We start from the raw sequence: 72089 nt of genomic DNA, 5'->3' as shown, positions 1-72089 counted from the left end.
GATGAAGAAGGTATCATAGGGTTTGTATAGTGATGATGTTTATGGATTATAAGTTCATATATGTTATAAACTGTTTCAACTAATCTAGTCACGCATAACCCATCAGACTAATTACCCGTATTGCAAAAAACGGGTTGAAATTTTAAAGATGGTGAGAGTGAATGTGGTGTTGACACCTAAGCAAAAACATGTAGTTTTTTTTTTTTTTGAAGAATATAGATTCTTTGTATTAGTGAATAAGTAGGGTACAACTTTCAGGTAATGAGTCCAGATCACTCAATATCATACTCGTGCATAGACATGTGTTATTTTATAAATAATCGGGTACACTATTTTGTCCTCGAATACCCGTCGCAAGTATCCAATGTTAAATGTTTTGATTTGTTGATTTATTATGTTGTATATGGTTTTCTCTTCCATTATATCCTATTTAAAAGTAAAATTAAAGGCTACGGTACTTGAATATGATCGGTGGAGAGAGACGGCTGACCAATTAGTAGATGTCACATGGTATCTACAATTTTTTTCTTTACAAATTTGAAAATATTGAAACAACTAGTGGTGTGTTAGTAAGGATGTTGGGTTGCGACTTGTGTGGCTCATGCTCGACACTCCGGGTAGGCAGTGTTCGACTCTTCAAAAGGGGGTGCGGCATAGCTTGTTGCTCGTTTACTTGCCACCTTATTGTTTCATTTGGATTTTCAAACTATAATTTGTTGGAAAAACAGCTATAATCGTTTCTTAAATTTAACAAAGTTACTTTACATTCCATAAACTTTTTAAGTGTTTTTTCTGTTTTGCTAATATTATTTCTTTTGTTCCATATGTTTGATATGTTGGAGTTCTACATTGGAGTGACATCCATTATGATATGTTTTTGTATTCACGTTTTGATGTTCAAGTCTATGATGGGATTCCCTACACGGTGCGCGTGGGAATATTCCTCATTCTTATAAATTATATGTTCATTTAACCAAGCTCTAAATTATGCCACTAGTGATTTTGAAACCGGGCCAATTGTCACACCAATTAAACAGCGTGGGCCGCTCTTTGAAACTAATAATCTCTTGTTTTTAACGTTTTAGTTTCATTTATATTGATTCCATTAATCACCTTTTAAATCAATGGGTCCAGCCCGGTTTGTCACTAGTTAAAATAAAACCGGTTTTGGTATTTGTGTGAAACTCTAAGACCAGAAACTCATGCCACCGACATCATAGTTTATACTTTACAGGCACATGCTCTGATCATTTGCCTCTACTAGATCTATTCTTAGGATTACCATATATAAAATATGAAACTTATAAAAACCGTGGGTACGTAAGGTTGTAATAGGTAGACCTATGACTCCAGCCCTTGTATAGGGTAGCGGTGGCAGTGGGACGGAAATGGCATTAGTAATCGGTTGTAAAATCATGTTCCATGCGTGGCTTAATACTAGTCGAAAAAGTAGGGAAGACATTAAAAGTAATCCTTGGGTATTTCCGAGTACATTTTGTATTATTTTAGTCTTCACATAATTTTACTAAGAAAATTGGAAACTAGAAACTTCTTATTAATGAATTAGTAAATTATTCTATTATCTCATGACGAATAAAAAGAAAAAGAAAATGTTTTCGGGCATGTATCTTTCGACTAATCAGGCTGGTATTACTATATTGTTTTGTACCCGCAAAAAAGAAAAAAGTTAAAACTAATTTTACGCGCATATGCTTATCCAGCATGCTTTGGATTTTGGGTTTACCCGTTAAATTTAGATTTGTTATGTGAAAAGTGAGAATGAAGTGATTGTCCGCTAGTTGATGGACAAGGGTGACATGGATGTGAAAAGTGAGAATGAAGTAATCGTCTGCTTTGGGTTTAGCTTAGTGTTGGTGATGTATTATTCACAACAATTTTTCAAAAATTTCAAATTATATACATCAATTCGTAAATCTTGGCGAGGTGGTGGTTGTTAGATGAAATGTGATATTACGGATATTGAATTACGGAGTTTTAGTGAAAAGAATTTTAAAGAGAAATCTGCATTTTGTCTCCCTGGAAAATAACGTCGCGAGATGGGTTAACCACTGAAAAAGATTTTGCGAACTTTGGACCATTGTGATATTTGGGCGGGTCAGTCTGTGCCCTTGCCGTCAGTTGACCGTAAGTTGACTGACCAAAAAACGTTGAAATTACCGTTTTACCCCTGAGCCTATAATTAATTCTAAAACTAAATATCCAATACCGTGTAGAGGGTGGGGTTCAAACCCCCGACCCCTGGTTTAGCAACAAACAACACCAACCATTTGAACTAAACTAACTTGTGTTATATCTATACAATATATAATATATATTCAACATTTGAACTGAACCAAGAATTGAAACGTTATACAATTTGTAATTTATATTCTTTATATTCATCATTTTTTAAACGTTTTTTTAAAACCATTTTTTTGTAAAAATTTAATGACTCGTTTTTTAAAAATTTCACCCGGAAATAACGAAACGACTCGTTTTTTAGTAAACTTTTCGCCCGAAAACAACGAAACGGCTCGTTTTTTAGTAAACTTTTCGCCCGAAAACAACGAAACGGCTCGTTTTTTAGAAAAGTTTTCGCCCGAAAACAACGAAACGGCTCGTTTTTAAGTAAACTTTTCGCCCGAAAACAACGAAACGACTCGTTTTTTAGTAAACTTTTCGTCCGAAAACAACGAAACGACTAGTTTTTAGTAAACTTTTCGTCCGAAAACAACGAAACGACTCGTTTTTTAGTAAACTTTTCGCCCGAAAACAACGAAACGACTCGTTTTTTAGTAAACTTTTCGCCCGAAAACAACGAAACTGGTCGTTTTTTAAGAAACTTTTCACCTGGAAATAACGAAACGGGCCGTTTTTTAGTAAAATTTTCGCCTGAAAACAACGAAACGGGCCGTTTTTTAAGAAACTTTTCATCCGAAAACAACGAAACGGACCGTTTTTTAAGAAACTTTTCGTCCGAAAACAACGAAACGGGCCTTTTCTAAGAAACTTTTCGCCCGAAAACAACGAAACGGGCCGTTTTTAAGAAACTTTTCGTCCGAAAACAACGTGATGGCAGGAATCCATGGCGGCGGCGGTTGTCGTGGCAGCGGCATGGTGCCGGAAGTTAGGGGTTTTGATCGGAATGATTTATGGGTGCGGTGGTCGAATTATTGAAGAGATTGGTGGTGGGATTTTAGAGATTTGAGGGTTTGAGTGATGAAATCTAGGGTTTGAGGATTTGATTAATTGTTATGAAACTGATGTTGAAGATGATGAGATTAAGAGTTGGTGATGGGTTTCAGGATTTGAGGTTGATGATGATGAAGATGAGAGTTGGGTCGATGATGATGAAGATGAGAGTTGATGATGATGAAGATGAGATCTGGTGATGATGATGAAGCTTACGATGTTGCTGCTGCTATTATTATTGTTCTTATTATTATTTTATTATTATTATTATTATATATTTATTATTTATTAAAAGAAGATTACTAAAATACCCTTAATATGTTGGTATTATTACAAAAATACCAACAGTCAACTAACGGCGGGAGTCAGAATAACCCGCCGAAAAAACACAGGGAGTCAAAGTTCGTAAAATCTTTTTCAGTGGTTAACCCATCTAACGAAGTTATTTTCCAGGGAAGCAACTAGCAGATTTCTCAATTTTAAATTTAGCTGATACATAAAAGCATGGGCTGGTAGCCTAGGCTAGGACCGAGCCTATAAGAATCAGAGTAAGTGACCCCATAATGTTTTCTTATTGATCATCTAGACCCCTATGAAAACAAATTTGTAAGGTCTAAACAAAACAAAACAACAGAAGAAAAAAAAACATTATTTAAATGTTTAGATCAAGCAATCGGGTATCACCCTTTCAGTTGCAATAGATCCCTCAAGGTTTAAGTATACAATAAAGTAGCATTTGGTAGGAGATAATGAAATTACTCGTTCAAATGTAATAAAAATAGATGTGTTTAGTTGACAATTTAAAATGAATGGGTCATTATCAAAGAAATGATTTTTCTTCTAAAATTAGTTAGTTTCATACCTCTCATCCACCTTTTTTTTCATTCTTTGCCTTATTTTCATGTTAATTCCCATTTTATCTTTAAACAATGATTTCATAATTCTATAACAAAGCATAGTAACTATAAACATGTTCAAAAAATTCCATTGTGATTTATTATATCATTCTTTATTCTGATCTACTGATATTTGTTTATGTAAATTACAAAATATGTTTAATTTATTATATACATTAAATGGATAATGTTGTGAAAATTGCTAAAGATTTTAAAGAATTTGAGTATTTTTGTTATTTATTATGAATTATGTTACTTTCTTTCGTCTTTTCTTGCATACTAAAGAACACAATGTAATGATATATTTCATTCCTAAAGGGTAACCAAACATGACAATGAAATGGTAATCATCTACTCTATTGTCCATTCTATTCCCCCACTTATTCCATTATCCCGCTCATTCCATTACCTCATATCAAACATACTCTAAAGATTGTTACGAATTACATATGATCAAATGTCTTGTAGTAATATAATAGAGCAGTTGCCTACAAAATCAAGTATTATATAATTTTAAACACTTGTACGAGATGGATTGTAAAAACAATTATGACATACAACAGTTTAGTTGATATATAAATGCAGTAGATTTGTTCTGTAAGCTTAGAGAGGCATGTTACATGTTTCATTTTGATGGTTTGACCTTCGAGGATTGTCACTAGCCCACTAATGGCCGGTAATGACTGACTTGATGTTTAATGCCAACGTTTCTTTCAACAAAGGCACAAGAAAAATCAAGAATAGAATCATAAACTTGATGTATGTGTTTCATCACGAAATATCAAATTAATAAACAAATTATTTGTAGAAAGTTACATAAACAGTCATCAAACGTTAACCTAGTTACAAAAGTCACCTCGAGGGACGAGCTAGGGCCGTCCAAATCGCTCGTCGCTTGAACTCGCTCGCCGCTCGCTCGAAAGTTGCTCGGAAAATGCTCGCTCGTTTTTTCGCTCGATTGAAAACGAGCCGCCCTGCTCGGTTCGGTTTGTAAACGAGCCAAGCAACGAGCAAAGGTCTGCTCGGTTCGGTTCGGCTCGAATATTATTTATTTATTTTATATATAATTATATATGAAACATATAAGTAAGAATTTCATTCATAATAAAATCTATTCTGTTTACAGAATGTCGAACCCAAACAATCAAGGGAATGATGATGAAGCTTCAACTCATAGAAGCAACAAGGAAAAAAAAAAAAATAGAAGCAACAAGGACATGTCAAAACCTGAACATGAGATTCCTGCACAGTATCTTGTTCAAATTCAAGAAATGATTCATAACGCAATGACTCCCTTTGTCGATGCAATGAAAGAAGGGTCACACAAACATAAAATAGAAAATTCAAATAAATCATCAAGAACTCATCCGTATAAGAAACCTTCTCATCATGAAGAAAGTGTTCATAGTTCAAACGCTGAAAACAAATTAAATCATAAATTCAAGAAACAACTAGTAATTCAAGGCAGTACTTTCAAGAACTTCAAGGAATTTGGACCAAAGGAATTCTATGGCGATAAAGGTGTCATATCAGCTGTACGATGGCTTGAAGAAATCGAGTCCATTGTTATCATCAGTCGATGTACTGAGATCGAAAAGATTCAATACTCCTCTCACTACTTTAGAGGTGAAGCTTTGGAATGGTGGAATACCCTGATCATGTCAAAGGGTAGAGAAACTATGTACCAAATGAAGTGGGAAGAATTCAAAGAACTAGTGTTACGAAAGTTCTCTCCCATGCATGAACTCGATCTTATTCAGATTAAGTTTTTGAATCTAAAAGTGGAAGGCACTCATCTCAAGGAATACAATACTAAGTTTCATGAGTATTGTAGATTGGTACCACATTTGGTAATACCCGAATCCAACAAAGTAACCCGCTACATTTGGGGTTTACCTCGGGAAATTAGAGATATGGTAAGATCTAATTTGCCTCAAACCGCTGATTCAGCCATGGAATTAGCCGGTTATCTTATGAATGGTCTTATTAGAAATCAAGAAGAGGATAAGAATGACAAGGGAACAAGAGAAGAAATTGAGGAAAAGAAAACAAAGAAAGGCAAAGGAAAGGAGGAAGGGTCTTTTAAATATACAAGACCAATCTGCCAAAGTTGTGGCAAGAGACATCACGGGAAATGTTTAAGACCAACAAACTTCCCCAAAAATATTCCATTGATCACATGCAACTTTTGCAAGAAACTCGGTCACTCGGAAGACGATTGTAAAAGGAAAACAGTTGTATGTTTTAGCTGTGGAGAAAACGGACACTTCAGCCCAGAATGTCCGAATAAGACAAACAACGTAATTGGAAGTGGTGCTAAGAAAGGAAAGGCTAATATGTTAAACATACAAGATGCATCCAACTAAGAATAGAAGTAGACAAGAGTATGCCAACGAAAGTCAAGATCTAAAGGCATTAGAAATAACTAATAGTTTAGTTAGCTATTGTAAAATGTTTGTAATCTCGTTTTAAACGAGAAATTTTGTAATCATATAAGGGTTTTTAAATCCCTAATGTATATAAAGAAAGATATTAGCATATAGATCGTGTCTTACACAAGAATGCTTACACGCAAAGGAAAAGAGATAGTAAAATTTTTGAAATACAAGAAACTATCATGAAAGGAATGAATTAAACTCGGACATAAGAATATGTCTATTCAAGGAAAATCAATTATCCGAACTATAAAGGTTCAAGAGTATAACTGATAGAAATAAACGGAAACAGTCCGTTAAAATCAAGAAGTAAAGGAATATTATTACTCAAGTATGAATATCTTGAAAGGTATCAAGAAGAGTAAGTTAAAAGGATTCGATAGACTGAATCCAAGAAACAATCTTGTTAACATCAGTAAATGTTTAGAATACAAAAGGTAAGGTAAATAGTTAAACACAACTGGCCACTGTGCTTAGCAATTTACAATTACTTATGATATTCTCAACTATTGACTGAATATGTCACCCAAATATATAAGTTAACAACAAATCATAAATTGCAAACCATGCAAACGGTTCAAGTTAAGCTCAAGCAGCAGATTAGAAAGAGTCTTATTGTAAATCAACAAGCAAGAAATCACTCACCACGAATCTCGAGGACGAGATTCATTCCAAGGTGGGGAGGATGTAACATCTCCAAAATTCCAAATCCAAAAATGACATGTTAGTAATACTAAAGGGGTTTAAAAATAAAAATCCTGATTTATTGACCTATCACGGTACGCGATGGGCATAGCCAAAGAGGCCATCGCGATACGCGATGGTCCTTGATGACACATCAACACGTGTCACCCGGAGGTGACACATGTCAGACGTCGCGACACGTGGCAGGCCACGTGTCAACAAGTGGCTGATCATGTCTTAGAAAATGACATATGTCTGCCACGTGGCAACACGTGGCAGAGGGTGGTTAAGACGGTGACACATGTCCGCCACGTGGCGACACGTGGCACTCTCTGAGTAAAGCGTGTCATCGCGGTACGCGATGACCAAAAAGAAAGGTTCCATCGTGTACCACGATGGGACCGGTTTTCGGCTATAAATAGGAGCCTTCATGGCTCATTCCATTTACACCACCCCACTTACACCACCCCACTCTCTCTCTAAAAATATTTTCTCTCTCTATAAATACTTTCTCTCTCTACCTCGATTTCCGTGCCACCGACCCGACAATTGTAACCTCGTAATCCGCACCTCGTTTTGCGTGCCGACCTCGTAACGAGTGACGACCTCGTAAACCGTGCCGACCCAAGACGATCCGACGTCCCCCCTCGAAGTACGTACACGACCCGGCGACCCCCGAACGTTGCCTCGATTTGCGTGTCGAGGAATTTTTTATCAAGATTCTCATTTTACGTTCAAGCGTCGAAGTGCTGCCCGAGAATCTAGATAATAATAAGCCGAGCAAGGTAAGAGTTCTGTCCGAATAAAATATTAATAAAATAATAAAGGCTTAGACCCTAGTCGAGGGTATAGCCTAGACCTTGATCAAAGTATAACAATTAAATAAAATTTCTTTGTAAATAAGAAATACAAAATAGTATCAACAAAGATTATATTAAAAATATAGTTTCTTTATGATTAAGAAACTTAAGCTTTTACATATGAAGGATATAGCTGAAATGTTTAATGAAAAGTAAAAGTTTATGAACAAAGGTTATAGTTAAGATAGTGTTTCTTTATTTTTAAGAAACATAAGACTTAACATACAAAGGTTTTAGATAAATGACGTTTCTTCTTGAAAAAGAAACGTATCATTGACATTTATTCTTGAAGAAGAAACATGGCACATGATTAGCAAATAAAGAGAAAGGATTCACGTCCAAAGTATTTTATACAAACAAATGATCAATCAAGGTTTAAGCTATCAAAACCAGACTAAAGGTCTGTAGCTGGATTAAGAGACGATCCGGGTATTTATATAAACCTATTTTATTATAGCTCAATCATTCATTCATTCACAAAGGTTTTCAAACGAGATCACCACATCATTCAGAACAGACAGTCAGGTGAATACGTTAAACCTTTTTCAGTCAAGATAAACGGGTTGTTTATCTTAAACAAAGACAGTCAAATAAAGATTTATGGGATTACGTGATACCTAATAAAATACAAGATAGAAAATAAAAGCAACTCAGACCGAGACACATGTTTTCGGATCCAAACATAATCAATCTAGTCTATCAGTCAAGGCTAAGTGGCCGCAGACTAGAGATCATAATAAAAGTTCTCCAATGGGCATCAGTTCCCAATGGGCGTCAGTTCCCAAAGGGCGTCAGTTCCCGGAGAACTATAATTGTGTGTGTATGGCAAGTGGTACAAATCCCAGAAATAAGAGACGTTTCTGCTGAGATTGTTTCATGAAAACTATCTTGTCAGTCAAAGAAAGATTTATAAAATGTTTTTAAAGTCAACGATTCACCAGCATATCGCTGACGTATTTTTCCCCCAAATATTACAGGAAATAAAGTTAGCACAGGTAGCATGGAATTATAGCCAACTCATGGAGATAGATGCTCGCAAGGTAGAGATGGCTCAATATTTTAAATTATTAAAATATTGGAAATAGTATTCAAACAAGTTTTATAAATAAAACAAAGGTTTGAAAATCAAACTCTTGAATATTTATTATTTAAGAAGCTTTATATTAAATCAAATATTTTATTATATTTTAATGTTTCAAAACATAAATATTTTATTATAAACTAAAGACTTCCGCTAAAACTCTGATATATTTTCAAAACAGGTACTAACTATTGGTCGCACGCCTAGGCCCTAAGTGAGGGTGTGACAAGTTGCTCTATAAATATATAGACAAAACACATAAATATAAGCTTACAATTATTTTTATCCCTTTAAATTTTTCATATTCCGTCAATTTTATAGTTTTATTTGTTCGCTTCAAGTTTTTTAGAATAATAAAAGTTTATTTAAATGATCATTATATCTCACTTCAAGCTTATTTTTAATAAAAATTTACAAGGTATTACACGTTTGTCTAAAAACTACTAATTTATTTAGAAAATATATTATTTACAACCTTCAAATTTGTTTCTTATTGAAAATTTTAAAATGAAAAAGAAATAAAAAATGCTCGAAATCGCTCGATGTTCGATCGAAAAATGCTCGATTCGATTTTGGCTCGTTTCGGTTTTCGCTCGGTTCGAATTTCAGCTGTTCGGTTCGGTTCGGTTGTAAACGAGCCAAGCAACGAGCAAACCTTCGCTCGGTTCGGCTCGGCTCGTGAACAGCGTACAACTAAAAATGATAAGCCCAATTACCCGTTAATTTCAAGCCTCTTATTATACTTAAATGTAAAAATGTGAAGGTGTATTATATCTTACCAACAATCGGGTATCACCCTTTCATCATGTATCACAAAAAGTTAAATGGTTTCACTACATTGTGTGATGTGTATCATCTAAGGCACATTATCATGGTGCAATACACCTGTTCAAACAAAGTATAAACAGAAAATAGGGTGCATTTGTTTGTATGTTTGTGAAAAATTTAGTTTTAAATAGAGCAATAAACCTAGAACTAGTGTTCCCGAGTTCAAGTAAGAAGAGAAAGAAATGGAATAGAAAGTTTTCCTTTTCTTTCTTTTCTTTAATTTCACCATTCTCTTTTCCTTTTCTTTCTTTTCAAATTGAAAGGAAAACTTTTCCTTCTATTTTCTTCTTTCTTTCTCATCTTTTCTTTTCCTTTCTCCTCTTAAATGAATCTTTGAAACACAAGTTATTCTGATTTTACTTTCCTTTCTTTTCAAAAAAAAACTTAAGAACACAACTCACTTTTTATTTTTTTTCCTTTCTTCTCTAAAATGAAACTTGGGAACACTCACACTGTATTTTCGGGTTTAAAATATAAGGAAAAGAAATGATAAGATTGGATAGAGGAAGAAAGGAAAAGAAATTATATACTTAAAATGCATTCTTGAGTTAAAATTAAAGAAAATAAAAGAAAGTGTTTATTATATTCTTGAGTTAGATTGGAAGGAAAAGATAGGAAAAAAATTGTAATTTTACAATTATGTCCTCATAGTAACATGGAAAAGAGAATTAAAATAGGATAAATTAGTAATATGGTAATGAGATATAAACTTTCCTTCACAATCCGGCCATATTTGGCAGGAAAGTTTTGAAGGAAAAAAGGCTTAACTTTTTCTTCCATTCCCTTACTTTTCCTTTAATGAAAAAACTCAAGAATGAAAAAAGAAAAGTTTTCTTATCTTTTCTTTTCTAATCTCTTAAATAAAAAACTCAAGAATGCAGTGTCAGAGCACTATATGAATTATAAACAGTTTATAGCTCTTGAATGTATATCTTGTGTCCGGACACTTAAACCAATATTTACATTAGTTTATATGGTGTTAATAAAACCTAAAAAAAATGTTGATCAACTATTACTACGATGTTGATTAGATAAGAAAACGTCATTGATGAATAAGGTTGAAAATAATGTTTCCTCATCAAAAACTGTAATGCATCCTTACAAATCCACTTTTGTTCAAAAACATGAAGAACACAAGATAAAAAGTGGATGAACAATTTGTGATCATGTATGTCATGACAATAGACCAATATTCTTCTATCGTGGCTGTAAAGATATAAATGCGCCCAGAAAATGTCTACTTTAATGCGATACTAATAACCAATAAACATATCACATATCAAAAAATATTCAGTGTGTACTCCAATTTGAGTACTAATATGAGCTTTATTTGTTTTGTTCAAAACTGTAGGCATAACCCCAAATAACACTTATGTTAACTGGTTGTAAGCTCTTTTAACAAAATCAGGTTTCACCGTGTCTCGTCACCGTGCTAAAAGTCCTGAATCTATTCTATTATAAGTGTGGTTGTCTTTCCGAATGGCGTACAGTTTGATATGTTACAACTATGTTTCCATCAATGGGCAAATTTGGATGTACAAAAGGCTGCAAACAATAGAAATGGTGTCAAATAGGTGGGTCGGACAGATAATTGCTTGGTACAGGTCAGGTTATCTGAACCAAAACTAATTTGATCCAAAAAATATATAATAGTAACCTTTTGCATAATATAATACCATTTCAATAATAATCAAAATCTTGTGGGTAACATTATTTGGTATAACTTAGTATGTGAAGATTGTTACATCATTTGAATTGTTTTCATGAGAACACTGTTGAAGCTTCTGCAAGCTATATGCTCATGGAAAACTGACAATACCAAAATATAGAAAAAAAAATATTAAATGAAGCATAAATCACTAGTGACATAATTTAGAGGGTGGTTTCAGAGAAAATGAAAAAAACCAGATGTTTCAATTAATCATTTGAAACACGTGGAACAATTTTTGTTTATAGTAAATGAAAAAACCAGATGTTGCAATTAATCATTTGACCAGTTTCTATTTTTAACTAAACTTTTGAAACAGGCCATTTTAATATAAAGCATATGCCAAGTCGACCACTAATAAAGAATGCACGCACCTTCACCTCTATTTGTTTCCTACTTGCAACATAAGATGACGATAGCTACGTCCTCTAAAAACTCGGTGCCAGCAAAAAAGAAGTGACTTTTAATGCCCGTTTGCATTCTCTCCTGCACGAGCCTGCATGATAGTTATAACGAAGATAAATGAATTTTGAACTTAAACCATTCATTTGTTGCATTTAAAGTGACTCCATACTTAAGACATGTTTCATTTTACCATCTCACAAAACATCTCTGAATAGCCCGGGATATTGGTCGAAAGAAGGATGGATCACGTTGCACATAGAGCAACCCCACTTGCCAAATTCAGCTAGTTATTAGATTATATTTTATGATTGCTTTATAAAAAAATGTCAAAAGTAATTTAAGAGCCAAGAATGGTCTTTGACATGAATTAAACAAAGTTAACACTAATACACACCTCAATCATAGCATTAACAGAAGGGTCATCAAAGATCTCAAGACTACAATCAGCAAAATAATTAATCTGCACATGTTTAATGAAACAAATTATATATGTATAGTTTTTTAATTGACAAATTCACAAGTAAACGGGTCAAAATTGCTGCCTCACGTAAATATGAACCATAACCATTCAAATTATAAGTTTGTAACAGAAAGATATTAAATAGAAGTGTACCCCAAACTCTGCATCGACTAAACATTGAATGAAATCCATTAATTGAAGTTTAGCCCATTCTGAACGCAAGCGCGGCTCATCTTTCTTTGGTGGGTGTCTCCAAGGAGCACCAAATCTTAGTTTATCTTTTGGAATTTTCCCTTTTTGAGCATCGAGTGCAAACTTTTCTAGGAGTGACAGTGCTCTATCCATTGCAGGGTTCACAACGGTTACCTGTCAAGTGGGACCATCAACATCTTTTCCTTTTTTATATTAGCATTACTAATATGGAATCAGTTATATATTCATTCTAATAAATTAAATAAACAAGAAATTGGTCTCAGTTATTACCTGCAAATATGCCAGATATGCGTCTATGATGTCCTCAAATGTACTTTCTTTGTCACTCATAAGCCTGTTTAATAACAAAAATGTGTATAAAACATCAAAAAGCTCATACTTTTAAACAAGACTCTGTAACATGCACATTATGCATAAAATGATATTGATGTTATTTCCGAAACTGCATCTAAAAACTTACGCCCGATAATAATTGCTCTGTTTCAAAGCATATATCTCAAAAAGATGTCGCGCATTGGGCCCAAGCACCTCAACGATTAAATCCCACTAGAAAATAAACAAACAATATGGATTAGTTTTACAAGTCCAAATGAAGAATACAACGGAAACTTTATATAATAGCTGTAAAGCACAAAATTTACAAAAATATGCGAATAATTCAATATGAATTCACCTCTGACTGGCTAAAATAATCTGGGACCATATGTACTTTAGCCTGTTGTGGAGTCCATCCAAATGTCTGCAAAATGCAATTAATCATACATAATATAGTTTCATAGACTTCCAATTCCATAGGTAGGAGAACTATCATCATATCAAAATAGGAAAGCAGAGTTTATAAAAGTTAAGTTACCTCACGAGAAATAAAAATGTCGGGAAATCCAAAATCCATATAAGCTGTGTATGAATAATAGCTGCAAAATATTAGTGAGTTTAAAATTATGAGAAAAAAGATGTGTGTCCATAAAGAATGTACACTGTCTATAATTTATATTACTTTAGCTAAAAAAAAGTTGGAGGTAGCAGAGACGAGATAGAGGGGATGAGGGGTAGAGGTAGACCCAAACTGACTTGGGATGAGAGGATTAGACATGATTTGATAGATATGCACCTCTCCGAGGACATGAAATGCTTGGAGACGTAGGATTAAGGTTAAAGACCTCTAGGGTAATGCATAGTTTCTTGTTAGAAAACGTAATTTAGGGGTTTTTCTTTCTCGTTTTGTTTTGTGTTGTTTTGTTTATTTTTTTGGTCATATTTTCTTCTTGCTTTTTTATTCAACCTAATGTAATATGTTTAAGTATTCATCTATGTATTTGCAAGGTCTAAATAATATGCTATTATAATATTTTATCTTTACATTATTTTTTAGTATTTTAGTATTTATCACTATTATCAATGTTTTCATGTATCTATTTAATACTAGACTACTATAATTAGTAAGGGTGGCAAACCAAACCCAAATGGGTTGTTTTGGGTCAAGATGGATAAACTTTAAAAGTTAAATGGGTCAGGATGGATTAAAAAAATTCTTCAAGGAGGTAAGGAAGGATTGGAAATATATAAGAGAGTTTCATTTATAGGTTAAAATGGGTCAAAACAAAATACCCAAGTTATCAAATTTATCTAATTCAAAATACCCAAACTATCACGTGCGAAACAAAACTCAACCGGAACCCAAAATACCACCAACACGAACAAAAACACCGAACCAAACAAAACGAAACAAAAAAACCAAAACGAAACTGAACCGAAATAAAAAGAGACCAAAACGAAACAAAAAAAAACGAAATGAAACCGAAAAACTGACCAAAACGAAACAAAAAAAAAAGCAAATTGCGACCGAAAAGTTGACCAAAATGAAACAAAAAAGCTGAATCGACCAAAACGAAACAAAAAAAACGAAACGAAACATTAAAAACATTATGAAACAGAAAAGCTGACCAAAACGAAACAAAAACACCGAACCAACTAAAACGAAACAAAAAAAAATGAATCGAAATGGAAAAACAACCAAACCGAAAAACTGACCAAAAGGAAAAAAATCGAGATGCAACCGAAACGCTGACCAAAACGAATTAAAAACACTGAACTGACCAAAACGAAACGAAACTGAACCGTAATAGAAAAACGACCAAAACGAAACAAAAAAATCGAAAAACCGACTAAAAGGAAAAAAAAAAGCGAAATGTAACCGAAAAGCTGGCCAAAACGAATCAAAAAAACCGAACCGACCAAAACGAAACAAAAAAACCGAAATGAAACTGAACCGATATAGAAAAACGACCAAACCGATATGAAACCGAAAAACTGACCAAAACGAAACAAAAAAAAAAGCAAAATGCAAACGAAAAGCTTACCAAAACGAAACAAAAATTCCGAAACATAGCCGACCAAAACGAAGCAAAATGAATTAAAACGAAATGAAACTGAAAAAACTGACCAAAACGAAACAAAAACACTTAAATCGAAAAAACTGACCAAAAAGAAAAATATTAACCGAACTTGAACCAAAATGAAAAAGGAAAAACCAACCAAAACAAAACAAAGTAACTGAAAAGACTGAAACCTAAGAGCTAAACTAAACTTTAAAGCTAAACCGAAATTTCTCGGTTTTTTTTTTGTTAATGAACCAGGATGACGAGGGAAACATTTTAGTTGCTATCTCTAATAATTAGCATTATTATAACATATTAATTTGTTGATTTTTTTTCTTTGCTATCTAAGGGTCTAGCGTTGCACTTTTGTTTTTCTTGGCTTCATACATATACTTTTAGAGCTGAGGGTCTCTATGGAAGCAACCTCTCTATTCTTTGGATAGAGGTACAGTTTACCTACATCCCACCCTCCCCATACCCTGTTAATAGCTTTGCTATTGGTGGGATTTTTATTGGGTACGATTGTTGCTGTTGTAGCTAAAACAAATAAATAGACCTGCATGATGATGCATTAAGCACAAAACTAAATGATTCTTATCATCAGCACTAACACTCTGTAATACACAGTGATGTTTCATAAGAATGAATATTACCCGTTAGAAGTTACAAGGATAACTGGCAAACACGTCTCATTTGCACACAAAGCTATTATTCTCCAGATCAAACTGTCATGATACATAGATGCAGAAACTGATGAATCATCCATCAAAGCAGCAATTTTCAACACATCAATATTATTCAATACCAGCTTCGGCTGCACCACACGCCACAACCAAACAACTTAAAATCATATAAACATTCATAAAGTAATTATCCTTTTTTTATACAATCCTTTAAACACTTTTGTTAACTTAACATCAAATTCAATATACCTGAAAGTAACCAGCTTGAGCAGCTTCAGATAACAACTCCAGCAACAGATACGGCCAATCAGTAGCCGAATTAGCCAAACTTCTCGAAAACCCACCGGTCTCATTCAACCGCTTAACCGCATTCGCCCTAAACCCTTGCTGCACCCTAATCACCTCTTTCGCCAGTCTCAACGCAACAATCCCCTCCCTAAAATACTCAACCTCCTCACGACTCAACCCACTCAAACCCAACCCCGCATCAATCTCTTCGGCATTTAATCGAGCACCTAGCGTGAGTACCGCCTTATCCCACAACCCCATTTTCAAAAACCTCTTACCCACCACCGCCTTTTTCGAGCTTACACCCTCCTTATCAGTTTCAATTATCTTTTTAAGTGACGTATCCAAATTATGCCATTTAGTTAGGGTTTTGTATATCTGGTGAGAGCTAATGGTGCCCAATTGAACCCTTTTTTCCGCCATGGACTCGAGACACTGCTCGAGCTGGGCTCGTGAGAGCGGGGAGCGGGGGCGGGGTGCAGTTGGACCAAGCCGCCCACGGGTACGAGTGGCCGTGGTGCGGTTGGTTATCTTTAACTGATTGTGCAAAGTCAATGTAAGCAGTGACATGAGGTCCTTTGTTCCAGCTGTCCAAAAGCCCAAAATTATAAATTAAAAATGAAACAGAATTCAGTTAGAGCGGTTATTATTATAACAGAATGAAACTGAATTCAGTTACTGCTGTAACGGAATAATAAGGAAAATAATATACTTTCAAGAATGAGAGTGGTTTTGCCGACGCCACGTGGGCCGTGGAGAATGAGAGGTTGGTGGACACGGTGGTTGTGAGCGTGGTTGTTGAGGATGGTTTCCATGATGGGTCGTGGGATGATCCGCCATGGCTTCTTCACCATTTCAGCTTACCAGCTGCTGGATGATGATTCTTTAATGGTGAAGAAGGCGGCGGTTAAGATCTTGCATAGAGGAGAGGAGTATCGCTGGTTCTGTTAATATAATTGGGCAAAACTGCACCCTCAACTTAATACTAAAGTTAAGAATAGTCCTTTCTAAGTAAAATTAAGTAACTAGAAATATCAAAATGAAAAAGTGAATGGTTTATGATATGGTTTAGCTCATTGGGTATATGTGTTCACGGTAATCAAGTTGAGTGTCATCTTATCTTACTAATCTATTAAATTAATATAATTTGTCATATGTCATTCTATTAGGCTATCCACCTAGGCTTCCACCACATCAAATTTCCATTATAAGAGTCTCTATTATGCTGTCGTTTGTCATCTCACACACTATTTAAACCTTAGAATTTTCCACCATCATTTTAATTTCTCTCTCTCTCTCTCTTGGCTTAATTACTAACTCCACCATCTTCTATATTCCGGTAATGTATATCGAGATTAATCGTTTTCCGGTAAGGTTATATATTATACTTCGCCAACAATGTTATATGATTTTCCGGCAAGGTTACATCTTTTTCTGGCAAGATCATATTTTCTTCCGGTTATTGTAGATCTCACCTTTTTATCTTTATTTTCATTGTTAAGGTTCTAAAACAAAAATGGCGATGAAGCTAATATTTGTAAGTATTTACGTTATTCCGGTAAGTTTTCCGTTTATGTGTTATATCTATAACAATGGGTGTTTTATATTTACTTGAAGTTTAATATTTTTCCTGTTTTTTTGTTATAGATGTTTTTCTTCTAGGTTCTATATAAATCAGCTTCATCCATATTCAGTATCATTATTTTGTTTTTCCGGTAAGACACATTTAAATTATTCGGTTATAAATTATAATTCTAATATTTCATTATATCAATGTTATAACAAAACTTTATTATTTCATATAATTTACCCGATTGAATTACGGAAAATTTGATTATAGTTTCTTAATAAAAACGGAGATACCATGGTTATTATCATTATTTGTTATTTTCCGGTAAGACATTTAAATTTTTCGGTTATAAATTAAATATCAAATGTTCCATAACATAAACATTAATATTCTACTTTATAATTTCAGGTAAATGTCACGAGTCATACAACCTCAATTTAAATTCTACGAAAAAATCCGAGATACCATAGTCATTCTCACAATTTCGTTTTTCCGGTAACACCATTAAAATTTTTCGGTTATTAATTATAATTAAAATACTCCATAATATCAATATTAATATTTGATTTTATTATTTCAGGTTATTAATATATTTGATTTAGTTTGACTTTTCTTATTTGTCTAAATAACCGAATTAACATGAATATGGTAATTTAAATACTTTAATTATCTCAATCACACTTTAATTAGCATCAACATTGAATATTGACTTTCCTTATAAATAATGGTCCATAATAATAATGATTTGACTACAATATATTATTTTATATAGATTTAAATTTTGACTAAAATTTAAAACATAACTTATATTACCGTATTTTTATAATTTACAAAACTGTTTGATTTTTATTTATATTCTAATTTAAAAATTTACTATCGTTATAAATTTGATCACCATATATAAGTATATATAATGGATATATGATTATGCTCTAATAAACATTAATATTCTACTTTATAATTTCAGGTAAATGTCACGAGTCATACAACCTAATTTCAATTTAAATTCTACGAAAAAATCCGAGATACCATTGTCATTCTCACAATTTCGTTTTTCCGGTAACACCTTTAAAATTTTCCGGTTATTAATTATAATTAAAATATTCCATAATATCGATATTAATATTTGATTTTATTATTTCAGGTTATTAATACAATTGATTTAGTTTGTCTTTCCTTATTTGTCTAAATAACCGAATTAACATGAATATGGTAATTTAAATACTTTAATTATCTCAATCACACTTTAATTAACATCAATATTGAATATTGACTTTCATTATAAATAATGGTCCATAATAATAATGATTTGACTACAATATATTATTTTATATATATTTAAATTTTGACTAAAATTTAAACATAACTTATATTACCGTATTTTTATAATTTACAAAACTATTTGATTTCTATCTATATTCTAATTTAAAAAATTTATTGTTGTTATAAATTTGATCACCATATATAAGTATATATAATGGATATATGATTATGCTCTAATAAACATTAATATTCTACTTTATAATTTCAGGTAAATGTCACGAGCCGTACAACCTAATTTCAATTTAAATTCTACGAAAAAATCTGAGATACCATAGCCATTCTCATAATTTCGTTTTTCAGGTAACACCTTTAAATTTTTCCGGTTATTAATTATAATTAAAATACTCCATAATATCAATATTAATATTTGATTTTATTATTTCAGGTTATTAATACAATTAATTTAGTTTGACTTTCCTTATTTGTCTAAATAACCGAATTAACATGAATATGGTAATTTAAATACTTTAATTATCTTAATTACACTTTAATTAACATGAATATTGAATATTGACCTTTCTTATAAATAATGGTCCATAATAATAATGATTTGACTACAATATATTATTTTATATAGATTTAAATTTTGACTGAAATTTAGAAAAAATTACAAATTTTGTCCTTTTGAATATCCAATATTATGGAATGGGTCCTTTACGAAAATGAGTTTCACTCTCTATCCTTTATTTGGATATTCGCCTCGGGTTTAGTCCTTTACACTAACAGACGTTAACTTTTTCTGTTAAATCACCTCATGTGCAATGCACATGAGGGTATTTTAGTCTTTTACCCTTAAATCACACCTTAATACTATATTTTATTATTAATTTTAATAAATATTAAACACTAATATATGCCCATCTCTCTCCTCCCCCACCCATCATCTTCCTCTCACCTCTCCCTCTCACTCCTCTCTCCCAGCCACCACCACCTGCCACCGCCGCCACTAGCACCACCACCCACACCAACACACCACAACATCCAACCCCCACCACCAATTTTTCTATGTGGAATTTAATAAGGGGTTTTTCCATAAAAACAAAATGTTTAGCCCCCAAGTACTTATAAGCCACAAGATTGTTCCTGGTGGCTTCATAATCAATTTTCCCGTGAATCTTTTAACACCCCCGGATTGGTAGCAAGGCAAGAAGCCACAACATCAATAAGGAGGAGCCCCATTTTTTTAAAAACTTTCTTGTAAAATATCCAACTGATTTGCCTCTGTTCCCACTTTGATCACAAAATTGTCGATGTATCCGGCCGATCCAAGGACTAAAACGGTGATATATTTTGTGGGTTTGTCTCAGAATGAGGATTTGGGGGTGGGGGTGATTTGAGGGCTGCGGAGGTTAAATCGGTTGCAAGATTGAATCATTTTTTGATGGGGAATAGGGGTTTTGGATAGATATGTAAGGAGAAAAAAGAAAATGGAGATGGGGTTAGTTGGAGAAAGAAGATTCTTTAAGGTTGATGTTGAAGCGGGTGTGATGGAGTAGGTTCCGGTGATGGTTCTGATGAACACATAACCGTGATGCTGGTGCTTCCAGCCCATGCTGTTGCGAAAGGCGGCGACTTAAATAGGTGGCGGTGGGGGGTCCGGTGAGCGCTCCGGTGACAGGGGTTTGTTGCATCTCGTGGTTGACTGTGATGAAGGGAGGATGACTTAACGAGGGATGGTGTGTTTGTGAGAGAAAGAAAAGGGGTGGTTAATTTAGGGTGTGTGAGAGAGAGAGAGAGAGGGGGGGGGGGGGGGGGGGTTCAGGGGTAGTTAGGTTTGGGTTAAAGATGAAGATATTCGTGTATTTTGAATTACAATTTTTGTCCTTTAAGAGTAAAAGACTAAAATACCCTCATGTGCATTGCACATGAGGTGATTTAACAGAAAAAGTTAACGTCTGTTAGTGTAAATGACTAAAACCGAGGCGAATATCCAAATAAAGGATAGAGAGTGAAACTCATTTTCGTAAATGACCCATTCCATAATATTGGATATTCAAAAGGACAAAATTTGTAATTTTTTCTTTAAAACATAACTTATATTACCGTATTTTTATAATTACAAAACTATTTGATTTCTATCTATATTCTAATTAAAAATATTTATTATCATTATAAATTTGATCACTATATATAAGTATATATAATGGATAGTCATAAAATTTATCACGCAATCAAATTTGACCTTACATATTTAAGGTCAATGTAGGTCAATGTAGGTCAATGCTTTGAATATGGTAATTCTAAACAATTTTGGCATATGATTAACCATTAATTTATAATTAATGATCCATAATAATAATGATTTGACTAAAATATATTTTTTATATATACATTAACATTTTGACTATATTGTTACATTTAAATAACTTAATTTTAGAATTAATGATCAATGATTTAAATAATAAGTTGACTAAAATTTTCAAAGATAAGTTATATTACCTTATTTTGATAATTTACAAACTATTTGATTACTATTTATATTCTAATTTCAAAATTTTATTATCGTTTTCATTTATATTATATCTCACATAATATAAGATATGCAAAACTCGGCATATCGTTTCAAAATTTTATTATCGTTTTTATTGTTGTTTCTAATTTCAAAATTTTATTATCGTTTCTATTTATATTATATTTATATTATATCGTCAACCAACTTTCCATTTGTTTATATTTGATCATTTTTAATTACGCCTAAATGTTAAAACTAATGTCTAAAAATAAACCTCCAAATTAATAATTTTAATCTTCTATTCGAAATTCAAATTAGAATCATCATTATAAGTTACTTTTAAGTTACTAAAATATAATAAGTTGTTGCTTAATACGAAATTTAAATAAATCATTTCGAATTTATATTTAAATTTCAAATTTTAAATAGTCACTATAATTACTTAATTTATGGTTAATACATAACATAATTAAACCCGATTAATACGTAATTTTACAAATTAAACACACACTTTTAAAGCTTTCCATAATTTTTTCAATCTCAACAAACTTTCCATTTTTTTATATTTGACCATTATTATTATGTCTAAATTATAAAATAAACCTCCCGATATCGATGTTTCAAAAATAAAAAACATTTCCATAATTTTTTGGAGTTGACTAATTAACCATTTTTTTAATATTTTGTAATTATTTCGAAACGTGTTGTGTTAATTTTAAAAGAGTATCAAATTTGTTCGGTATGAATTCGTGTCGTCACAAGTTATTTTTAGGTTATATTATTTTTTAACTAAAAAGGCATATACATTTTTCATCTATAAATCATTTCGTAACCAAATTTGACCAAATATCAAATTTGTTCGGTATGAATTCGTGTTGTCACATGTTTCATCTACATAATACGTTTAACAAAATTATCTAATCCTATTATGTTTTAATTTGTTGTCAAAATTTTAAATTTCAAATAAGAACAAATTAAATTCTTGATTGTTTTTACAAACTATTTTTGTTAAGCAGTCAATAAATTAATTTAAAACGGATTTAACATTTCCATAATAACAAATTATATTTTAAAACTTTTTAGAGTTAAATACACATTTTTTAATGGGTCAGCTCGGGTTTGATTTTCCTTTTAACACACACACACACACACTTATTTAGAAACCGATTTTATGATAAAGTTAATATTTCCAAAGTTATTTGAAAATTCATTTATTGTAAAACGTTTTTAAGTTTTGAAAGTTTAACAAAATATTAATGTTAATGATTTAAAAGTTTGTTGCAAGATTGATCAAAAATGAAAAATAAGTGTTCAAGATGAGTTTCTTTTGGTAGAATGTTTGAAGAAGTTTACAATTTATTCTAATAATAGTATTATTTATTATAATATATTTAATTTGGATGCTATTGTTTTATTAAATTTTCAGGTGGTGAAGCAAAATGAGTTTCTTTTGGTAGAATGTTTGAAGAAGTTGACGGTGGTTTAATATGAAAGAACATGTTTATGTCTTTTGTTGATGTTTTTTATTTGTTCGGTGTATATTAACTTATTGTAACTTTTAACTTTTAATATCTAGACAAAGTAAATGGTTAACGTTTTGGTCTGAAAGTTTGAAGAAGTTTTGTGTTGCTTGAATTTGTAATTTAAATTTATTATGTTTGTTAACATGTTTTTCCACCTGCGTGTTACGCGGGTATATACCCTAGTTTAATATCATATTCGTTATACTAGTTTGAGTCTCGTGTATTACACGGATAATTGATGAAAACTATAAACTTCAAGCATTAACCAAAACACAATTAACAACACAATTATTATATATTATTAATACAATTACAAGTTGTGTTAAAATTATAGAAATTTACAAAACAAACATACACAAAAATTTTACAAATATCAAACATCAACCATCTTGGTTACTTGTAAAAGCACCATAATTTCAAGATCTTTATAATATTCTATATGGATGTAAAATGATGAAAATGTGTGTAAAAAATACAGACTTTCATTTAGATTAGTTTTCAAGAAACAAACTAATAAATTAATTAGCCATACTTTTAAATCAAGTTGGTATTTTTATTGAAAAAAACCATTTTTTAACTAAAGTCTGAAACCAATAAATCAATTCACCAAACTTTTAAATCAACGGGGTTGTGATAAAAAAAATTTTGATTTGACTTTTGGTGAATTGAAGTATCAGTTAACAGGATTTGTGATGAACATAGATTATTCAATAAGGCCATATGTAACGGGCGTAGGTTTGGGCGATAAGTGAGCGAGTAGGGGCGCGCACACCGTCCCCTCCCCCCCCCCACCCGGCGATTTTTGGGTGATAAGGGGCGGGGGCGGGGTTCTTTTATCGTCCGGAGTGTTTGAAAAACATTATTATTATATTCTAATGACCGTCAAATATAAAAAAAATTAATAAAAACAATATATATATATATATATATATAAACATACACATTCTTCTCCATTTCATTCACAATTCATACCCAAATTCTTCAAAAAATCTAGCAAAATGAATCCTACAAACAACCAGAACCAACCGAAACCCGTGGAACTCACCGCTATCATGACATAAATGATCGAAAAACACGAAAAGTTTGTCGAGGAACTCAATGATACAATGAGAGAAACCAACAAACAACACGAAAAGATTGCCGCTATGATGGAATTGCGGGAAATGAGTAAAGAATACGAATCCCTCAAAGCGGCCGAGTCACACGAAGAGGCCGCATTGTTGCAACGACGACGAGTCGAAAAAATGCGCGAATATTATGGATACTAGTATTTTTTTTAGTTATGTAGTTTTTTGTATTTCTTTTTAATTTTAATGCATTTTTATTTAATTATTTAAATAAATTGGTTTTTATTTGATTAGTTTTATTATAAAAAGAAAATAATAAAAAAGATACCGTGAGCCCAACTTGTAGCCCATACATCATTACACCCAAAAAACAATTCCCACTTCTTGCTAACTGGGCGCCACGTATCACAATTCGCATCCATATGTAGCCCCTCCACTACGAATCGCCTAAAAGACTATTCAACCTTACCAAATCAAATAACCTAAATTAAACAGGTTTTGTTACAAACGATGCAGTTATTATGTAATAGCAAATAATGAACGTCTAAATAATCAAATTGAATTAACCACTAACCACGTGTGCTACAATTGGAGAACAAAAGAACAATCTAAATCAGCAGCGGTGGTGGGTATGAACGGTATCGCACGTGTAATCGAAGAACGAATGAGGCAAATAGCAAACATGTTATGCGACAATGGCGACGACCTAGGGCTTGTAATCAGCCAGGGGTTGATCAAAATCGGCATCGGCGGTAGGGATGAAGATGAACCAACTTCATACTTGGAAGGATCTAAGCAAAACAAATCGAATATGGAGGATGATGATGCCTGAGTTCTTGGCTTCTAAAATAGGGTTACCATTGTGTAGAAACTTGAAAGAACAATATTTGGGCTATCGGTTTTATTTGGATCTGGTAATGAACCGGTAGGGATCCGATAAGAGAAAACGGGTAAAAAAGTGAGGAAGGCTTAGAGAGTGACAAGTGGCAGAAGAATGTATTCTTTTATTATATAGTAGATAGATGTTAACCAATGCAGTTTTCGATCATGTAATCGATTGATAAATGAATACATTGATAAAACAATCTGCTGTTGTGGTGTTTCTTCTTATTATCCACTCTTGAACACCATAGCCAAATTAATAAATAGGAATTCAAAAATCATGAATAATCAGCCAAACAGTGCAAAATAGAAAAGTCACATCTTACTTCTCTGATCACATGAATCTGAATAAGTCATCATATATTCTGGTAATTAGTGGAGGTTATAGTTGTCAAATATGCTGAACAAAATATTGAAGTATAAATAAGTTATCATATATTCCGGTAATTAATGAAAATACTATTAACAAATCAAGGTTACAATTCCCTGCTTTAGTCTCTAAACTGCATTGGTTAATGAAAATATCGTTAACAAATGAAGGTTACAATTCTCTGCTCTAGTCTCTAAAAATCTTCACATCTTACTACTCTAATCACAGAAAAGCTCTTGTGGTACTGTAACCATGATTTAAAGAATCATTTAATAATAAAAATTAAATGAGATGGCTATATAAAATTATTGAACCAAGTCACTAACTTTTTCTTACACTATTAGCTTGTATTAAAAATTTTAAAATCCTAATTATACTCAAACATATAATAAAAAGAAAAAGAAAATCTAAATTCATAGGTCAAACGGCCAGTTCGTTTTACACATTCGGTTCCAAATTTTAAACTGAGTTGGGCTGTTATAGCGCCAAATTGTAAAAAACTGGACCGTTTGGATATCAACAGACAGCCGACTTGCTTCGTTTTGGGCGGTTCTTGTTGGTTTCAACGATTTTTGATTACCTTCAGGCAAAATGGACGGGTTGAAACTTAGGTTTGTTCGAAGTCCAAAACATTTTTTTCACTTAAAATTTCCGGTTACTTTTTCAACAATTCGTGAATCAAATATGATTATAGAAGTAAGAAGTTATATAATCCATATACTAATCTTATTAGTTGAATAAAGTGCATTTGGAGGTTTTATGCACTAAATATACACTTTAGGCAACTTTGAAACCATTTGACCAGTTCCGTAGTAGAATTTTAAATTTTTAATTACACACGAAAATATTTGACCCGCTCATAAATAATTTCAACCAAAGTATATATTATGAATGAATTAAGGGTATGGTCAATGGTGTTGAAATGTTTAACATCAACAACCCGATGTTATTTGGTGTGATTTTCATTAGTTGTCGACAATGGAAAACAATTTCAACCATTAAAAGCAGGGGATTGTAAACTAATCAACAATCAAAAAAATTTATATATCTGACATAAAACTATTCAACCATCAAAACAATTTCAAACTAATAAAACCTGCAAGTTGATGGATCTAAAGAAGAGAATTGTAAAATTACCTAACAGTACGCGTCAATGGGACGGTCTGAATCAATAGCAATGGTGGAGATAAACGATAGCATTGGTGAAGATGAAAGGTCTCATAGGTTTAATTAGATAAGATGAAGGCACCAAAGCAATGGCAGATTGGCAGCGAAGGGGTCACGGCGCCTGATAGGGGGTCCGCAACCTAGGGTTTTTTATTTGGAAGGGGTGTGTGTTTGAATGAAAACAAATGGACTGAATAATATGTGGATCCAGATAACATTAATTAGGCGGGTTGATCCGAAATAATACAATTTAGTGAAAATGAGTTAAAAATGTGAGTAATGATGAGAGGTTGACAAGTGGCAAAATAGAATAATACCATTTAATGAAAATGAGTTAAAAAAGATGAGTAGTGAGGAGAGGTTGAAAGTGGCAAAATATAATAATACCATTTAGTGAAAATGAGTTAAAAAATGTGAGTAGTGATGAGAGGTTGACAAGTGGCGAAATAGAATAATATTTTATTAGAGTAGTAAGATACTTGTGAAATTGTTTAAATTTTGTATCTGAACACATGTTTTGAATGTTTTGGATTTTTCACCTGATACGTGTTCTTTATCATCGCAACATGAATCTTGTTGATACCCCTCCATTATATGCAAAATTTGAGTGAACAATATATTTTTTGGACATAATTAAGGCTCCGTAGTAAAAAGTATTATGTTATGATCCTTGTATATATTTTTATACTTACACGTCTCGTCATGTTGTATGTCTCAAGAATATTTTCTTAATTCCTCACCAACTTTTGTCTCTGAGCCTTTTAACACTCCCTCAGACCATGTGTAGTAAGCTACTAACACTCCCTTAGACCATGTATAGTAGGCTATAAATTGGGATGATATTGGGCAATATGGGACAAGAACACGGGTCGATAAGTTGGGGGGGGGCGTGAATTTGTCGTCGGGTTGTGTAATGATGTTGATGACGTGACGATCAATGATTGGAGGGTGGGGCAATTTGTGGGCTACATATTGTCCCATTTTGCCACGTTTCAAAAATCGCCTTATTTTGTAATCCATCCACTACACATATTCTTATCCTCACTCCTAGTAATTCCACCCTCTTCAACGCACCTTCCTCTATTTCACTATCATTAGCTTCTATTAATGTACGTTTGGGTGATTGTTGTTATGTTTAAGACAACTCATTTACCCTATGTTTGAATGTATTATGGATGTTCACCGGTGTGTATGCTTGATGTCTACATGGACTATTGAGATTTAACTTGAAAATGTAGTAAGTACCTTGCACAATTGTTCTTGTTCTTTACTTTTATGTGATAAATCATTCAACTTTTAATCAATTTGAGCTAACCAATGTTAGTGTGAGTTGATTATACTTGTTGGATCGAACTGACACGATTTTGTTAGTTGATTAATGGTTCCGTTCCGTGTGTCAACCGCCCCGACAAGTTACTTGCTTAGAGATGATCATATTTGTCTAAGTTAACGACTTGTCTTGACTGGTCGTACTTTCCTCATATCAACCGTGATTTATTTAAGCTGACCATATTTTTAGGGCTAATCATACTTGTTTTTGGTGACCTAATCTCGGGTTAACCTTGATCTAAAAGTTGGCCATACCTGTTTGATACGCCTTTATTGACTTTACCGTACCTCATCACAAATCCACGGCTTAGCGATGCACCCACTATGCATATAGTTTTTTTCTTTCTTCATGCTTTTATTCTTTGATATTATCTAGGCAAACATTATATTTGTCCACTTTCTGTATTGCTCTAAATGGTGTTAGCAATCCTCAAAAGTTTTGATGTTTTATCACAGCTAAGGTGCATATTCCTATACTCCTATTTACGTGATATGAGCATGACCTACAATTTTCTACTCATTTATCGTGTTACATTATGTATGATAAGCCTTTTTGTAAATATAAATTTAGGGATGCAAGCAAAAGCCGAGCTCAGCCTGAACTCGGCTTGTTTTAAGTTGCAAGAGCTTCCCGTTCCAAGCTTGTTTTCTAAAGCTCGAGCTCGATTCATTTATTATTTATTAATTAATTTATACACATTTTGAATTTTTTGTTTATATATTTTGAGAAAAAAAATTAAACGCGCCTAAGTTTGGCTTGAACTCATGTAGTACCTTATACATGCCACAACTTAGTATGTAGTGCTAATTGAATACATAGAAGTCCAAAAGAGGTAAAACTTAAAAATACACAACGTTCATTAAGGCTTCATGAGCTTTTCACACAAGGCTCGAGTTGGAGCTCGGTTTGTTTCGAGCTTTTTATTGGTTCAATCTTGAATAGCTCACGAGCTACTTGACTCGTTTGCACTCTAAATACACTCCAAATTCCAAACTCTTTTCTAAATAATTGGCTGGCATACATTCACAATCACAAGTTTTGACGTGTTTGTAAAGTTGTAAAAAGCCCACTGGAGTATAGCATAATAAGCCCATAAATCGTTAAAGGGGGCTTGGTTTGAAAAATACCCTAATTCATCATCATCATCATCATCATCATCATCATCTCATCTTTAATAACAGCTTGCCGTAATATACAGACACCCTCTTCGTCGCCTACCAGCTGCTGCTTTCAGTCGGTAACCTTCTCACATTCATCTTCATTAGCTTCCAAGTTTGTTCATTTATGTATAATTATTGCTGTTTTACATACTTTAATCTCAATAATTGTTTTCATAATAAGAATATAACGTCTTGGAATAAATTAGCTCGTCATATAGTTTGATCTAAGGTTATATTTTATCATGATGAAATTGTAGCTAGGATCTAATTATGCAATTGAAATGTATTTTTGTTGATAATTGATACTTTAATCAATAGGTTGAATGATTTGAATTAGACTCTGATTTGAAGCTTTTAGGTTGTGAATTTGTATCATTTTTGGATTAAATGTAATGATGAATATTTAATTAGGATTTAATTATGTAATTATATGTTTTTTTTGTCGCTAATTGACATTTTCATCATTAGGTTAAATGATTTGTATTGGACTCTGATTTGAAGCTTTTATGTTGTTATCTAGTTTGATTTTAGGTTTTATTTTTATTTTTTAATAATAAACGTGTAAGATAGGATCTAATATGCAACTGTTGATGTAGTCTGAAGAAATGGCTGAGGTTGCAAAGGTAGGACCCGCAGTTCCCGAGTCTGTACTGAAGAAGCAGAAGAGGAACGAGGAGTGGGCTTTGGCTAAAAAGCAAGAGGCGGAAGCGTTGAAGAAAAAGAATGCTGCCAACAGGAAGTTGATATTCAACAGGGCTAAGAAATGCAGTGAGGAGTATGAAGCTCAGGTATGATTAATTAATTGATTATCATTTTAATTTTTATGCCTGTTTATGATACTAGAATTTGACTGATATAAATCGCTATTTGCAGCAAAAAGAGTTGATTCAGTTGAAAAGAGAGGCGAGGTTGAAAGGTGGATTTTATGTCAATCCTGAAGCTAAGATGCTCTTTATCATTAGGATCCGTGGGTATGCATTGCTGCTTTCATTGCTTCAATCTTTGTTAATCGTTACTGTTGATAGTTGTAAAGTTTCAATTTTTCATTTTGTAACTGTGAATGTTTTCAGATTCTAATTTTCATATATTCTGAATATTCAGTATCAACGCAATGGACCCTAAGTCAAAGAAGATCTTGCAGCTCTTGCGTTTGAGACAGGTGAGACTACCTTTTTCAAAATTTAATTATATTTGTTTTAACATCAATGAATGTTCTTCGTACTTTTTAGCATTTATCTTATATTTCTATGTGCTATGTTGCGTTGTTTATATCAACCAGATCTTCAATGGTGTGTTCTTGAAAGTCAACAAGGCAACATTGAACATGTTGCACAGGGTTGAGCCATACGTCACCTACGGGTACTCATCTTTCCAAACGTATCCTTTCTTTTGTAGTCAAATATTTCGTCATTGTTAAATACATCTTTCTTTTTAGATACCCGAACTTGAAGAGTGTGAAAGAGCTGATATACAAGAGAGGTTATGGCAAGCTCAACAAGCAGAGGATTCCTTTGACAGATAACTCAATTGTCGAGCAGGTTAGTTTTATTCGTTTTCAATGTTTATAAACACATCTGTACCAATATAGTTTTAAGTTGCAATTGTTTTGAATTAATAGGGTCTTGGGAAACACGGGATTATCTGTGTTGAAGATCTTATTCATGAGATCCTAACTGCGGGCCCCCATTTTAAGGAAGCCAATAACTTTCTTTGGCCATTTAAGTTGAAGGCTCCGTTGGGTGGGTTGAAGAAAAAGAGGAACCACTATGTTGAAGGAGGTGATGCAGGTAATCGTGAAGATTACATTAACGAGCTCATTAGGCGAATGAATTAGAGTTTGGTATTTTTAATGTTGTCTTTTGATATTACTAGATTGTGTACTTGGTGTTTCTTTGGGAGTTGGGACAGTTTTTGTTTTTTTGAACAAAGAAGGATGTATTATGACTGATTTGCAATTTTGTGCATGGTGCTTTCTCATGCTTATAAGTATCATCTCTTACGCTGTGTTCCCGATATTCATTTAACAAGAGAAAGGAAAGGAAAGGAAATTTAAAAGGAAAAGAAAGGAAAGGTAAAATGTGATTTCCTTTTGTGTTCTTGAGTTTAAAAGAAAGGAACGGAAATTAAACGTTTTATGTGTTCCTGAGATGGAAAGAAAAGAAAAGAAAACTGTATTTTTACAATGATACCCCAACTCACCTCTAACTTTTCCACCTTTTCCCCCAAATTCCATCAACACCATTTTCAGTTTGTGACCTGCAACAATGGGTTGTTTCACCAAGAACCATCACCAAAACCCCAATTCCAATGGCTACAAACCTCAACAACAAATCAATCACCAGCAGCAGTAGCAACACCACCAGCAGCCGCCGCCAACTGCCAACCCAACCCAATCCCATCAGCACCAAACCCTAGACGGCTAGACCTGTTCAACCATCAAACCCTAACACCATTTGGGTAAGCCATTTGAGGATATAAGAAAGCACTACACACCTGGTAAAGAATTGGGTTGAAGATGTGGTCGATCGAGGGTAAAACTGGAAGTAAAATATGAACATAATGTTTATGTTTGTTTTCTCTTCAAATCAAATAGATTTACACTAAAAACCCATTCCTTTCCTTTCTTGCCAAACCCTTTCTTTCTATTAAAAATCTCTGAAACACCCATTTTCCTCATTTTCCTTTCAAACCCTTTCTTTTCGCTCCATTATATAACTCAGGAACACAGCGTTAATTTTTATGTTTTAATTGTTCCTAAATTGTTTTTCACTAACTAGCCTTTTCTATTGAGAAATTTGCTCGATGGGTCTTTAATTGTACGTGTTAAGCTTGTTTATAGGTATCGGTCCAGTGTTTGATCTTGCTTTTGGCCACAAAAATTTGAGACTGATTTTGATAATAAAAACCGTTGTGATAAGTACATGTCTAAATGAAGTCTAAAATATATTTTTTTTTGTCTTCCTGTAAGTGCAAGAAAAAGACCAGTATATGCAAAAATGCCTGAAAGCTTTTTTTTTTCGTTCATGTGACTAGAAAAAAATAAACATGACAAAATTACCAACGAGGTGTCTACATTTCTTAAACAATCCGGTAAGACAACACCAAAAAGAAGATCAATTACTAAAACAGTAAAACACTATCTGTATTTAAACTGTAATGTTAGACACACCGTAGCTATTAATAGTTTCAGTACTCAATTTGAAAAGAAAATATACTTTTCTAATTCTGTTGCATTAAAAATGGTTTGGCTATAGTCTATAACAAAAACAAAATCTTGATTTGGCCAGTACGTGAAAGTTTAATTCGTAGACTTGATAAATAGCAAATATACTTTTGTTTAGATTTTTTAATCTTATTAAAAACCCATAATAAGGTGCTTAGGTTTGCAATAGAGATTCACAAAATATCATTGATTCACAAAACTAATTTTACAAAACAATGAATCTGATTGCACTGGGCTGGCCTAGATTAGTAAATAAAAAGCCCTCAAACCTGAAACGAAAAACGCCTAAAAGGACTCGAACCCAAGACAAATTAGTAATGCTAAACGGACTTTACTAGTAGAAGACAACATCGGTTTTTTCTTTCTGTATATGAGTTCAGTCCAGAAAAATTAATGGGTCGGGTCAAAATTTATGTACTATACACTATATAAATTTCAAAAATCACAGGGTTCGCTTGAACTTGTTGCGCATAGAGTATCTCTGCCCTTGAGCACAGAGGTACAAATCATAATTATGTTCGTCTGCTTACGCTTGTGAGCCGTTCATTTATACTTTATACTATAAACAAACACGCATAAATGAAAAGGAACACTTCTTAATGAACTAACAAGAAAACCTCGTTCGTCTTTATCGTTTGTTCTGTTAAAGTTAATTGAACGAAGACGAAAATGCTATGTTCGCGTTCGTTTACAGAAATAGAGGCCTAGTTGTCACACCCTCAAAATCCACTAACGGAGTTTTACCGTCAGAGGGTGTGAACTAACAGGATCGGAATCATTAGTTATAATCGAACCATAAAACAAAGTTTCAAAACCATGAAAACGTTTACGAGTAATTAAATGCGGAAGCGTAAAACCATAGCAAACAATGTTACGTCACGCAGGACGACTTAAAACCCAATAATAACAGTTAAAAATAAGTTTGCATAGTTAAAAGTGTTTCAAGCAATGCATGTTCCTAAACCGCGCGCCCGCCTCGGCTACCTGAGAATAACATACTAAAAGTGTCAACACAAGGTTGGTGAGTTCACAAGTTTATATAAAATAAAGCGTTCAGCGTTTTGCGTTACAGCGTTTTGCGTTACCAGATAGTGTTATGTCAATTATATATCTATAGGTAGCTAACCTATAAAACAAGTATCACTAAGTGTTCGACACCGAAACTGACTGTTTATCATTTGCCTTGCCACCAGGTCATCCAGACCATGGTATGTGTTTAGCCAAGATTACACCCACTCGACCTCCAGTCGAGTTTAGCGTTGGGTGGGGTTTGTCGAACCCAGTAGTACTACTCAACAATGACTCGCTATTATCCAATATTAAACGGTTCGATGTGAATGAAGGACTTTAGTTAACGCGTTTGCCACTTAGTCTTTACAAGTGATATATAATCTATATTAACAAAATCTTAAATGCGTTTTCGGAGTATGTTATCTCCCCAAGTGAAAAGCGTTTGAAAACAGTTTAAAGGGGTAAGTGAAACTCACTGTTTGCGAAGTATTCCCAAAATAATTCACCAAGATGCGCGTCACAGAAAAACTCTCTCTAGCGTTCTAAAACAACAAAGAGATTTTTCTAAGTGTCGGAATATTATCGAGTCTCTAGACCCGGCACATAATACCTATGCACATAACATGTTTCGTGTTTCGTTTGTGAATTGTGTGTGACTTTAACAAATGTATTTGTGATACGTTACATGTGTAAACAATTATTTACGTGTCATGTATTCATAAAGTACATCACTAGCAATTACTCCCCGTAAGGGCAATTTGGTCAACACATAACAATTAACTAGCCATTATTCCCCATGAGGGCAATTTGGTCAAATCATGACAATCAATTAGCAATTATTCCCCGCAAGGGCAATTTGGTCAAAACATAACAACTATATAGCAAGTATCATGTTTCATACATTTTCACAAAACTCAGCAGCTAGTTCCACCGAGACAGAAATCCTACTTGAAAGATTGTACTATTCCACCGATCATAGCATCTCAATTAATTTACCAAAAATCATCACAAAAGCATATATGTCTTAGGTTTCCAGAACATATTTTATTATATTTTTATTCCACATAGGTTTCTCACAATCATCAAATCATTACAGCAAACTCATAACAGTCAAATTCATGCGCAACAGAATGTTATTTGAAATTCCCGTTAAACGAAAAATCCAATAAATGCAAGACCACTTGGGTTAGGTTCCTAACTCAATGAGTCAACTTCCAGAAGTGGAACCAACCCAATTGGTCTCGTAGTTCATGAGATATAACATTTACAAAACAACCTAACAGCAGGTCTAACAGCTCAGCTTTGCACAACGTTTTTGTAAAATCATAAAAGTTAACTTTTCCACGTCCAAAAATTGCAAATTTATATTCTTTAGAAACTAGACTCAACCTAGTTTACTGTAGTATCAATAATCTCAACCAATTTTCACATTTACACTTTGTTACAGTCACTTAAACATCAATAACACAATCTGCCCAGAAACTGTTTGCATCCAAACTCAACATATTAACTATCTATGGACCATCATGCATTCATATAACACTCTAGACTCCATAAACACTATCCATGCACATCAATTACACATTACATACATGATTAGGGTTTTTGTTTGAACTCAAATCAAAGACACAACAATTAACATGTAACAATATCAATTCTAGTTATCAAATCATCATCAATACATCATCAAATCAAACAAAATCATATGAACACACTAACATATAAAAATCGGCATCTAGGGTTTGTAATTAACCCAATAAAAGTCAAGATCAAGTATAAAGGATGCATAGGATAGTTGATTATACCTTCCTAGCACCTTAATCTTGAATCAAAAGCTTGAAATTTGTTGTATGTATGTGTGTGTATGTCGACGGCAGCCAAGGAGCCAGGGGGGGGGGGGGCTGATCGGTTTGTGTAGGGAGAGAAATAACAAGTTAGGGTTTATTATTTTATTATTATTATTTATAATAATACTATGTTACACTTTGGCCCCTCCACTTCTAAGTATTACTTATCTAGCTTAAACTAACTTGTTTACATCTTGAGTTAGTGTTTATAACGATGTTATCACATAACACATAAGTCTAACACATAATTATCACATAATTACTGTTTTGACGTTTTTCGTTTATTCACCAATCGTTTGTGTCAACTCGTTTGCGTTTCGGTGCAAATCCCGAAAGACTACACATGTAGTAAGTGTCAAGCGTCATTTAAACCCTAGTTTAAATGTAATGAGGTGTGCGTTATAGATTCAGTGATCTTTAAGTTTGAATTGACGGAGTTGAGTTAACGGAGTTAATGGAATTAACCTGAAATTGACGATTGTCACACTAGTGCAACCCATTTGGCTTGTCCCCTTTTACAGAAATGAGTAAGAAAAAACAAAAAGCTTCTCAAACAAAGAATCCCGCCTGCGGTTCCTGGTATCATGGTAAGTTCTCGTTTCCGTAGTGTGCATTTGTGTGGGATGGTGAAAAATCTGAACGTGACTGGAAACTTGAAACATTGGGGATGGGTGTTTGAGTGTGTGACTGGGTATGAGATTTGTTTTTGAATTGTTTTTATTGTTTGAGATTGGTATGGGATTCGTTAATCTAGATATATGATATGAGGGAGAGATTTGATATAACAACATTAAGTTTATTTTATCAACGGTTGATATTTTTTAAAACAGTTCTATTATACAAATGTCTACAACATTGTGTTATGTACTATAAAAACCATTAAATTCATTTCTTCATATGTAGGTGTTACTCTACACATGATTTGTACATGTTTGCTTTATTGTTTCAAGTCAAGTGCTCTCTTGCTTAAAGCAATTTCGCTCCGCCGTTAAATCAAACATTATGGACAAGTTGCTTCCCAACATACAGTGAGGCAACGTAAGCATGATCCCCTAGTAAACAAAACTACTTACACTTCAACTAAAAAGCTACTTAGACAAAACTAGTTGCACTATTAAGCTACTTGGCCTGCTACAATTTCAATTATTAAGCTAATAAAAATAATAACTAAAATATTCTCAAACATTACTGTCCGTGGTTTTATGCAGCCAACTTTTTTTGTGTAAACCGTAAACCAAGTCATTTGTTACGATTTGAAATTTTTTATTAAATCAAACCGATGACCGATTTGACCAGCTTCACGGTTTTAAATTAAGCCACGAACCCCTAAATCTTCTAAGTAACTAAAGAATCATGTTATGACTCCTAAAAATATAATTAGCCATCTGGCATACTAGTTTAAAAGAGCTTGACTTAATGGGTTACTCCTAATTGTGATTAATTCTGATTTAGTCATCAGACCATTAAATGACTAATTTTGTTAATTCACTAAATGCATGTATGGTATACTACCAAACAGAATTGTTAGATGTAATAATAACCAAAGAAACAACATATATACCCATTTCTACTTCCATATTGTATGTGTATAGAACCATTCAATGATATTATTTTTATTGTTACTATTATTGCACATGACATAACTATCAATTTATATAATCCTATTACATTGAACTCCTACCAGCACTGTGACACTGAGACAGCCACAAGTCTATATGTTCTATCACCTGTTGTCGCACTTTGTTAACTGCATCAGGGGCGCTACAATTTTTAGAACTTCCTGCAATTCAAACAAACATACTCTCACTACATTAAGCATTCTTCTCAAAACTATCCAATAATATATAGCAATTGTTAATTGGCCAAACTAACCTTCGGGAACCAAAGGCGACTGAGGGCACCCTCTAAGATCACTTCCATGCCCACAATTATTACAAGTCACTATATATGCCGGCACTACAAAATCATTAATAAAACAAACAAACATTAGTTTTAACATCAATCAAACTGCCAGTATGGATCATTACTTGAATAGCTGTTAATTATTATAAGAACTTACTATCTGAAGACGAGACCTGTTTTGATGCGTGTCGCCATGGATCTTGTGAGCCGTTTGTAAAAACTATTTTCGAACCTGCATACAATTTTTTATTAAAAAAAAAAAACTTTGTACGTGTGTATATAAAATCAACTATCATCATAATCATCATCGTATATCCCATCAATATCCCATCACTTTTGCCCACCCGAGGGCTCACACATATATACATTATATGCGCGCACAAGCAGGGCGAATATAAAATCAACTATGAACGACATAACGTTTATACCAGCAATATCTGTGCCCCCATAGTACAAGTTTGTAAAATTAACAACCGGATAAACGCCTTCACCAAAAACATCTTTGCATAAATCCAAATGGTAACTGTTGCAAACCACATCATAATATTAAATAAACATAATTCAGTATCTAAAAAATAAAAATCAAGTTATATTAACGTTATAACATGTTGGAACTTAATCTCCTGATCAAGGATGCATATTGGGCTGCTCAAGTTAATATTATGCTTTATTTTATGTTTGTTGGGTCAAGACTATTTAAGTTTACTTGTAAATGGGTTGAACTTGTTTAAAGCCTGTATTTGTGTTTTAATATGTAACGGGCCTCAAGTCCAGTCATTATATAATTAGGTTTTATTGTTGAACGATGTCAGTTGTCAGATGAACAGTTACACAAAACAGTTACAACTGTAATCTATTTAAGTGTCGATGTATTGTCTTTCAAAAACAAGAAGATCGATTATGATCATTCATTAATATTACATCAGTCTATATGTCAATTCTTGTTCATGCACATTCAATTGTATAATAGTGTGTTATTTCTTTGTTGATTTATGCTCATCATGAAATCAGAGCCGACGGGCTCGAATCGATCCGTACCTTAAGTCGATCTTTGAAGAACGGATACTATCATTAGTGGGTGCCACCTGGAAATAGGCGACTTCGGTGCAAACTTGGAACCACCATAACCGATCGGTAGATTTGGTGTTCTTTAAATATTCTTGAGTATATGATTCGAGGTCAACTTTAAAAGTACCAACATAATATTCTTTTACATATTTTGCATAGGCATCCTGCAATAAAGTTGCTTAGACTATCATCATGCACTCAAAATTTAGAAACTAAAACATCTATATGCAATTTGATATGTAAATAATCCCCATTTAACAACCTAAACAGAAAGAAGCACAAAAAAATACCACAAGATCTTTTCCAGCCTTCTTAGCTTCAATCATTGGGACACAAAGTTTATCTGGATTTCCGTATTGAATCTGCTAAATGTATCACAATGAATATACAAGAACTTATACATAATGCACATCAAATATAGTAGGGAAGAGAAAGTGGTTTGTTAAGCAGTTACATAACTAACTCATGTATCACAACTAAAGCAACATGTAAAAGTATACATTGACTACGTTTCTCTACTAAATATTTATTCTATAATGAACATTACTCATTTTACATAACTAAATTATAGACATGTAAAGGAACCGAACGTTTAGTGAACCATTCAACGGGAAGTTTGTTTATGTTCGTTCATTTAATCAACGAACGAACATGAACACAATTTTTTGTTCATTTAATTAAATGAACAAGCATGAACACGTGTCGTTCATGAACGTTCGTTTTTGTCTTTTCATTTATGTTCGTTTATTTACATACATTTATATCTGCTTATTTACGTTTTTTTACATTTATTTATATATTCATGCAAATTTATTATTACTATATTAATTTAATATCAATTTGAATTTCATATTTAAAGAGCTTTATTATATCTTTGTTTACTTTTTAAATTATGGATTTAATTCTTGGAGACGTAGAATTAAGGCTAAGGATTTTTAGAGGACACATAGTTTTTGGTTGCAATATGTTTCAGGATCTTGGCTGTACGGTCCATTATTTATTACTAACACCACTTTTCTTATTTATCTACTTAGTATTATGGATGCTATTGCTATTTATATTAATACTACTGCTTGCTTATTTATTTAATTTATTTGGTTTTTTCTCTGCTCTCTAGAGGTCTAGTGTTTAAAGTTTGTGTCACTTTTATTCAGTCGCGTGCATATGGTTTTCGAGCTGGGGTCTCTCTTGAAGCAACCTCTCCATTCTTTGGGATAAAGGTACAATTTGCCTACATCTCACCCTCCCTGCTAATAGCTCTGTTGTTGGTGGGATTTTTACTGAGTATGGTTGTTGTTTAAATTACGGATTTCATGATCATGGTATTTTAGACTTCAACTTGGAAACACATTTAGTTTTAGTAGGTATCATTTATGTTCGTCTGTGTTTGATTATTTCCATTTGTGTTTGATTATGTTCATGAACCGTTCTTTTTTTATATTAACGAACGGACTTAAACGAACACGAAGACATTCATTTTGTTAATGATCGGACATGAACAAGAAAATCCATTCATTTAAGTGTTCATATTCATTTGTTTGTTCGATTAAAGTTAAAAGAACAAAAATGAACAAGCTTCGTTCGTGTTCGTTTGGTACATTTACAGGCCTACTAAATTATACAAATAAACTTACTGCCACAGCTGCAGCATCAGCCAGAAAATACATGAAATCACCATCAATTTTTAGCTGAAACAATATTTTTCCAAATCAAATAATTAGTTCATGAATCAAAACAAACTAAAACTTGAAAAAAAAGCTAATCTTTTTATATTTTTGTACCACTTTTGCACCAAATTCAGTTCTCAAAGCTTCACCATCCGATGCAAGCCGATTTTCAACAAGTTGAGTAACTTCTTGTAATATAGCTTTACATTCGGGCCCTGTAGACTCACCGATCTGTCAAAATTGAAGTAATTAGGAAACTGTGAAATTTATATAAAACAAAAAAAAAATAACATTTTTATTCACCTGTTGATCGTATTGATAGAAGTCAAGAATAGCGTTGACCACACCAGAACTTGCAAGACTTCCACATGTTAAATGTGGAAACTTAAGACGGAACCATGCACTAAGTGCTCCCGCGTATGATATACCGAACACAAACCATGGGCTCTCAACATTTGTTCTATTAAGCTTTAAGTTTAGAGATGCCTACAAAATAGTTGAATCAGGTTGAATTGATAAACTAAAAAGTAACCTATGTATTTATTCATGTCATTTATAACAATCTTACTACACAATGTTTAACATTGACTTGACACAAACATGACCTTTGTAACCCATTTATCTAAACAGTAGGACCCGTGAATTTATTTATGTCAAATTCAACAACCCTACCAGACATACTTAAAATCATGTAATCTAATCATAACATGTGCATCCTAGTTATTTGAACGAGCGAAATGAATTGTAAATGGGTTGTCTCAAGTTGTAAACAGGTAAAATGAGGCAAAAGTCTTGTAGCAAATGGGGTAAACATGCTAGCAGACTGACCTTATAAAAATACATTTTAATATTGTTTTTATACTACATTTTAGAAGACTGACGGTTAGAGCTAGAGGTGGCAATTTTCGACACGACACAACAATAATCAAGTTTTGGGTTGGCATAGGTTGTGTTCGAGTTGACCTATTATTTAATTAAACTCCTTCGTCGTGATCAGGTTGACATGTTTATCTAAAGTTCGAATTGTGACCTGTTAAACCCATTTTATACAACCCACCAACTCGATTAACACGTTTACAACATGGGTATCACTCGCCAGCCCGTTTAACACGTTTAGATAAACGGACCATGTTCGTGACACACGATTTTAAGTGTGTGTGGGTTAGAGTCAATCTTTTTGACAGAAATAAAAACATGGGTTGTGTTTTGCTTAAACAATTAAACGTGTTAGAAATAACAAGAATTTACCTGATAAAACTGCCGAAAAGCAGCTAAATCAAACAATGCCTGCTTAGACGAAAGAAACTTAAGATTTTGGGTCGTAAAATCTTTAAACGGTGAGCTTTCACCGTAATATCTATGCTCTAAAGTCACCACAGCAGCTCCAAATTTCTTGGCCAAAACCTACACAGCATTCAAACACATTAACACGTTTATTTTTTTTATTCAAAAATAAAAAAATAAAAAGAAAGAAAGAAAAATACAGCTATATAATCATTGGATATCCCACCACACGCAGATTCACCACAAATCACCAAAAAAATTGGCCCATCAGGGATCCTGAAATCGTCCAAATATTCATAATATCTCTGCTTAAAACTTCGAGTATCCTGTAACCACAAAACCCTTTAAAAATAAATTCTTTCTTGCGAATAATAATAATAATAATAATAATAATAATAAACTTACGTAAGGGGAAAAGTGATCGAGTGTTTGATTGAACCAAAACGCGCCTTTGCTGATGTAATTGCTGCTACTACTCACATGATTGATTCGGGTAGTTAATAATCCATTGCAGATATTAATTACTATCAAAGACGTAACAAAACCCACTAAAAATCTCATTTTTTTTGCCTCAAATATATGAAACGTTGGATGGGGTTATCCTGTTACTGGCTTGGCTTGGTGTATTTTTTATACCCGATTATGGTATTCGACCCGACAGGTTTCCTTGATTTGTGTGTGAAAGCTTTTCAAGATAACTTTATTAATTTATCTATTATTATTTTTTAGTTTTTCTTTTTCAATGTTCTTTGTATTATTTATGTTTTAAGTTTCATAATTTTTCTTTCTTATAAGCGGTTATGGATTCGGATCTTCAAGTATTTTGTTTTAAGTTAGAGCCAACAAGTTTTCTTAGTTGTTAGTTTCCTTCTAGATGAACGGGTTAGGTCATCACATTTTATTCTTCAAATGGGTTTCAATATTCTTTTGTTTCTTGATACATAGGTGTTATAGTTTATTTAAATTAAGTATCTTATTGGCACATTCATCATTAGGTTAAATGATTTGGTTTATTTGAAACTCTTAGGAAGTGATTTATTTTGACTCTAGGTTAGTTGTAATAAAAATGTAATTTTGATCTAATTATGAACTGTTGGTGCAGTGTGAAGAAATGACTTCGGGTTTGGAAGAAGAGGTGACTAGTTTGAATCAAAAAGTAGAAAGTTTAACGGATGAAAAACAAGGGTGGGCCTATCCTTGTAGTATGGAAGTCGGTCGTCTCATGTGAAAAATTAGTATGTGTTATTATAGTGTAAAAATCCCAACTGAGTGTGAATATATATATCAATAGTCAATTGAGAAAATTTTCAACCCATGTTAAAAAAATTTCCTAGGTCTACCACTGATGAAAAAATGAGTTAGTGAAGCAGATTAATGAGATTAAACTGGAATTGGAAAGAAAGGAAAACAAGTTAAATAAACCTGAAGAAGTTGTTAACTGGATTGATAAAGAGGTATTTGAAACTTTACAAAAGATATTTGCTAGACAATTAGAGCAGGAGTCTGTCATCAAGGAAATGAAAATGGAAAAGTATGTTTTGACATTAGCTTAAAAGAGACTTACAAGTTTATTTAAAGGAAATAGGTTATTTACTTGAAGAAGTAAATAAAAACATTTAGAGAAGCTTGATGAGAATAAAGCAAAATCAGAGGAGACCAAACTAGTAGAACAAGAGGTTTTAATTCGAAGTTTTAATGAAGCTGAAAAACTGGCTGATCGGGTTCATTAACTGCAAGACGGACTTGATTTACTTAAACTGGATTATGTGGACAACATTTAAAAAGATATTAGACACCTATGCTCGTTCACATCATGGTTATTGGTGTAAAACATTGTAGGTTCTTTGTTTTCATTTGTAGTCAATCAACATGCTTTAAAGATCATGTTTTTAATTAAATGTTAGTTTTTTAAAGGATAAATGAACTTCTTTAACCTTTTCATGAACACTTGATTTGCATACCAATGGCAGAAGGGATTTTTTTTCTCGTAAATCATCTATCTCCTAATTACATATTATGATTATATTCCATTATTCAACATCATATAAAAAACACATATTTCCACTCAAAAATTTAATCAAGAATACTAATACCATGGGCGGATCCAGCATACAAACGGGTGGTTCCCCGGAACCACCCGAGTTTCGAAATAATAGTGTACGGATATATAGAAGACGCGTAGGAACCACCTTATAAATTAAGAGGGAACCACCTAAAAAAAATTCCTGGATCCGTCACTGACTAATACAGCTAAAAATGCCTTTAGCATGACACACATTGAACGGGTTTTAACTATGAAGACGTCCCCTCACTCAATGATCTTCCACCATTCATAGCATCTGCATCAGTATCATTTTCAAACACTCCTTCTAGGTCCTCGTCTACTTGCATATCCAGACTCCTAAGCTCCAAATCTTGATGGTTCCATTCACTTCCCGCATGTGTAAGAATAAATATATTTTATATATTTATTTATATGGCCATCATTATCATTTATATAATAATGGATCAAAATAATTAATTATACTTTATTATATATTAGCTTGGTAATTGTTGATGGGCTATATTCATCTTAATAGCTAATAAAGGGTTTCCCCTTGGGTGTATATATAGAGAGAATAAATTAACATCATAACCTAATCTCACACATATAAGAAAATCATGTGTCTCCTCTCTTTTCTAAACCGGGTTCCTCTCAAGAACCCTAACCATCCTTAACTATATATACATCCTAAAGGGGAACTCTATCAAGATGACAAGCATGTCGACTATATCATACCCTGCTGCGGTTACTACTCTTCCTGCTGTAACAGGTTCATAGGTTTAATATTTATTATGTTTTATATTACTTACATGAAAGAACTGATCAACATGTGGCATCAGAGTGATGTTGTTTAATTAGTTCTTCATGTTTTCCCTAAATCCGGAATTGAAGTTGGAAAATTGTTTTGATTAAAAGTTAGATTCAAAATTCGCATAAAAAAATGATTATAAACTTTAGTGTTTTTGGTTCATGGGGTGTTTTTATTAATATAAAACAAGTTTTCATCTTTATGATCCTATCTTGTATTTAAAGATTTCGATAAAAAGTTAATAATAAATAAATAAATGAGTAAAGTTTGTCCATCAAAATTACGGTTCAAGGCCATTAATTTTTGATGAAAAGTAACGAAATCTATTTATTATTCTTGGATATGATCTATTTTCTAATTTTATGTAATCTTATCAAAATTTGTTTATTTATTTATTCTTTAAATTTTGAAAATTAGATAACATATTTAGAAATTAGATTTAAATCTCTTTGCACTAGGATTTGATTATATTTCTTAATAGTGTGTATCCTTATATGTAAGTTTCGATTATTATTATTATTATTATTATTAATTGTAATCGAATTATAAACTTAGATAGATACACAATATTTTATGAAATTATAATCAAAATCTTTTATAACTAGTTGCATCAATCTTATCATATTAGGTTCATGGTTTCACGGTTTTGTTTACGCGTTATTTATTGTTTATAAGTTAATTAAATTTACGGGTTTTCCAATTAGTTTATGGGATTTTAACTATTTACAAGCTAAAGCGTAAACCTTACTAAACCGTAAATTGTTTACCAAATGTTTTGTAGATACTTAAATATTAAAAAATTTTACAAAACATAAAAGCTTAACTTGAATGAACTTTTGATGTATCACTTCTGCTCAAAGTTGATGAGTTACATTTACCATATCATTCAAGTCTAACTGAAAGCTTTTGTTAGTTTTTGCCTAACATAATATAAATGCATCACTTCTGCCCAAATGTGATTTGTTACATTTTTTATTTAGCAAAACTAGCCCGTACATAATTAAAATAATTGTCTTATTTCTGCCCAAAGGTGATGTGTTACAATTGTTTTGCACACATACTTAAATAAAATTTAATTCTGCCCAAACACCCTGCTAGGCCCTAAATATATATATATTTTACAAATTATATTTACTTTTATGAAAAAAATATGTATATTCAATGTTTCAACACAATTACATGACCACTAGCTTGGTCTAGTGGTAATGGGTATGACATCTAACCAAAAGGTTGTGAGTTCTAATCTTACTTGAGATATTTTTAAGCTTATTCTTATGCAAAAAATTTTTACACAACTAAAATCATAATAAAGTAAGCCTATTTGGAATTAAATTGTTAAACTCAAAAAAAATATTCCTTTTACTAAAGGCCCAAAAAAAAATTTCGCCTTCGACCCAAATTTTTTTTCGCATTCTTGGAGCCGGGCCTGCTGCTCACCAATATTTTGTATGTGTGTGAGGGTGGGTGGGTGGAGGGAGGGGGGGACTCATGGGTACCACCCCAGTGAACACCATCACCCAGCGTACATCATCACCACCCACCATCATTGCCCACCACCGTCACCACCATCACTCAGCGCACACCAACCGCCATTAATACCCGCTGCCCACCACCACCATCCAGTGCCACCATAACCCAGCGCACACCACCACCGCCCACCATAATTACCCGCCGCTCACCACCGTCACCAACAACAACCACCACCACCCATGCACACCATCACCACCCAACGCCACCATCACCGCCCATCATTATTACCCGCCGCTCACCACCGTCTACACCAACAACAACCACCACACCCAGCGCACACCATCTTCACCCACCATTAATACCCACCTCCCATCAGCCAACACCACCAACACCCAACGCACACCATTACCACCCACCATTAATACCCACCGCCCACCACCGTCACCACCACCACCCAAAGCCACCAACCACCACTATCGTCGACGTCGCCCACCGCCGTCGCAACGGCCACTCACCACCACCACCACTTATCCACACACTTCCACCAACCATCGCTTCTGGTATCGCCATCGTTGTCCATCACCGCCACCCACCACCATCAACCACCATTACTTCCTGTCGCCCACCACTCGCCATTGCAACCACCATCATCGTCGTTGTCTCTCACCACAATCACCGTTGCCTCTCACCACAATCACTGTTGAAAAATTAGCAAAAAAATTTTGTTTTTATTACTTATTAATATTATATTTAATAAACAATACCGAGTTGTCATAAACTTGCAGCAAACTTAGCACAAAAATTGCTACAATGTTGCCACAAAAGTGTGGTTTCATTATTATTAGTTTTTATATTCAATAAATAACACGAGTTGCGGGAAACTTGTAGCAAAACTTTGCAAATTTAGCCACATTTTTGCCACAAATTTGTATTTATTACAAAATTGTAGCAAATTTGTAGCAAAATTTGCTGGCATTCCGATTATTTTACCACAAAGTATGGTTTCATTATTATAAGTTTTTATATTTAATAATTAGTACAAAGTTGCCGAAAAATTATAGCAAACTTTGCAAGTTTTGCCACCATTTTGCCACAAAATTTTGATTTTTATAATATATTATAGTTTTGTAACAAATTTGTAGCAAAACTTGCAAGCATTCTGTCCGTGTTGCCACAAAAGTGTGTTTTCATTATTATTAGTGTTTTATTTTCAATAATTAATACACGGTTGCTGGAAACCTGTAGCAAACTTTGCAAGTTTTGCCACAATTTTGCCACAAAAGTGTGATTTATTCAAAATTGTAGCAAAAATGTAGCAAAATTACCAGTTTTCCGACTGTTTTACTACAAAAGGGTGTTATTTTATTTGTATGTTGATTTTTATATTCTGAAGGTTAATATTTAATAAATGATTAAACTAATTGTCGGTAATTTGTCGAAAATGGATATATGTTTTCGACGAAATTGTGACAACACTACTTGATGTCGCTACGTTGTAGGAAACTTGTGTAAAATTTTAAAACTTTTTTTACATTGATTATTGGCAAAAAGTTGTGGAAAATTTGTTGGAAAATTTGAGTTGTGAGAAAATTGTAGAAAAGTTTTGTAGCAAAATTACCCTTTTTCTAGTAGTGAAAGGCGATTTATTTTTTGTTTAAGTAGAACTTTTAATTATAGTCTATTAGTTTGATGTTAATAATAGACATATCACATCTTCAATAAAATATAATGATTATCACATTAATGATCCTCCATTAATCTAATGATCATAAATTTTACTATGTATTATCTTAATATCCCATAACATTACTCACTACAATTTTCTTCTATAAATAGCTATCTCATCCAAATCATCCACTCTAATCTCAAAACACAATTGAATTTTGTCTCATAAAGAGTTTTAATAACATTTAGCTCTTCTCAATTTTAATTATCCATTAAGACATGATATGACTATCATACTGCTCTTTCTAATAACAATTATTCCATTGAAAACTAGAGCCTAACAAATGGAATGAGTCAATCATAATGTCTATTACGATAATGACAATCAAGAACTTATATAAATAAATGCTATCACTAGAGTTATTATAGATTTAGTTTTTCCTAAGACTAATCAAAATAACTCCCAAGATTCATGCACTCCTTAAAAGTTCTAACTATAAGGTTAGATGCTATTATTGAATATATCATAATGTACAATCATGACCCATAAAATTAAGGGCTCACACATGATATTAAGTACAATATTCTAGTACATGGCATACTCAAATTTTCAACAGTACAATTTGGTGTCTTAAAAATCAACTATAATACTCAGAAGTACCAAAGGAAAATGAGTTGTTGATCAGCAACATATGTACAAGAAAAGAAGCATCCGTTACTGGAAAATAAAATGTTATTCAACTCACTACCACTAAAACCTAAAAGAGGATTATTCTAAGGTTCATAGACAAAATACAAGTATTACTTCCAGCTTCATGTTCTCTAAGGAGAAGTCTCACTGCAAAAATATGTCATTAGATTAGGCATAGGCATTACAAGATTATCCATAATTCAAAAGAACAACTGGCTAAAATTGATAGTTATATATTAATGATATTTAAGTCTGCTAACCTAATAATCTCATTAACACATGATTGGTTGAGCCTAGATCTATATGTTTACCCAAAATCAACAAATAACTAACATGAGGGTTAGTGACAAATTTAAATGTTAAGGTTATTAGAATCATGATAAACTGTCTTCAAATTACGTTTTATGATACCTTAAATATTCTGGAGATTAATCAGAATTTAGTATCAATACTTAAGTTACATTATGACAGTTATAAGAGTTTGCATAGCCAACATAAAGTCACTCTTACCTTAAACTCTTATATTATTTGTTATCAATATCTGGATTGAAACATTTATAAAATAGAACTAGATGATAATGTATACTTTCACAACTTTTGTTATAATGCAAATAAAAATTTAACGAAAGACAAATGAGATCTATAATATTTATCTATTAAAACCAAATTTCATGAGAAATCATGACATGGTTGATGAGGGTGATTTTTTATATAATCTCATTCTTAGTGATTTTAAATCATGTGTTAAATGCCCTAAACATTACTTGGCTTAAGGAATAAGTATGGGTCCACCATAAGTTATATTTCACTGACATTCGTGAAACTTATTCAAATGGAATATTCAGACATAATTCTTTTATCATTTAAAATGCTATTTACTTGTATCTAATCAGTATTCTATGTTCCGCGGTCTTAAAGAGATCAGTTCATATATACTTAATACGATTTCTTCTAAATATGTCCTTTAAGTTTATTATGACATCTGGACGTTAATGGAATTAAATCAAGTCTAACATATATATGACAGATTCTCACGTCATGTACATCATTGAAACTTCTCTTGTATTTTTCCTAGAGATATTAAAGATCAGTGGGAGCCTTAATTGACTCAATCATAACTTACAAGATTTGCAAGAGGTGGGGGAGTGAAAACTTTATATTATCTTAATTACACTTCTTGTACAAGACATTGCTTCATCACAACACTATTCTATCAAAACTTATCTCTTTAGAATTTATAATCTCTTACAAAAGTTTCATTGTTGCCTAAACTGGGCAAATTCAGATTTCTTACTAAACTAATCCTCAACAAGAGAAACTCCAACAACTTATATTATTAACCTGTTTCTCTGTTAGAATTGATTGGTCTATAAATATTGACCCTAAACATGCTAATTTCCTAAAGGCTTCTAAGGTCAGTGGGAGCAGTAAAAGTCTTTATAATGATTTGTAAGAAGTACAAGAGGAGGCGGAAGAGAGTCTTTAAATTTTACTCCATATTTAAACTCCAATTACACCTCTTGTACACCATACTGCACCAACTCTTATATACTTAGAATCCTAAAACTGATAGCAACCTAACCAAGAGCTAATCCATAAAACCGAGACTTTTAAAATTACCCAATAATCAACTTAGGAGGCCATCTAGGTTTTAAAATCTACTAACACTGATGATTATGTAACCTCCCTAACTAAACTTGAAATGGATGTTGGAAAGTTTAATGATCCTACCCCTTATAATTAAACCATTAACATCAATCATAATTGACTCCATAAGTTAGGATAACGTTTTGAGATTTGGCTGAATCACCTTACAGTGTTCATAACTAAACTAAATCCCAATACGAAACGTTAAGACAATAAGAAGCACGATTGATTGTTAAAGGTTATATTCAAGGATAAACCAATTATCAAAGAATCTTCTTACCTATATTACAAAAGTTTTCTTTAAGGATCATTATTATTCTAGAAGCTTACAATAGTTAAGAGCTACATTAGATGAACATTAAAACAACTTTCCCTAACAATCGGCTTACATATAGATATGTTCATAAAACAACTTAAAAGTTATAATTGAAGGTCAAAGAACATTTAATTTATAAGTCAATAAAATTCATATATGGGTTAATGCAAACATCAAAATATGATGAAATGTTTATACAATTATTTTCATCAAAAACAAGTTGATTAATGTACCTACCTCAATATGAGTGGGAGCAACTAAAAACAAACTTGTCCTTATATAGATGACATTCTTCTGACAAGTATATGTTACATGAGTCAAAGCATTTTCACACATACTTTGATATTATAGATCTCAGAGATATTTCTTACACATGTAACAAACAGTATTGTTCTACTTTAGAGGATAATTGGAATACATAGATTATTTCCTTATGCTTCATTAAGTAGAAGCCTTATATAAGTTCAAGTCTATACTCGTTTAGATATTACTCAAAATTGCAACACACTAGATATGTCTAGATTAATGTGAAGCATCTAAAAGAGTACTAAGATATCTTTAAAAGAAACGAAAGACTTAATTTAAAAGAAGAAGTGAGAATTCAAACCGGTAGATTACTCTAAACTTTGTCATATTCAAAGATAAGAAAATTTAATTTTTGGGATATATTCTTATGTCAGTAGACAAATCTATCTCATGTAGGAGTCATAATGAACTGATAACAACAACCTAAGTCATAACGACATAATATGTTAATTAATTACAACGTTGTTGTCAATAAATGTTGTTGAACATTTATTAGTGGATTCATAAGCTTTTATTAAACTCCATATAAATTATATATTAAAGACTTATTGTGATAATGTCAGCTACCATGTTTTCTCAAACAGTAACAGTTTGAAATGTGCTGCATTAAGTTTTGATATGAAATTAATTATTCGTTTATGAACGAATTAAGGAATCTAAATTTTCATATCAAATACATTCTTGATATGCTTAAGGATCCGATAAATAAAAGTCTCACCCATAAATATTATGAAAGCGCTTATAATAATGACGGGTTATTGATGACTATGCGCAACTGCATATCATACTATGAATGATTAACTATTAAATTTCCTCATCAGTTTTGATTAGTATGTCTCTTAATATGTTCTGCATGCATAATGACATATAGACGAATTAAATATACAAATCAAACGTTCTGAAGGGCTTACTTGAAAATTTTGATCATAACTACTTAGGTTTTAAATAAGGATTGCAGTATGATTAATGGGGGTCTTGAGCTGATGTTCAATTCAATAACTTTATTTCTCAGCTCCCGTTTGAGTTTAAAACTAAAATGAGTGTTAACTACTGATCAGGCTTATCTAATACTCATAATAATGATTACTCGGCCAAGTGGGAGAATGTAAGAATAAATATATTTTATATATTTATTTATATGGTCATAATTATCATTTATATAATAATGGATCAAAATAATTAATTATACCTTATTATATATTAGTTTGGTAATTGTTGATGGGCCATATTACTCTTAATAGCTAATAAAGGGTTTCTCTTTGGGTGTATATATAAAGAGAATAAATTAACATCATAACCTAATCTCACACATATAAGAAAATCATGTGTCTCCTCTCTCTTTTAAACCGGGTTCCTCTCAAGAACCCTAACCATCCTTAACTATACATCCTAAAGGGAAACTCGATCAAGATGACAAGCATGTCGACTACATCATACCATGCTGCGGTTACTACTCTTCCTGTTGTAACAGGTTCATAGGTTTAATATTTATTATGTTTTATATTACTCACATGAAAGAACTGATCAACAACATGTTCTGGTGATGTCCTTTGAGAATGATATCTTGTTGTCGGTGAATTCATAGGGTCCACCCTCAACTTTCAAAAGATTCCCTCATCGTTCCAAAGTATCCCGTACATGGCATCAACGCTACATGGATTAGAAAACCCAAAAATTATATAATTCATATTTTCAAAGAAAATCTTTACCGAATAAAGTACACGTCTTTGTGTGTCAAGATAACTAACTTGATATTCTACTTCAAGAGGAATGAATACTAACGGAAACGGTTGTTGAAGACGGGTTATTATGCGATTCTGCAAGTAAAAAAAAAAGAACTATACTATTAAAATAAAATTTGTAAAATCTTTTCATATAGTGATGTAGGAAAATTTTATAAACTTCAATGAATCTAGATGACTTTCAATCTGTTCCACCTAGGCTTGTAAACAAGTAGAACGTTTAGTGGCAGGATATTTATTTATGTTTGTTTAATTACTAAACGAACGAACATGATTTTTTTTCAATATAGTTAAACGGACAAACATCAACACATGTCTTCTTTGTTCATTTATGCTCGTGAGTGTTCTTTTAAGTTTATTTTTGTTTGCTAGTTTACATTTATTTAAGTTCGGTTGCTTACATATCCAATGAAACTTCATAGGCATATGGCAGTCTAGTTTAGTTTTAGTAAACCTTTAGGTCAACGTATTTATGCTCATGTTTACTTTTAACTAGTGTTCACTTAATTATGTTCGTCTGCTTACGCTTATGAGCCGTTCGTTTATACTATAAACAAACACGCATAAATGCAAAGGAACACTTCTTAATGAACTAACAAGAAAACCTCGTTCGTGTTTATTGTTTGTTCGGTTAAAGTTAAATGAACGAAGACGAAAATGCTCTGTTCGCGTTCGTTTACAGAAATACAGGCCTAGTGCAACCCATTTGGCTTGTCCCCTTTTACAGAAATGAGTAAGAAAAAACAAAAAACATTTGAAGAGATACCACCACAAAAAAAATCTTTGTTTGGGCTTAAATCATTGGCACTTGTCACCAATTGTCACTCATATTCACATTAAAACGTAGAACTCCACTAAGATATAACCAATGCAAGTCATAACAAGCCTTATGTGTGCTACAACAGTGTAACCAATGGCAGATGGATTTTTCCTGATTTGATTCCATTATTCAATACCATATCAAAAACACATGTTTCCACTTAAAAGTACTAATAGAGCCAAAACTGCCTTTAGCGTAACACACACTCGTTGAATAAATTTGAACTATGAAGTCGTCCCCTCACTCAATGATCTTCCACCATTCATATCATCTACATCAGTATCATTTTCAAAGTCCCCTTCTCGGTCCTCATCTGCCTGCATATCCAGGCTCCTAAGCTCCAAATCGTCATGGCTCCATTCACTTCCCGCATGTTCTGAACCCGCTGGTGATGTCCTCTGAGAATGATATCTTGATGTCGGTGAATTCATAGGGCCTACCCTTAACTTTTGAAGAGTTTCAAAAGATTCCCTCATGGCTGACATTGCTCCAAAGTATCGCGTACATGACATCAACGCCACATGGATAGGACGAAGCATCTCCTGCTTCCAATATCGAGCCATCATCTTAAATACAATTTAAACTTCATCCAAGTAATTTAATTTATGTCTGTTTATAAAAAAAATACAAGTAGCTAATTCGACCCATTCATCTATAACTGGGTTCTGGGTCAGAGGTTGGTTTTGGGCTCAAACAGAACCGAAAACCGAAATTTTCTTTTTCTAGTTTTTTGAAAACTGCTGTTTCGATTTCACCATTTGGGCTCAAAATTTTGGATAAAAAAATTGGCCCAAAATAATGAATTTGGGCCTTAATCTTTTTGTTCATGAATAATTAATTAATTATTATACGCTTGAGCTAGAATATTTGGGCAAATTACTAAAATTTCAAGATGAAAACCGAAATCCAAGTCTTGGGTATGTTTCATCTCTAAAAGGTCAAACGGGTCGAACCTGACACGGGCCTAAAATATTTTATTAATTTTATTGATAGAAATAGCACATTGTTGTGATCATATTTAAAATACCGACTATTTTCAAAACAATGTTTTATTCTGAACAAAAAGTGTTTCGGCCCGGCCCGTTTAGCCAAAACCCGTTACCAACCTGTTCATTTTTTCACCTCTCTCATTCAGACGGTTTTGTAAACATACCTTCCATACAGATGGAGGTTCCCTAAAGTTTGTGGTCCAATGGAGATCAGAAACCGAAGCTGTAAGACTGCCATAATCGTTAGCAGCACTCCTTAATAGTTCAGAGAATTCTTTCTGTTTACTCCATGAAAATAAAACCCAAATAATTAAAATTTTGAAAGAAAATCTTTAGTGAAAAAAGTACGCATCTTTCATGTATCAAGATAACTAACCTGATATTCTGCTTCAACAGGAATGAATTCTAACGGAAACGGTTGTTGAAGACGGGTTATTATACGATCCTGCAAGTCAAAATTAAAAGAAAAAAGAACTATTTTATTAAAAAGATATTCGTACAATCTTTTCATATAGTGATGTAGGAGAACTTTATAAATTTTAATGAATCTAGATGACTTTCAATCCGTTCCACATAGGCCTGTAAACGAATCAAATGTTTAGTAGCAGCATGCTAGTTTTATGTTCGTTTAACTAATACACGAACTAACATAATTTTTTTTCAATATAGGTAAATGAACAAACATCAACACATGTCTACTTTGTTCATTTATGCTCGTGAGTGTTCGTTTATCTTATTTCGTTGAAGTTCAGTTATGTTTGTTAGTAGCATTGGTTTGAGTTTGGTTGCTTACATATCCAAAGTAATTTCTTAGGCATATTGCAGTTTGGTTTAGTTTTAATAGATCTTTAGGTCAACATATTTATGCTCATGTTTACTTTTAAATGGTGTTCACTCAGTTATGCTCGTCTGCTTACGTTTATGAAACGTTTTTATATACTATTAACAAACGAAAAAAAACACAATCACTTTCTTAATGAACTAACAAGAAAACCTCGTTGCTGTTTATCTTTGTTCGGTTAAAGTTAAATGAATGAACACAAATATGCTCTATTCGTGTCTGTTTACAGTATTTTAGGCCTAGTTCCACCCATTTGACTTGCTCCCTTTTTAGTTAATTTTCACATTTGACCCGTTGGGAGAAAGCTTGAACCATAGTCAGCCCATTTATCATAAACAGAAAAAATTTAACACGAATATATCACCTTATTCCGAATAACACCTTTCAGTATGGTAGTGATCCTTGCTAATGTTTTTATCTTTTTCTCCATTTCACTCACATGTGTTAAGTGAGCTATTTTCATATCTACCTGAAAAATTCAGAACAAAGAAAAACTCATATTCTTTGCTTAAAAGTAACAAACTTTGAACATAAAATGTATAATTAGAATCCATAACATTAAGACTTCAATTTACATGAACAAACTTACCTTGCGACCTTGAAGTTCGACATGCAGACGTGACACTTGTCTTTGCACCACGTTAAGTTCACGCAACAATCTTATTAAGTCATCACCATTTCGCAAGTCTTCCTAATTAAGAACCAAATCTCTTAAACGACAAAATACAAATCATTCTAGCTACTCTTTCAAGTTTTATATATCAGTCAATGATAACAAAATCAGGATTAACATACTATATACTGCATTTGTAAAATAAATTAAATTATTGATCAATAGACTATTTTTAACGGTTAAAATGCAACCCTAAAGCTGTTAAATTATTTGATTCTCATTATTATAAAAAAAAGAAAATAAAATGTACCTGAGAGGGAGGAGGGCGATACCTAGAGTAACCGAGATCGGCGGCCACGGCAAGGACATCGGACATTCCACCAAGTTGTCTCGGAGGTTTTCTTCCCGCCAAATTATCAATATCGCTTTCTTGAATCGACGCCATTCACAATTATAGATCAAACGAATCCGACTGGGTGTTAATTTGTTGGTTTCATGGCCTGGAAAATTGAAAGTGTGGAACGAACAAATGTTGAGAGAGATGATCGGAAAAGAAGCTTCACCACGTACACCATTCTATTTGAAATGTTTTAAGAGGTAATAATTGCGCAAATGGCTACGTGATTTCACCAAATTGCACAAATGATCTATGTGGTTTGATATATTCTATGTTTGACATCTGGGAATGAAAAATTGCAAACTGAGTCTAAATATTTGTGAACGGGTTGCATCTTTAGCTTCTCAGCATTAATGCTCGTATGATTTTCGAGTTAAGTAACCACACATGCATTCAATCACTACTACAAACGCGCCTATTAACAACGGTCTAAAAAATGATTTACAAGTCCAGCTATTGAATATAATGCAAATCACCGTTTCATTTGAACAATTATTATAGACAAAACCTTTAACAACGGTTTTAGCTATTATTTTAAAACGGTTAACATTTTTACAAATATTCATTACTTGTAACAGTTCTACAAAGACTGGTTCCAAAAACTTAAAACGTTTTGCATATTAGACCGGTTATAATACTAAACTGTTTTATAACTTTAAAATAGTAATGGTTTATTATAAGTTAAATTGTTTTTAATAAGGTATGTGTAACCATAACGAAATCATATCAATAAAGAGAAGAGAACCGCTAAATAGTTTTTAATAAGGTAGGTGGTTCATCTGCCAACTAATAATAATTAATATCGATTAAATGAGTTAGATGCAACCATAACAAAATCATATCAATAAATATAAGATCGATCACATTGAAAATTTCAACTTGCACACCTCCTCCAATCTACCAGATCACTTTCAATATTCTCCAATAATTTCATCATGCAAAATCCTCCCTTCACCAAATTATGTATGACATTATGTTATGTTTTTTTCCAAAGCCACATCACTATATGTTCTTGAACTTCTGTTGGAATTGGTGTGCTCGGAAATATAATACCTTTGAACAGCCTATTGTCTTATTTGATTTTAAGATCGATTAAGGCATTGAGACTTTGGAGACAATGTGTTGGCTAACTGGTCCCGTTGTCCTGGATCTCTAGTAGATCTGGATTTATGTATGCTTTCAATGGTGTCCAAATGTTTGACTTTAGGGGCTATTTGGCTAAGCTTTTGAAATTACTTAAGCTTATCCAAACACCCTCTAAAACTGATGACCGTGTGGCATTTGAAATGCGAAACGTGACATGTCGGTGTAATCGTGTTGATAAACATGTAACCAACATCCTTAAATGTTATTTGATGTTGGAGAATCCTATCCAACTAAGGTATGCATCGGTGAAAGCGTATTGATATATGCTTCCCGAGATACCAATATATAATCTTTGACTGTTCATCACATGTGTCACGGAGGAATGCTAATATACATTGGTGAAATCATGTAGACACAAACACAATCATATAGACATATACTAGCTGCGCAAAATTCAAAGGATTATTTTTGTTTAGAGATTCTTTTTCACACCCTAACCTAAAGCGAAAATGCTGGGGCGTGAGTTGATTGCTCACAACTCTCAATGTACTATCATGCAATATTAAAATGATAATCTAACAATACTATTAAAGCATTACAATTGTCTACATGGCAATCAACTAGGCTATCCACCTATGCATCCAACTCACCATGTTTCCATTTATGTTAATTCCACATATACACTATTAATTTTATTCTAAATATTAAATCCAAAAGAGGAGCGACCCGTTTCTGTTTTAACCCGATATCCACTAATATTACACCCGTTGTTTTGTTATCAGCTCTATCAACCCAGTTTTGTTTAACTGGCCACTATTGTTTTTACATTCATAACCGCCTTCTCTCCAATAACTCTTGTCCGTAAATTGTTTATCCATGAAATGGGTGCGTCAACGATGACTGTCGTCTTTAATACATTTGTTGTATTGATTTGTCCTCCCAGTGGATGCCACAACGATTTCCGTCTTCCTCAATACATAAGCAAGCTTAATTTGTTATTCCGACCAATTGATGCAGATACGACCACAGTCTTCTCCATTTTCAAAATTTGTCCATCTTCTCCATCAAATATGTGTTCGAGGGTATGTTAATTCTTGATTTTTCTATTTTTCTGCATTTTATTCATTTTTATTTACCTAATATTTGCTTGAAATTTGTGTTAATTATTTATTTAATATAAAATAATTTAATTTAATTGGAATTTTAGAATCTTTGTACATAAAACCTATTTGTTTTACTGCAATTTTAATTTAGTAAATTATGTTAGTCAATTATATTAAAAGGTTTGTAAATTAAAACCTCAATTATATTAAAAGATCGTAAATTAAAACCTATTATATGTTTTTTTTAGAATTTAAGTATTTTTAGAAATTTTAAATTTTAAAATAACTGTATTTATGATGTTGTTTCCTCTTATAACTTGACCACCATTTAATTTATCGATTTGGTTTTTAAAATGTAATAATTAGTCAATTTTATTTAATAACAGTTTCCTGTCTTAATTAACATTTGACTGCAATTCAAATTCAAATTTTAAAGCGTTTGTAATTTTTGGTAGTTCCAAAAATTGTTGTCCGGATTTTGATTCTAGTTTTAGATTTTATAATTATACGCGGATTTTATATATATACAGTGTAACTATTTTGTATACATGAATAGGTTATACATGTTATATTATGTGGTATATATATTTGTATTATAGGTTATTTATAGTCTTTTTATATACTATATATAATATTTTATTGTATAGGCTTTATTCAATTTGATTATTTTGTAAAACTATTTCTAAATTTACGGGGTTTAACAAAAAGAATATTCTTCATATCTTACAATACTATTAAAGCAATACAATGCTTCATATGACATTCAGCTAGATGAGTGTGACAGTTGATTATGACTTTATTTTTAACATTAACATTATTGGTTATTTCAAATTAGTAAGATATTTCATATAGTTGATTAAGAAAATTCTTTATTTTCTCGTAAAATATATTGTTTAATTAACTATGATTCTTATATGTTTACTATGATGATTGATTTTTGACTTTATTATTCTTAATTATTAATAATAGTCAACATCTGTTGGTTAAGAAATGTATATAAAATAATAATTGTACTCAAATCTTTAATTTGACTTGAATTATAATATTCAGGAATTGTCTATAATTATGGTGGTCATTCAGCGAGTGTAATTTTTTGTAGTTCCAAAATTTATGCTTCTTATTATTAAGTCATTAAAATTTAAATTATATTATATTAATTATTAATTATAATTGTTTTTATACATAACAGGTTTAACAAAAATAGCATCGTCCGTTTTTACTATTTAAGAACCAGAGTTTATAATCATTCTCAACATTCATAATAATTTTATTCCTTTTAAACATCTACAATGTAAGTTATTATTCATCCCTTATTTACATATTTTTATATGAAATGTAGTATTTTCACTAAAATATTTTCTCATTTTATTTTAAATAGCTTACAAAGAAGGTTCAAACATTTACAATGTAAGTTGTTCATACAATTTTATCTTACAAACACAATTCAATGTATACAGTTGATGTTTTTTTAAATTCATTTATTACTTTCAGAGCTCAATAGAGGTTCAAACTTTCACCATGCTTAATGAATTTGATTCTTTCAAAACCTAGCCACGCACCGTTAAGGTTAGGGTGTTAAAAGTTTGAGTCATATACTGATTTTAGCTGTTTCAAATTTGGTAAAATATGTTTCAAGTTAATATTTTACATTCAGATACGGGATATTTTGGAAATTTTATGCGGGTTAAATTTCTAAAAATGTATTTTGGGCATCTTGGTTTGTTTTAAACTACTAACTGGTCGGTTATGGGTCTCTTTGATTTGTTGAATTATTTTGCATCAGGGGCAATTTTGAAATTTTCTGAAAACTTTAAATTTGTCAAAAGGGGTTATATTGTCATTCATTACTCAGGTAAGCTTAATTTTGGTCTTCTATGCTTATGTTTGTGTAACTTATAGATTTTAGTTTTCAATTTAATAAAACAGCAGACGAATTTGCTAATTGTTCAACATTTTTGAAAAATGTGGGTCATATGTAATGATCTTGTGATGGCCATGGTGCTGCTTCTGTTTTTTTCTAAGTTGCTATTTGTTTTAATAAATCTTGATTAACTGAAAGTTTATGTCACAAATATTTAAATATATCTTCTATATTGTGTGTAACACGGGCCATCATTATTAAACATGTTTTATTATTCACATGGTATATTTAATTTGGATGATATTGTTTTTTTAAATTTTCAGGTGGTGAAGCAGAATGAATTTCTTTTTTTAGAATATTTGAATAACTTGATGGTGGTTTAATATGAAAGAACATGTTTAGGGCTTTTGTTGATATTTTTTGGTGGTTTGGTGTACACTAACTTATTGTAACTTTAAACTTTTAATATCTAGACATTGTAAATAGTTAACGATTTTGGTCCAAAAGTTGAAGAAGTTTTATGTTGTTTGAATTTGTTGTTTAAATTTATTATGTTTGTTGACATGTTTTTTCACCCGCGTGTAACACAGGCCTATACCCTAGTATCTATATTTCAATTCAAATATTCCAACAATATTCAAATAAGAAAATACACCAAAGCCATAAATAAAACAAATAAAACAAAATCCAAATTTAATTCTTGTATCTTCTTCTTTAGCATACAACCCTAAGTTTCTTCAAGCAAATCCAGATAATTATGTCATACAGTGACCTGCATATGCGTTAAAAATACAATAATTTTGTCAACACTAGGTTGAGTGAGTAAAACACCAGATGAGTGTTTATATAATAATTATATAAATATGTGCAACTGGTATCAAGTGAGATAAGCAATTTAACCGAATAAGCAAGTAAATAAGTTGCCGGTAAGCTTGATGCTAGATGAACTGGGCGATGGCTACTACGACGGTATAACCAAATAAGCAAGTAAATAAGTTGTCAGTAAGCTCGATGCCAGATGAAATGGGCGATGGCTACTACGACGGTATAAACCAAATAAACAAGTAAATAGGTTGTCGGTAAGCTCGATGTCAGATGAACTAGGCGATGGCTACTTGACGGGTGGTCCATGGGATAACCCTTAAGTGAGTTAATACCGTAATAATCATGTATTGAATTGGTTTATCTTGTGGAATTAGATAACTGCGGTGTGTTCGGTAAATTGTAGGTACAAAGGAGGTCTCAGAGCTATTATGGTGTATAACGAAGAAACCGAATGACCCGGAAATTCGAGAAAAGTCAAAATATGTGAAAAACGAAGAATGTGGCTGAAGTCCACCGTGACCCACGGTTAAGACCGTGGGCCACGGTCCAATGTGAGAAAAATGCACAGAGGCCAACGTACTGTGGTCTCTGTCCTACCGTGAAGCCCATCGTGGCCCACAGTGCAGACCGTGGGCCACAGTGAAGTAGTTCCAGGAAGACACCGTGACCCACGGTGTAAACCGTGGGCCACGGTTCAGGTCGTAATTGTCCGAAATTCTTATTATTTTTAGACAGTTTTGGCTGCCTTTTCATCTATCTTTCATTCCATACACCTTAGAGACGAATTTTGGAGAGCAAGTATTTTATTTTGGTGACTATAATCGTTGAATTGGATTTTGGATTTATCTACATACTTTAATTGATGCTATGACGAACCGAATGATGAGTGGCTAATACCCTTTGTGTTCTCTCCCGAATTGTAAGGTTTTCAATTAGATATTTGTTAATCGTTTATGTTATTTGTGGGATAGTATTTTGATCTTATGATTATATTGCTATGATGATTGTGAGTTTGTTTGTATGGTATAAATTCGTGTTCTTGACTATCCGTTCTTGGTGCCATAGGCAATTGAGATTTAGTAAAAGAGAATAAGGGTTAACAATACTAAATTGATTATTGAGAGACAACCTTGCGTTTTTATAATCCAAGTACTTAGTCCTCTTTTATCACATCCAAACACATTTTCATGAACGATATTTGTGTAGTTCATCCCACAAGTAAACATTAACTTTATCAACATTGGGAATAACCAACTCTTTGAATTTACTTTTGCACTTAGTTTAATATAGATAAATTTCATAGCTACTCAGTAACGCATTTTCCGCAAACTCCCTGTGTTCGATGCCCGCTTATCGCTATCTAATAGTTGTAATCGGTTTATTTTTGAGTGAGTCTTCGACTTCACGTCAAATTTTGGCGCCATTGCCAGGAAGTAGTGCGCAATGTGTGCTAGCTTAAGTAGTTTTTGTTTGTTATTTTTGGGTTTGCGCTGGTTGTGTTAGTGTGCAGGTACCTACAGGTGTATGCATACTAGAAGCTCTAACAGATCATCACCGCTAGTTATTGATCCCGAGATTGACATAACACTTCGACGAAATCGAGTTTTACTTAGAGAGACCAAGCTTCTTGGTTCTCCAACTGCATCAAACAACAACATGGATTCACCAGTTCCCACTTCGGGTCAAACAATCCCGACTACACCTCCACCAAATCCACCTCCACTGATCACTACTAATATACCTACAACATCAAGTGAACTCCAACCACCACCCACAACTGAACCCATTCCTGCTCAGTACACCTACGCAACATCATCCACATTGCCGCCCTTTCAACAATCACAATCAAGTTACCAATATCAACCCCAACCTCTTATGCAACATTCAAGAACACAAGGTGACAGATACGGATATGGATTTGACAGTGAATTTAGGGGGTATGAAGTAGAAGGTTACTACATGGGAGGTGATGGAAGCAAAAGGGTAAATCCGGGAAATTTTGGTTATGGTCAATGGCATCAAACGGAACCGTTGCAAGAGCTTAAGCAACAACAACCACCGATGGTTGTCCAACAACAAGCTCAACCACCAGTCCAACAACAAGCTCAACAACAACCACCGGTTGTTGTCAATCAAGTTCAACCGCCACCGATTATTCAACAACCGCAAGGGCAACCTCAAGATCAACAATTCCAAGCATAAATGCCCCAACCACAATTTCAACAACAATTTGCACAGCCAAGGCCCGTTTATCGGCAAATGGGTCAACCAAGAGTACCAATGAGGGTACCAAGAAGGCATGCAAGAGATATGGTAAGGGGGATTGAAGCCCATTTCCGACCCATAATTACTAATAATCCGTCTCCGGTGGTTATCCCTCACAATCAACAAGGGAGGATATTTGAAGTGAGAGCCAATGCACTTCAAAGTCTACCAAAGTATAAGGGGTTAGCAACGAAGGAACCATATTTTCATTTGGAGGCATATGACTCTATGTGCAACACAATTGGGGGTCAAGGTTTTTCGGCGGATGAGGTGAAATTGGTTCTTTTTCAATTTTCGTTAGAAGATAAAGCAAAGAGATGGTTTTACACATTGCCTTCCGTATCCATTTATACTTGGGCCGAGATGCAACAAAGATTTCGGAAGAATTCTACACAGCCCAAAAGACCAATGATGTAAGAAGGAATTTGAGAGCTTTCCAACAACAATCGGGTGAGATGTTTCACGATGCGTTTGAGAGGTTTAATATGATGATCAAGAATTGTTCTCATCATGGTATTGCTCTTTGGGAGTTATTGAATGCGTTTCATGAGGGGTTGAGTACAGAAGATGAACAAAATCTGATGTCGATTACAAATGGGTCGTTTGGTACAAACTATGAACAAGATGATTCGGCATATTTGGAACAAATTGCAGTCACATCAAAGAGAAAGGCTCAAACCGGTAGAAGAGCAAGACCGGTAATTCGAAGATCTCAAGTACAAGCCGTGGAAGATGGAGGGGTACAAACAACTAATCAAGTAATCAATGTTTGTACAAATTGTAACGAGTTGGGTCATACTTTGAAGGTGTGTGTGGTAGGTCAAGCACCGGTGGAAGAGGTGAATGCACTTCATGGGGGGAGGTGGTAGGAATTACAACATGAACTCCAACACCTACCACCCCGGGTTAAGAAATCATCTGAATTTTCGATATGGAAATCCGGCCACTCAATCTAACCCGAATTTTCAAGGCAATTATGTTCCTCGCCAACAATACAATAACCAAGGTAATTTTCGTTGCGGGAATAGTCAAGGGTTTCAAGGTCAAGGAGGTGGCGGTCACAGTGGGTCAACGGGTCAAAGTGCATCAAGTGGAAATGAGGTTATGGACATGTTGAAGTTGATGCAACAAGACATGCAACGAAGAAATCAACTTGATGAAGTAAGAATGCAAAAGGATGAAGTTAGAGATAAGGCCATCCAATCGTTGACACACAAATGGGTCAACTCGCAACTGAGGTGTCAGAGTTGAAGAAAAATAAAGGTCAATTGCCAAGCGACACTAAAGTAAACCCTTCTCATAACTCTTCTCGTAATGTTCCTATTAGCCACGTTAGTGTTTTAAGAAGTGGTAAAGAATACAAAAAGGATTTATCACCGGGTGTAGTTGATGGGGAAGTTGAGGATATTACGGGTAATGAAAGTGATGATGAAATTGTAACAAATAAACCTACTAAACATGTCACTTTGAAAAACCGTTACAAAATCCGGGTCAAACTTCAAATTTAAAATATAAAAATATGGAAGTGGAACCAAATGCGGTTCCATTTCCCTCGGCTTTACTTGACCCGGGTAAGAAAAACATCATTTCAAGAAGGGGTCCTCAAAAAGAAGAGATGTGAGAAGTTTTTAAGCAAGTAAAGGTAAATCTACCTTTACTTGAGGCAATTAAACAAGTGCCCACATATGCTAAGTTTTTAAAAGAACTATGCACTCAAAAGAGGCAACAAAAGGTGCCTAAACGAGTGGATTTAACTGAGCGGGTGAGTGCTGTTTTAAAAGGTGATCTTCCTCCTAACATTCAAGTAGGCGATTTTCAAATGTCTAAGGCGTTACTAGATCTTGGGGCCGGGGTAAGTATTCTCCCGGGGGGTTTATACGACCAATATGATTTTGGTCCTTTAAAACGAGTTGTGACAACGGCTGTGTTAGCCGATTTGTCTCATAAACTCCCCCGAGGAATTGTGCGGGATGTGATAGTGAAAGTTGAAGAATTTTACTATCCGGTTGACTTTTAGGTTTTAGACTACTCATCGGTTGATTCGACCCAACAACAAAATGTTATATTGGGTCGACCGTTTTTAAACACCGCTCATGCTATTATTGACTGTCGATCGGGCACGGTTGATATGACTTTTGGAAATAGGAAAATGAGATTAAATGTGTTCACTAACGGATATAATTCTTTATGTGGTGATGAGTGTTTCATAGCAGATATTGTTGACATGTGTGAACCGAATGATTATGAGGATGATGCTTTGGAAGCATGTGTTTTTGATTTTTCTGAACAGGTACATCTTTGTGCATTGAGGATGGAAGAGAAAAATCAAGACGTGTTGGCGGTAGAAGAAGGAAGACCACCATGGACTCATCAAATTGAAAGTTTACCGGTCGAGATCGATTCAGGTACAAAACCGTCATTGGAATGTCCAACGAAATTGCATTTGAAGGAATTGCCTAGCCACTTGAAGTATGCATTTTTGGGGGATACTGACACACTACCGGTCATTATTGCATCTAATTTAGATGAGTTTCAAGAGGAAGAATTATTGAAGGTGTTGAAGATGAACAAGGCGGAGATAGGTTGGACAATTCCCGACTTAAAAGGCATTAGTCCATCTATAGTCATGCACAAAATCATCACCAACAAGGATGCGAAACCAACCCGAGAAACTCAAAGAAAGTTTTTAAATCCAAATTTGAGAGAAGTTGTGAAGAAAGAGGTAATCAAGTGGTTAGATGCGGGGATTATCTATCCCATCTCGGATAGCGCATGGGTAAGTCCTACACAGGTGATACCGAAAAAAGCAGGTATACAGGTAATTAAAGATGAAAGCGGTGAACAAATCGCCACCCAACCGGTCACCGGGTGGCGAGTTTGCATTGATTATCGTAAATTAAATGCCGCTACATCTAAAGACCATTTTCCATTACCTTTTATTGACCAAATTATTGAAAAATTATCGGGTCAAAAGCATTACTGTTTTTGGATGGGTACTCGGGTTATAACCATATTGCTATCCACCCGGATGACAAACACAAGACCACCTTCACCTGTCCATATGGCACTTTTGCTTTTCGGAAAATTCCATTCGGATTGTGTAATGCCCCGACCACATTCCAACATTGTATGATGAGTATTTTTCCGGATATGGTCGGGGAGTCACTTGAGGTTTTTATGGACGACTTTTCCATTTTTGGTCCAACTTATGAAACTTGTCTCAATGAATTAGAAAAAGTTTTAAAAAGGTGTGTTGAGACAAATTTAGTTCTAAGTTGGGAGAAAAGTCGCTTCATGGTGCAAGAGGGTATCGTGTTGGGTCACGTGATTTCAAAAAAGGGAATGGAAGTGGATAAGGCAAAGGTTCGGGTAATATCATCTTTACCTCCACCTAAAACATTAAAGGGGTAAGGTCATTTTTGGGGCATGCGGGTTTTTATAGAAGATTTATTAAAGGCTTTAGTGTGATCACAAAATCTTTATGTAATTTGTTGTTAAAAGATGCTCCTTTTGATTTTACTAATGAGTGTTTGTAAGCATTTAATGTTTTGAAGGAACAGTTGGTGAAAGCTCCCATTCTACAACCACCGAATTGGTCAAAGCCGTTTGAGATCATGTGTGATGCTAGTGATACTACTATCGGAGCGGTTTTGGGTCAACGAGTTGATAAAAAGCCGGTGGTAATTTATTATGCGAGTAAAACATTATCCGAAGCGCAACTTAATTATACAACCACCGAAAAAGAATTGCTTGCGGTGGTGTATGCCTTGGATAAGTTTCGCTCGTATATTTGGGGGAGTAAGGTGATTGTTTATTCGGACCATAGCGTGGTTCAATATTTGATGGAGAAAAAAGATGCAAAAGCGCGTTTAATTCGGTGGGTATTGCTTTTGCAAGAGTTTGATTTAGAGGTTCGGGATAAAAAGGGGTGTGAAAATGTAGTGGCAGATCACTTATCCCGAATCCCATTGGAGGGTATTGATGACCCGATGGAGATAAACGGACGGTTTCCCGATGAACAATTGTTAGCCGTGTCGACTACACCATGGTAAGCTCATTTTGTGAATTATTTAGCCGGGGGTTTTCCAAGTCATTGTGTGAAGAAAAGAAGGCAACGGTTCATGGCCCAAGTGAAACATTATATTTGGGATGAACCGGACTTGTTCAAGATTGGTTCGGATCAAGTAATAAGGAGGTGCATTCCCGATTCCGAAGTGTGGGAGATTTTGATTCATGCGCATTCATCGGCGTGCGGATGTCATATTAGCGGTCAGAAGACGGGCTACCGGGTACTTCAATGTGGTTTTTTTGGCCCACAATTTTTAAAGATGCAAGTGAGTATGCCCGACATTGCTTGAATTGCCAAAAGTTAGGTAGTATCTCGAAACTAGATGAAATGCCATTGCAGCCGATTTTGGTGGTAGAGATTTTTGATGTATGTGGAATTGACTTTATGGGCCCGTTTCCAAACTCAAATGGATTTTTATATATCTTGGTTGTGGTTGATTATTTGTCAAGTGGGTAGAAGCGGTAGTAACAAGAACCAATGACCATTCGGTAGTGTGCAAATTCGTTTAATCAAACATCTTTGCTCGGTATGGTATCCCGTGGGTTATTATTAGTGACGGTGGATCGCATTTCAAGAATTTCAACTTTGGGAAAATTTTAAAAAGGTACAATGTAAATCACCGAATTGCTACTCATCATCCACAAACAAGTGGACAAGTTGAAGTGTCCAATCGCCAAATTAAAGAAATCTTGATGAAGACGGTGCGGGTCGATAGGAAGGATTGATCTTCTAAGTTAAATGATGCATTGTGGGCGTATCAAACCGCCTACAAAACTCCTATTGGCACAACTCCTTATCGGTTAGTTTATGGGAAATGGTGTCATTTACCAATGGAGTTGGCACATAGGGCGTTTTGGGCGATCAAGAATGTGAATGTGGATTATAAGGAAGCGGATGAATTGATAAAGTTGAAGTTGAATGAGATTGAGGAAATCTGGGATGAAGCGTATGAATGTGCTTCCACATATAAATACAAACTAAAAAAGGTCCATGATGCAAAGTTGAGAAAAAGGATTTTTGAAGTGAGTCAAAAGGTGTGGTTGTACAATTCAAGGTTGAAGTTGTTCCCGGGTAAGTTAAAGTGCAAGTGGATGGGCCCATATATCATCACAAAAGTGGGACAGTTTGGTGATGTGGAGATAGAAGATGTTCAAGAGAAAACAAAATAAGTGGTGAACGGTCAAAGACTTAAACCTTACTCGGAAGGAAAGGATATCAATATGCTCAATGTGGATCGGGTGAGTTACTTGTCACGCTCACCGGATGAGGAAACGAATTAAGAGGCCAAGGTATGTTGTATATTTTAGTATAGGTTAATTTAGTTTTTATTCAAAATTGGTTTTAAAAATTACCTTCATCGTTTTGGAGTTTGTCCAAGTCAAGTGTGGGGAAGTCTTTATGATTTTTACCGTGTTGGGGACAACTCGGGTTTTTCATGGGGGTAGGGTAATTTTGAATTTTAATTTTTGGTAAATAATTTTTTAATCATTTTTGGTTATTAAAAAAATAATAAATAAAAAATAAAAAATTTAAACATGAACCGTGGACCACAGTTGGAACCGTGGCCCACGGTGGGTAACCGTGTTGCGTGGTGGGGACTCGTACCACGGTACGGTCCTTTCTGTTCATTTTGACACAACTCCACCGTGACCCACGGTGTGGACCGTGGGCCACGATCCGACTGAAACTATCGAGCGGCAACAAGTGAACTGTAACCCACGGTTGAGACCGTGGGCCACGGTCCGATCGAAACTGCCAAGGGGGAGCCGGGTTTTGAAGTTTATAAACAAGAAAAAATCAATTTATAACCAATTCCACACCACACAACTTACCTACCTTCATTATTTACTATCAATTTCACCTATTCTAATCTTCTTCTTCTCCACTCATCTCTACAAACCCTAACCCTGTGAAAGCCTCAGCGATCTCATATCTCTAAAGCTCAATTAATACTTAACAGATCTAGTTCATTTTTGCTATTGATTATATGTATTGATTGTATATATATTAGTATTAGTTTATAGTATGTGTATGTATAATATTAGATTGAATAATTAGAATGAAGCTTGAGAGAGAATTTGGCAGAGATTCGTTAATTAAACTCAAAACTTAACATTAAACTATGAACAGTGTGCACTATAAATAGAAGATGGATCTAGTTTGTTAACATCCCCTAACGAACTAGAGTCCACTTCGTTACATACTTTAAATGAAATAACACTTAATGAATCACCCCCTGATTCGTTGAACATCCTTAAAGAATCAGGAGGGTAGTTAACTTAGATCTTAGTTCGCTAAACATCCTTTGCGAACTAGACTATAACATTAACGAACTAACATAATACTTTAATAATTTATTATATAAATAAACGACAAATACATTAACAATAAATACAAAGACTCGAGACGCAAGACCGTGTACTAACATACACCCCCTCTTTTTGAGCTCTTTGTCTTTGACCTTCACTTGAAATGCTTGGACTGCCAATCTCTGCAGCTATAAATCCCGTTCTCATAACACACACGCACAACGCGTTGGAATTGCATAGCCAGATCATAGTCTTCATTGCGCTCAATCGGAATCTTGTTCATGTGCAGCACGTCATTATCGGTCTAGGTTAAATTAACGAGCCACATTGGATCGATAATCTTAATTAGCTCAGTCTTCAACCCTTTGCCCAAGACAATGACGGCCTTGCCGGTTCGGTTGTTGTAATAACAGCGGTTAAAGGATAGATGCATGTGTTGATTCAAAGTCTTCACTGGTACCCACTTCATGGTCTTTCACGGCTTGACCTTGAGAACCAACTTTCTCCAACCCGTTCTTGGATCAATCTCATCAGTACGTTTATGGGTTGGAACCTGGGGCCTGAGGAACTTAAATCCATGGTTGACTTCAAATAACAGATGTTGATGGAACCAATCTGCTATCCGATCACCCCACGGTTGATAAATGGACGACACGCGAGGGCACGAACATCCCAACGCGGTAAAGTAAGTACGTCCATTATCTTCTCATAATACTGAACCCCCTTTCCCATTTCATAATGCACACCTTAAGCTCATAATCATATAACCAAGAAATAATGTTACCTTGAACCTTTGACACAGTTTTAAATGAAGTCATTTGGTTGGCCTTGGCACGAGCAGCAGCTTCGTCCTTCTGCTCTTTATCCATATACCGGTATGCATCTATAATCTTACGGGTTCTATTGCTTCGACACCCAAACCATCTCGTAATGTTAGCATCAGTCAAATTTTCAAGTGATCTAACCTTGGTATCAACCACCCGTTTACCCTTAGATGCCTTTTCCAGATTATCTTCAGCGGCTTTAAACGTTTGCTCATTGAATACTGGAGCACCTTGATCAACGTTTGTTTGTTGAAACAAGTTGGGATACTCCTCAGCAGTGACGTCTTCAACCTCGACTTCCTCATCTTCATAAATATAATCTGTGTTCATCTCAACAGTTGGATCATTTAAGATCTCTTCATCGTTTAATACCTCAACATCAGGCTCTGCCTCTAACACGGTCAACTGTTCGTCATTCAAACCAAGCAGTAGTGAAATATGCTCTCGTGTTAGGGCTCGCTTAACAAACTGTCCAACCTCGATCTCATTCATGTTTACCACACTCCTTACCACCCCCGTTCCATCCACAAATATGATTGTATCAGCTTCTATCATCTCGATAGGTTTGGCAGCTGTATAGTCTTGATAAACAATAATCTGTTTATTCGAGTCATCACCACCACTGGTACCTGCACCTGAGGATGAACCGTGCGTTTGTTTAGGCTCACCTCTTGCACCTGATTCATCAGGGTCTTCTTCATCGTTCTTGAGCTTCTTTAAAGCATCATCTTTGCAAGTTAACTGCAAGATCAGATCCTCTTGTTCTTTGAGTTTCACCCCCTGAGACTCAACAATCGTACGAAGCTCTTTAGTCTCGTTTTGAAAAAATGAAACATAACTCATCAGACTTCTTTGATTCTCCATTAGGCATTCTTGATTGAGCCGGTCAACAGACATTTGATTTTCATATAGATGAAGAAGGTTCAAAAGCATGTCTATCTGACGGTGTGGTGGCATGTTATACAGGGATGGATGAACTGGCTGGATAGGTCCCTGAGGCTGTGTAATTCTCATAAATGAGACATCACTAGGTGGAGGGGGCCTCATAGACGGTGTTGGAGGAACAGTATAAGGTGTAGCAGAAGGCATTGGTATTTCAGTACCAAGCCTATCATGAGGAACCATCGTCGTTGTCAAGGTAAGCGCAGGAGTGCTAGTAGTAAGCGGCACTGCCGGGCGTTGAGGATTTGCGGGATGAGACGGTGGAACACCAATAATTACTCCAGCTCCAGCAGATACACGTCTCTTTGCTGAGCTTTCTGATGCAGGCTCTTTACCTTTTCGTTTACGTTCTCGTTGAGCTGCAATGGTAGCAGCTAAAGCGGCTTCGACTGCAGCTTGTAAATATTTTAACGAAGAAGAAATAGCGAATTAACTATTAAAGATAACGAACTAACTTTTAGTTCGTTACAAATTGACGAATCCATATCTGATTCGTTAAGTGAATGATTCGCTAATCTAATTCGTGTGATTTTCTTAACGAATTGGACACAAATAAGTTCCAATTCGCTAAGTATAACGAATGGCCAATAAAGGCTTAATCTTTGACTATCTTGGTCAAGGTCAAAATTGACAAGAACACAGAAAGTCAAAGTTGCAAATCGGAGATCAATTACTCTATAATTGACGATGAGTAGCCGAACAAACGACTATACAAGTCTCGGAAACCATTGCGAAGCAAATAATAACGTTTATGAGGTTCTAAACCAACAAATAAGTTAAGTTATGAAGGATATGAACATAATTAGCATATCAAAATCTCATAATTAGCATATCAAAGCCGTGATATTTTTGACGAAAATCACAAAGAAATGATCATCTCTACCTTATGAACACAATGGTATACTCAAAAGTCCGAATTTCGAAGATCCAAAAATTTGGAAAAATTTGAACAGAGTAACTTTAGGTGTAAGGAAGATGAGGGAATAGTGTAGGACGGTTCGTTGCACGCCGTCCTATATACACTGACAAGCATGCTTCCCAAGGCAACGAATCATCTGATTCGTTTGAAATTGGAATTAACGAATCAGTTACCATGTCATGATGAATCAGACACAATTCGTATCTAATTCGTTAGATTATGCTTAGCGAATTAAAGCCATTCATTACAGAGTGTGGAAGCGAATGAGGATAACGAACTAGAATGTAGTTCGTTAAAAATGGCCTAATTCGTTATTCATAACTTAACGAATCACTCTTTTGTTATTTAATTTTAAATGAATAAAAAAATAAAATGAATCAAATAAAGAATTTAATTATTATCCAATTAATTTAAGAGAATTACCGAGGACCTTTATCTCGATAATCAAATACTTTAAAAAAAAATATCGAGATCTCATATCTCGATAATCAAATAACTTTACTCGTTTCACGTTTTTGAAACATAATTTAAAGAATTTAAATAGTTTGTAAAATGAAAAAATAAAATATTTTTGGTATTT

At 33.7% G+C, this 72089-nt stretch overlaps 3 protein-coding genes and 1 pseudogene across 4 annotated transcripts; 1 reads left to right on the top strand and 3 right to left on the bottom strand.

Annotated features, from left to right (window-relative positions):
- Nucleotides 1–12031: 12031 nt before the first annotated feature.
- Nucleotides 12032–17005, bottom strand: LOC143594255 (uncharacterized; annotated as a pseudogene). Its single transcript, XR_013146305.1, has 11 exons — nucleotides 16824–17005; nucleotides 16073–16711; nucleotides 15794–15954; nucleotides 13616–13676; nucleotides 13436–13501; nucleotides 13223–13308; nucleotides 13033–13096; nucleotides 12703–12915; nucleotides 12480–12549; nucleotides 12280–12358; nucleotides 12032–12180 (listed from the first exon to the last, which is right to left on the bottom strand). The product of XR_013146305.1 is annotated as an uncharacterized LOC143594255 (transcript).
- Nucleotides 17006–28902: 11897 nt separating this feature from the next.
- On the top strand, nucleotides 28903–30898 carry LOC143594258 (large ribosomal subunit protein uL30y-like). Its single transcript, XM_077073608.1, has 7 exons — nucleotides 28903–29032; nucleotides 29552–29743; nucleotides 29829–29926; nucleotides 30057–30114; nucleotides 30235–30314; nucleotides 30391–30493; nucleotides 30574–30898. Exons 2-7 carry the CDS (start codon nucleotides 29561–29563, stop codon nucleotides 30787–30789), a joined length of 738 nt encoding a protein of 245 aa, XP_076929723.1. The 5' UTR covers nucleotides 28903–29032; nucleotides 29552–29560; the 3' UTR covers nucleotides 30790–30898.
- Nucleotides 30899–36608: 5710 nt separating this feature from the next.
- On the bottom strand, nucleotides 36609–41542 carry LOC143594256 (putative serine protease EDA2). Its single transcript, XM_077073607.1, has 12 exons — nucleotides 41363–41542; nucleotides 41158–41283; nucleotides 40922–41077; nucleotides 39977–40159; nucleotides 39788–39904; nucleotides 39641–39694; nucleotides 38297–38368; nucleotides 37977–38170; nucleotides 37367–37461; nucleotides 37096–37170; nucleotides 36909–36992; nucleotides 36609–36816 (listed from the first exon to the last, which is right to left on the bottom strand). Exons 1-12 carry the CDS (start codon nucleotides 41516–41518, stop codon nucleotides 36701–36703), a joined length of 1428 nt encoding a protein of 475 aa, XP_076929722.1. The 5' UTR covers nucleotides 41519–41542; the 3' UTR covers nucleotides 36609–36700.
- Nucleotides 41543–52592: 11050 nt separating this feature from the next.
- LOC143594254 (AUGMIN subunit 2-like) lies at nucleotides 52593–55354 on the bottom strand. The gene is made up of 6 exons (XM_077073606.1): nucleotides 55220–55354; nucleotides 54886–54987; nucleotides 54661–54765; nucleotides 53832–53900; nucleotides 53620–53733; nucleotides 52593–53008 (listed from the first exon to the last, which is right to left on the bottom strand). Exons 1-6 carry the CDS (start codon nucleotides 55352–55354, stop codon nucleotides 52691–52693), a joined length of 843 nt encoding a protein of 280 aa, XP_076929721.1. The 3' UTR covers nucleotides 52593–52690.
- Nucleotides 55355–72089: the final 16735 nt, after the last annotated feature.

Source organism: Bidens hawaiensis, unplaced genomic scaffold (assembly GCF_021521415.1).
Source record: "Bidens hawaiensis isolate Kalapana, Puna unplaced genomic scaffold, B.hawaiensis_p1.1 tig00043414_1, whole genome shotgun sequence".
NCBI classification, from domain to species: Eukaryota; Viridiplantae; Streptophyta; class Magnoliopsida; order Asterales; family Asteraceae; genus Bidens; species Bidens hawaiensis.
The sequence above is the reverse complement of the archived record's forward strand: the minus strand, read 5'-3'. Positions and strand labels throughout refer to the sequence as shown.

Excerpts from the sequence above, each read along its gene's own strand:
- LOC143594258 (XM_077073608.1), top strand. The coding sequence starts at position 29,561 with ATGGCTGAGGTTGCAAAGGTAGGACCCGCAGTTCCCGAGTCTGTACTG. Across the intron at positions 30,115-30,234 it reads AGCTCTTGCGTTTGAGACAG|ATCTTCAATGGTGTGTTCTT; the intron begins GTGAGACTACCT and ends TATATCAACCAG. Across the intron at positions 30,315-30,390 it reads GAGCCATACGTCACCTACGG|ATACCCGAACTTGAAGAGTG; the intron begins GTACTCATCTTT and ends CTTTCTTTTTAG.
- LOC143594256 (XM_077073607.1), bottom strand. The coding sequence starts at position 41,518 with ATGAGATTTTTAGTGGGTTTTGTTACGTCTTTGATAGTAATTAATATC. Across the intron at positions 41,078-41,157 it reads TATCCAATGATTATATAGCT|GTTTTGGCCAAGAAATTTGG; the intron begins GTATTTTTCTTT and ends AATGCTGTGTAG. Across the intron at positions 39,905-39,976 it reads TCTATCAATACGATCAACAG|ATCGGTGAGTCTACAGGGCC; the intron begins GTGAATAAAAAT and ends CAATTTTGACAG.
- LOC143594254 (XM_077073606.1), bottom strand. The coding sequence starts at position 55,354 with ATGGCGTCGATTCAAGAAAGCGATATTGATAATTTGGCGGGAAGAAAA. Across the intron at positions 54,766-54,885 it reads TCGAACTTCAAGGTCGCAAG|GTAGATATGAAAATAGCTCA; the intron begins GTAAGTTTGTTC and ends TGAATTTTTCAG. Across the intron at positions 53,734-53,831 it reads CTGTTGAAGCAGAATATCAG|AAAGAATTCTCTGAACTATT; the intron begins GTTAGTTATCTT and ends TGGAGTAAACAG.